This window comes from Budorcas taxicolor, chromosome Y (assembly GCF_023091745.1).
Source record: "Budorcas taxicolor isolate Tak-1 chromosome Y, Takin1.1, whole genome shotgun sequence".
Taxonomy (NCBI): domain Eukaryota; kingdom Metazoa; phylum Chordata; class Mammalia; order Artiodactyla; family Bovidae; genus Budorcas; species Budorcas taxicolor.
The window spans coordinates 9742019-9814107 of NC_068936.1; the positions used below are offsets into that span (position 1 = coordinate 9742019).

Here is a 72089-nt window from a genome sequence, read left to right on the forward strand (position 1 = left end):
GTGATGACTTTGCAGTTTATAGGTCGTTTGTAAAGCTGACAACATATTTCACAGAAGTGCTGTCGTCTCTCTAACATTTTGTTTAGTTTTGCCAGAGATTCCTTGTGGCTGAGTTAATACTGTGGAGATACAGTTGACAGTTATTTTCTTTGGTTAGAATGTGAAATGCACCAGTTGCATAGTATGTTATTTGAGACCTGAAGGTTGTCAGCACTGAGCTGGGGTTGCAGGCAAGGAATCTAACCAAAGGGAACACTTAAATACCAAGCCCCGCAGATGTAAGCCTGTCCTTAGAAGGAAAGGAGACTAGCTTTCTGGAGCTGTGACTAAGCAGCTCTGTTGAGGAAAAGACTAAAACAATGGTAATGAAAAGAGACTGTGTTAGTTTGGAAATTTTGTCTATGATTCTGTGTTCTACATCAGAATCCCAGTTCTTGCCAGAGTCATTTATCCTGGTGATTTACTAGAGTGCCACTCCTGTGATCAGATTGAGTCAGAAGAATTTGACTGAGTACCACCCTTCTCTCTTTAGGAGGAAATAAGATGCTAAACTCCAATTAAAATGAAGGCTGCTGCTTCTAAGTCGCTTCAGTCGTGTCTGATTCTGTGCGACCACATAGAGGGCAGCCCACCAGGCTCCTCTGTGCCTGGGACTCTCCAGGCAAGAATAATGGAGTGGGTTGCCATTTCCCTCTCCAGTGCATGCATGCATGCTAAGTCGCTTCACTCGTGTCTGACTTTGCAACCCTATGGACAGCAGCCCTCCAGGCTTCTCTGATCACAGGATTCTCCAGGCGAGAATACTGAAGTGGGTTACCATTTTCTTCTCCCATTAAAATGAATGTTAATTTAAAACATTAAAACAAGAATAGCTTGTATAACATGTGATGTTCTCATGGCGATCATAGTGATTCAGTGAAAACAGATAGGAACTGAGAAAACAATCTGGGTTGCGTGCTTAACTTCAGTTCAAAGAGATTCATTTTCTAAGTAGCGTAAAGAAGATCCCTTGTGTATTATTACAAGAATTAATTTTTCTGTAGATCTGATGTTCTTTTCACTTACAGATCTGAATTGAACTCAGAGGTCTGAGGATCGTGCTACAGTTTGAATATTGGTCATCAGCTGTTAAGAAGAGTAAAACTTCAGTATGAATGTAATTTAAAGCACACTGTGCCTTAAATACCCTCTCCGGTGTTCTTGCCTGGAGAGTCCCAGGGATGGGGAAGCCCGGTGAGCTGCCGTCTCTGGGGCTGCGCAGAGTCGGACACGACTGAAGCTACTTAGCAGCAGCAGCAGTGCCTTAAATAAACAACGGTGTGCTTTCATTGTTTTAAAGTATCATATTTCTTTTAAAAACTTATGGAGCTGAATTATTTTGAGGGAAATGTGAACACTTGGTTTCTTCAATATAATGGAACTTAGGGGTAAAGATCACAATCTCTGCTTAAAACACTGGGAAGAAAGAAGGAAGAGAAAATATTCCTCCCCTGTTTTGCCTCCAGTTAACAGATGTTTTGCATAAATTGTCTCGTCATCATAAGCCATAGTATGAACTCGTCTGTTTGCAGAGTCTTGCTATATATTCAACTTTTATATATATATATATATATTCTTGAGATTTTTGATAGAAGTTAAGGAAAGCAGAAATACACGCTTGAAGTTAATAAAAGAGGCTATTTTCTTAAAAACATTGCCCGAGTGTAGTTTTATACCATTTGCTAACATATGTTCTTGTCATCAGTTTGTGTTGCCACTATCATAAGAAGGGCGTTTCCAAAGTAAAGCTTACAGAAGACAGACTGGAGTCATAAGCTTCAATTCATGTGATTAGAAGCTGCAGAAATTCTATACTAAGTAATCCTCACTTTTCTTAACATTGAAAGTTTTGATCTGTTTGTTGAGAGCGTTTTTACCTAGCATTTTAAATATTTCTCAGGTAGAACAGCCATTAAGGATAAAAAAAACCTGAATGATCCTTTACCGATAAAATAGATTGTATGTCATTTTATTCTCAAAAGTCATATGTGTTGTAAGCAAATAGTGCTGAATTTGATGAATCAAATAATTATGTTGTGCAAGTGAAAATCTAATTTCATAACTAACTTCTAGAAACTAAGACTTTCATAAGTTTATCCCTTAGCTGAGGTAAGGGAAAGGAGGGAACATCCACTGAGAAATTCGAGAAAGTTGCACGCAGTGTATTTTGGCCTTATTTTTGTCACTGGTGTATTTTTGCGTGTGTGCGTATTTTCCTGCAAATTTAGATAGTCACCTTGTTTTTTTAACAGTGTGCTTTGAATATATCCTCTGTAGTAAGACGAAATGAAGTTCAGTGCTAGTTCATTAAACTCAATAAAATTATACTCGTGCGTAGTGAGTAGACTATTCATCAAGTAATTTCTGGAACACATTTCTTCTGAGAAATTACAGGGAATACACATTTAGCTGATTTCTGTAATATAAAAATGGGGGGCATAAACCCTCAGATCGGAGAAGTCAGTGGCACCCCACTCCAGTACTCTTGCCTGGAAAATCCCATGGATGGAGGAGCCTGGTAGGCTACAGTCCATGCTAAGGGTCGGACACGACTGAGTGACTTCCCTTTCACTTTCCACTTCCCTGCACTGGAGAAGGAAATGGCAACCCCCTCCAGTGTTCTTGCCTGGAGAATCCCAGGGACAGGGGAGCCTGCTGGGCTGTTGTCTATGGGGTTACACAGAGTCAGACACGACTGAAGTGTCTTAGCCGCAAACCCTCAGATGGTATCTTTTCACTTCGCTAGAGTTTTCTTTTCCGAGTTGATAAACCGAGTGTATACATAAATAAATCCAAGAAAAAGTTCACCAGTGTGGTTTGTGGTGCTTCATCTGTGGATGTCCGAAACCCTTATATGCTGAATGTATTTGAGATGGAAGATTAGTTTTAGCATGATGAAGAAAAACTTGGAGAAGCTGACTTCATGGATAATCAAAACTTCCTAGTTATTTAGTCTGCTTACATATCTTTCTTCAACTCTTTGCCAAAAATATCAGAATCTACACACACGACAAAGTGAAAAACTTCTCTGTGGACTTTCTCAAACACGTACAGGTTTACCCAAAGATTTAATCTACACTTAAATCGTGTCCATTAGTTGTCATGGTCTGATGGTTGTACGCGCGTTTGCTTGCTTGATTTTATCTTCCTAAAAACTGTATACTGATGCCCTATCCCCAGAAGATGATCGTATTGGGAAGCAGCCCCTCTGGGATGTCCTTCTGCCACCATGGAGGAACTGTTGGGAAAGGAATCTCTTCACATATGAAGGAGACCTCAGAGAGTTCACCATAGCAGAGGGAGCAAGAACTCCGCAGTTTGCAAATCAGAGAAGGACATACACAAGAACCATAACCTTACCAGCACACTGATGGTAGACTTCCCATGACTAGAACTGAAACTTTCTGTTGTTGAAAAGCCAGTTTGTAGTATTTTGACTAAGAAATTGAATGAAGTGAAACACTGGTGACAGCACGTTTTGTTCTCACTTTTTAGTAACTGTGAGGCCTGAGTTGCTTATGAGCAATTTTACATGGAAGAATTATCTTGATACATGCCATGTAGAAATTGTCTAGATAAGTTTTTATCAGGCCTAGACACTTTATTCAAAATTGGATGTCTCACGTTAATAGGTGCTGAAAACAGAGTGATCTCTTCTGCTTCACTTTCTGCCATAAGGGTGGTGTCATCTGCATATCTGAGGTAATTGAAATTTCTCCCGGCAATCTTGATTCTGGCTTGTGTTTCTTCCAGTCCAGTGTTTCTCATGATGCACTCTGCATAGAAGTTAAATAAGCAGGGTGACAAAATACAGCCTTTACGTACTCCTTTTCCTATTTGGAACCAGTCTGTTTTTCCATGTCCAGTTCTAACTGTTGCTTCCTGGCCTGCATACAGATCAGGTCAGGTGGTCTGGTAGCCCCATCTCTTGAAGAATTTTCCACAGTTTATTGTGATCCACACAGGCAAAGGCTTTGGCATAGTCAATAGAGCAGAAATAGATGTTTTTCTGGAACTCCCTTGCTTTTTCCACGATCCAACGGATATCGGCAAGTTGATCTCTGGTTCCTCTTCCTTTTCTAAAACCAGCTTGAACATCAGGAAGTTCACGGTTTACCTATTGCTGAAGCCTGGCTTGGAGAATTTTGAGCATTACTTTACTAGCGTGTGAGATGAGTGCAATTGTGCGGTAGTTTGAGCATTCTTTGGCATTGCCTTTCTTTGGAATTGGAATGAAAACTGACCTCTTCCAGTCCTGTGGCCACTGCTGAGTTTTCCAAATTTGCTGGCATATTGAGTGCAGCACTTTGACAGCATCATCTTTCAGGATTTGAAACAGCTCTACTGAAATTCCATCACCTCCACTGGCTTTGTTAGCAGTGATGCTTTCGAAGGCCCACTTGACTTCACATTCCAGGATGCCTGGCTCTACACGAGTGACCACACCATTGTGATTTTCCTTGTCGTGAAGATCCTTTTTGTACAGTTCTTCTGTGTATTCTTACCATCTCTTCTTAACATCTTCTGCTTCTGTTCGGTCCCTACCATTTCTGTCCTTTATCGAGCCCATCTTTGCATGAAATATTCCCTTGGTATTTCTAATTGTCTTGAAGAGATCTCTAGTCTTTCCCATTCTGTTTGTTTCCTCTATTTCTATGCATTGATTCCTGAAGAAGGCTTTCTTCTCTCTTCTTGCTATTCTTTAGAACTCTGCATTCAGATGCTTATATCTTTCCATTTCCCCTTGACTATTGACTTCTCTTCTTTTCACAGCTATTTGGAAGCCTTCCATTTTGCTTTTTTGCATTTCTTTTCCAGGGGGATGGTCTTGATCCTTGTCTCTTGTACAATGTCATGAACCTCATTCCATAGTTCATCAGGCACTCTATCTATCAGATCTAGGCCCATAAATCTATTACTCACTTCCACTGTTTAATCATAAGGGATTTGATTCAGGTCATACCTGAATGGTCCAGCGGTTTCCCCTGCTTTCTTCAATTTCAGTCTGAATTTGGTAATAAGGAGTTCATGATCTGAGCCACAGTCAGCTCCCGATCTTGTTTTTGTTGACCGTATAGAGCTTCTCCATCTTTGGCTGCAAAAAATATAATCAATCTGATTTCTGTGTTGATCATCTGGTGATCACGTGTAGAGTCTTCTCTTGTGTTGTTGGAAGAGGATGTTTGCTATGACCAGTGCATTTTCTTGGCAAAACTCTATTAGTCTTTGCCTTGCCTCATTCTGCAGTCCAAGGCCAATTTGCCTGTTACTCCAGGTGCTCCTTAACTTCCTACTTCTGCATTCCACTCCCCTATAATAAAAAGGACACCGTTTGGGGGTGTTAGTTCTACAAGGTCTTGTAGGTCTTCATAAAACCGTTCAGCTTCAGCTTCTTCAGCATTACTGGTTGGGGCATAGACTTGGATTATTGTGATATTGAATGGCTTGCCTTAGAGACGAACAGAGATCATTCTGTCGTTTTTGAGATTGCGTCCAAGTACTTTATTTCAGACTTTTTTGTTGACCATGATGGCTACTCCATTTCTTCTGAGGGATCCCTGCCCTCGGTAGCAGATATAACGGTCGTCTGAGTTAAATTCACCCATTCCAGTCCATTTGAGTTCACTGATTCCTAGAATGTCGACTTTCACTCTTGTCATCTCCTGCTTGACCTCTTCCAATTTACCTGGATTCATGGACCTGACATTCCAGGTTCCTATGCAATATTGCTCTTTAAAGCATTGGACCTTGCTTCTATCTCCAGTCACATCCATTGCTGGGTATTGTTTTCGCTTTGGCTCCGTCCCTTCATTCTTGCTAGAGTTATATCTCCACTGACCTCCAGTAGCATATTGGGCACCTACTGGCCTGGGGAGTACCTCTTTCAGTATCCTACCATTTGCCTTTTCATACTGTTCATGGGGTTCTCAAGGCAAGAATACTGAAGTGGTTTGCCATTCCCTTCTCCAGTGGACCACATTCTGTCCGACCTCTCCACCATGACCCGCCCACCTTGGGTTGCCCCGTGGGCATGGCTTGGTTTCATTGAGTTTGAAGAGGCTGTGGTCCTAGTGTGATTAAAATGACTAGTTTTCTGTGAGTATGGTTTTAGTGTGTCTGCCCTCTGATGCCTTCTTGCAACACCTACCGTCTTACTTGGGTTTCTCTTACCTTGGACGTGAGGTATCTCTTCACGGCTGTTGCCGCGAAGCTCAGCCGCTGCTCCTTACCTTGGATGAGGGGTATCTCCTCCCACTGCCCTTCCTGACTTTCAACATGGGATGGCTCCACTACCCTCATTCAAACCAGACATTGTTACATAGGATCAGAAGAGAGGCTGGACCATTGTGCTCCCAACACTGAAATTTCAGAAAGCAATCTTTTCATTTTTTTCAAATTATTTTAATGGGAAGACATTAAATTTACATATTGGGTTAGTTTTTGCCTTACATCAACAAGAGTAGGTCACCAGTACACATGTGTTCCTGCATCCAGAACCTTCCTCCCACCTCACTCCCCAGACTATTGCTCTTTGTTGTCCCAGAGCACTGGTTTTGGGTGCCCTGCCTCATGCACTGAACTTGCACCAGTCATCTGTTTATGTATGGTAACGTATATGTTTCAGTGCTCTTCGCTCAAATCACCCCACCATTGCCCTCTCCACAGTCTGTTTTTCCATGTCTGTCTCCTTTGCTGCCCTGCATGTTGGATCATCAGGACCATCTCTCCAAATTTCATACATATGCATTCCTACCCAGGACCTGTATTCCTCTTTTTGACTTTACTTCATTCTGTAGAGGAGGCTCCTGTTTCACCCACCTCTCTAGAATTGACTCAAATGCATTCCTTTCCACAGCTGAGTAATAGTCCACCATGTATATATACCACCACTTTCTTATCCATTCACCTGCAGTGGATATCTAGATTGCTTCCATGCCCTAGCTATCGTAAACAGTCGTGTGCCGGGAGCCAGCACGGGAGATCCCACCCATGACAAGGTCATGTGGGAATGAACTGTTAAAGCAAGGCTTCAGGACTCGAGGGTCTCCCTAGACCTGCTCGAGCATCTACCCCCAAACCAGAATCTGTCTGTCTCACTATTTTGTGCCTTTCACCAACTCTCCTGACATACAGGGGGCTATCCACAACCACCTTTCTCTGGAGTAAATCAGCTTAGGGCTCTATCTAGCTAATAAGTCTCCTGGACACGAGAGGAATATTTCAAATCAAACCCCCACTGTTAGCATTCTAGCTTGCTTGACAGGTTTATCCAGACTCTTGCAGCTACGCATAGGATTGTTCACAGCCTCCCAACTGTGAGAAGCATGGGAAGCCTGAAACATAGAGCCTTCCAAAGAATTAAAAGTTATTAGAGTAGTGCTGGCGTAGGATTTCATTATTGGGCCGAAGCTTGTCGCTGAGTTCCCATATCTCTTATCCATCGGACACCTGAGAGTGCATTCGTTAACATAGTTGTAATGTAAGAAGAAGTGTAGCCTTGAAATTAACCACATCAGACCTTTGAGCTAATTGGTTCTTTCTTTCTTGTAACTCACTGCACCTTTCCTCCGTGAGAAATGTAACTGGTTTAATACTTTCTGAGGCTGACATAGATTAGAAATAGAAAGAAAACACATTTCAAGGGAAAATAAGTTTTCTGGTTGAAGAGCCTTTATCTAAAGAGGGTCATAAAATGTTCACAGGCCTCCAAGGCCAGAAGATAACGTACACAGTATTGTTTCTCAGAAAGGTATGCAGAAAAAAAAATCGTGGTTTTGACAGAGACAAAACAGATGTAATGTTTGGCCTGACTCTGTATGACTTTGCATCTTTCACTTCCCTCTACGTACAACTGAAGGTATAAAAGTCCCTTTGAAAGTAAAATAATGGGCCTTGCTCACTGAAGAAGCTTGGTCACCCCGCATTTTTATTTTTTTCCTCTTTCTCTCTTTCTCTCTCCCTCTCCCTCCCTCTCTTTTTCAGGCTGATCCCTTGGAACACAGAAGTTCCCTCTTGCCTGGCCAAGGAATAACAGCCTCTTTCTCCCCTCTATTTTCTTATCTACAACATTCTTTCCTTATCTCTCTCTAAATCATTCGCCGTTTCTCCTGAGGGTTTGCCTGAATCCTGCCTGTGCTGGACCCCAGCAATCGTGGGATGAATAGCGGCGTACATGTGTCTCTTTCAGTTTTGCTTTCCTTGGGGTGTATGCTTGGGTGATTGCTGGTCATAGGACAGTTCCATTTCCAGGTTTTGAAGAAATCATATGGTTTATTGTGGCTATACCAGTTTTCATTCCTAGCAACAGTGTAAGTTGGTTACCTTTTCACTCCCTCTCCAGGGTTTCATGCTTGAGACTTTGGGTGATGGTCCTTGGGACCAGTGTGAGATGACATCTCATTGCGGTATTGACTCTCATCACTCTGATAATGAGTGATGTTGAGCATGTGTCCTGTGTTCGTTAGCCATCAGTATATGTTCTCTAGAGAAATGTCTATTTAGTTCTTTTGCCCACTTTTTGGTCGGGTTGTTTATTTTTCTGGTATTGAGTTGCATGAGCTGCTTGTATATGTGGGAGATTAACTCTTGGGCAGCTGTGTGCTTTGTTGTAATTTGCTCCAGTTCTGAAGGCTGTCTTTTCACCTTGCTTATAGTTTGCTTCACTGTGCAGAAGCTTAGACATTTAAATTGGTCACTGTTGTTTCCTTCTGTGTTTATTTCCATTACTCTGGGAGGTGGGTCACTGAGGAGAAGATCTTGCTGTGATTTCTGTCAGAGAGTGTTCTGCCTGTGTTTTTCTCTAAGAACGTTATAGTTTCCGGTCTTCCACTTAGGTCTTTAATCCATTTTGCATTTGTTTGTGTGTGTGCCATTAGCAAACATTTCATTCTTTTAATGTGGTTGACTGTTTTCCCAGACCCGCTTGTTCAAGAGGTTGTCTTTGCTCCGTTGCATATTGATGCCTCCTCTGTCAAAGACAAGGAGGCCGTGGGTGTGTGGCTTCGTCTCTGGACTCCCTATTTTGTTCCATGGGTCTGTATATCTGTCTTTGGCCCAGGACCTTATACTCTTGATGAGTAGCTTTGTAGTATAGTCTGAAGTCAGGAAGTCTGATTCCTCCGTTTCCATTGTTTCTCAAGAGTGATTTCCTCTTTGGAGGTCTTTTGTGTTTCCACACAGATTGTGAAATTATTTGTTCTAGGTCAGTGAAACACACCGTTGGTGTTTTGATAGGGATTTCACAGTTGAATATGAGAATATCAATGTGAATGAACGTACTGATCGATTGCCTTGAGTTGCACACTCGTCGTCACTATATTGATTCTTCTGATCCAAGAACATGGTACACGTCTTCTTCTATTTGTGTGATCTTTGATGTCTTTCACCATGGTTTTATGGTTTTCTGTACCAGGTCCTTGCTTTCTTCAAGTGAACATATTCCTAAATATGTGATTCTCTTCCCTGGATGGTGAATGAGATACTTTCCTTAAGTTCTCTTTCTTGCTTTTCATTGCTAGTGTATCAGAGTGAAAGGGACTCAAGGGATTCCTGAGTATTAATTTTGTCTCCTGCAGCTATACTCTATTCATTGACTAGTTCAAGTAATTTTCTGCTGACATCCTTATTGTTCTCTGTGTAGAGGGTCATGGCATCTTCTAACAGTATTTTTTTTTTCTTTTCTTCCAATCTGTATTCCTTTAATTTCCTTTTTCCCTGATTGCTATGTCTAGGGCTAACTTAAAAACTAACTCCAATGTGTTTTTCACCTCAGAAAAGCTTACTGATGAAATTACGAAGCACTGAGAAATCTCAATTCTACCAGATTCCCGCAATAAAATCATGAAGCTCTTCAGGAGTTGGGGGCAAATTTTTAGTGGCGGGGAAGCAGAATCTGTTAAGTATTTAGAAATCTATATCATCATCCAATTAGTCTGGAATACTTGTAGTCTTTCCTTTGTTTCAGAAGCTTCTAGAGCCCTAAGAGTAATGCAGGGCTTTCTAACTGAAACCAAGAAACTCAACAAGAGCTCATCAAACTCTAACAGTGCACGTTAGAAAAACTGCGTTACTGTGCCGCTAAAAGTTGTGAGCTTTATAGCCAAATTAAAGAATGGCAAAGGCACCTTCAAGATGATTGTGCTGAAGATCCTGCTAAAACAGGTGAGGCCACAGGGCAAGGGAACAGGGGAGGCGTGGGAGACCCCTGAATGAAGTGTGGTCCGAGGCAGAGGCAGGCTCCAAAGGCACAGCTGAGAAGAGTCCCTTAGGGCCACAGCTGTAAGTGTCACAGCCATGACTTTGGGTGTCTCCCTCAGGCCTGCATCTGAGGAGGATCAGCACCTGAGGCCTCTAGGTCAGGAATGACGAGAGACAGTACACCAGAGCAGCCACCAGAGACAGTTATTGTTGTAAATGTGGATGATCCCGGGAAAGAGCTGAGAGAGCGGGAGTCCAAGACCCATGCCCGTCAGTCAGAGCCCCTGGAGTTGCTGTCACTAGTGCAATGCAAAGGCACGAGGTGGTCCACAAGCAAAGAGGAGCTGGAAGGGGCTGCTATTCTCATCTGCTCTGAGTGCCAGACGGATTCAGACACACGCCTGCCATCTGCTGTGAAGACAGGGAGCAGGTCAGAGACCGAGGGCCTTCTTGCTGAAGACACACACACACATACACACACACACACACTCACACATACACATGCACACCACCCCCTTGCCTGAAGACACAGTGTGCAACAGGGACTGCAAATCCTGACACGATAAGCAGTGACATTACACTACCCAGCACACACAAGTCAGGAGGAGGAGCGTAGCAGTCAGAAACAACCCCTGCTTGGGGGATGCAGACCACCTCAGATGCAGAACACCACAAGGAACCCAGAGCCAGGAGTGGGCCTGATGGCACGGCAGGGCCTGAGGATATGAGTGGTGGCTGGGCAAGTGGAAGTACCCAGCATCCTTGGAAATTCCTATTCCAGTGTGCTTCTTCCACTCAAGACTAGGGCTGTTGCTATTGGCTCTTCTGGCCCAGCATGTGGCCTGCATGGCTCCTTGACCTCAAGCAGATTATGAACCACGCTCACGTTTCTGTCATGATCAGCGACCAAGATAAAGACTTTCTTAACTACAAGATTGACGTGAAGGTCAGTGAGGGAGAATGAGGGCATGCATGTACGGGACTTGGTGGGGAGTTGGGGGGATCATGTTATCTATGTTCATGTGATGTGAGAATGTGCAGAGGTTTTGTGGAAACTGTTAATGCCTGCCTGGGAGGCAAGCTGAGGCACCTAGAAGCTTGTACCTTTACCCTCATCCCTGTCCTAGAAGGTGCAGGTGCAGAGCCATCCAAGGTCCAACGGCAAGGTGATCATTTCCTTTGGGGACAACGCCTACTTCTGGAACATGGTGATCATTAAGGAGTATTACCTTGACATCACTGGCAAGACATGGCTTCATGGAGGTGTAGGTGTGTTAGGGGATGGATGATCCACCTGCGGAATCCACCCCTGTGTTCCCTGTCTTTCTGCAGGGTATAGGGCGCGTTATTCCACGCCACTCCACTGGTTCTTGGACTTTGAATGAGGAGCACCCAGCTGCAGGCTGTATATCAGGAGTCTTAAATTTCTCAACTGGTTGTCAGGCCACAACTGCCCAGGATCGAACAGGATTGCTGAGGTGGAGTTGCTTTGGGCCTGCATACAGTTGATGACTGATGTTGGAGTTCTTGGATGCTCACGAGAGTGTTTGGGCCTGGTCAGCCCTGGGCTGACCTTGCTTGTGTTGCCAGCAGATCATTGGTCAAGACATGTGGGACAATCCTGTGACGTATTACCCGAGGAAGGAAAGTTCTGCTCCGAGCGGTAACTGACAGAGACACATGCGGGGAGGGTGTCTGGAGGCGGGCCCTGAAGGGACAGCCGTGTCGTGGCCAGGACACTGTCCTTTTCCAAATGGGGATGCTCAGGCTCATGCAAGCTGGCTGCAGAGCCAGGCTTTGGGTCCTGCATGTAGCACATGACCTGCTGAGACTGGGGGCTTTGGAACTCGGTGTGTCCAAGTGAAGCAAGTCTTCCTCAGTGCGGGAGTCCAGGTGATACTACTAGAAACAGGATGAATTAAGTATCTTTGTCAGAATCTTCTTTCCGTGTGTCAAGCCATCCCCCAGCCTCCTGTTAGTCAATGAGTTTAAGAATGCCTGTGCCTTACACTCCCACCCCTTACCCTGGGAAAGCCTATCATTGAAAGGGCGTCCTGTCCGGTGTCCCAGGGCACCTGTGTGCTGACCTTGGGATCTTCTGTGAATTTACACATCCACCAATCGGCGTCTCTCCACAGCCACACATGCTGCGCTGGAAGCTGCTTCAGGCTGCCTTCGGAAAATACGGAAGTGCTCAGGGAGGAGGTGGACAGGGAGCTCCAAGGGCAGGACATGGTGCCTACTGACGCCATCTCCAACAGTGCTGGACATGGTGCCTTCAGCTCCTGAAACACCTGTGTTCCCTGTACACGTTTGTGTCTCTGTATCAAGCCTGTAATTGTATACACGTGTATGCTTGTGTTGCCTGTGTTTATGTGTGTATGTGTGTGTGTGTGTGTGTGTGTGTCTGGTCCAGGGAAAAAGCAGAGATGAAGGCAACAAGAGAGGAGATGCCAAGCAACCAGAAGAGGAGACACAAGGCATCACAAGTCTGAGGGTGGTTGCTCACTGTATCTCCGCAGTGACCCTGTCCAGGATGGGAATGAGGAAAGGATGGCCAGTAGTAACACAGGAACTTGGCTCCAGACATCTGCAATTAGAGGAAATACAGAAACACGCTCACCATTTCTCCCGTGTTGTAGTATGTGTTTGGACCAGGAAGAGCGGGTGCATGGTCTCTGGATTCACCCAGGGCAAATCAAGTGGTGTGGGGATTTCAAACCACCGCCTGTGGAGCCCACAGTCTGTGCGGACATGAGCCGGCATGCGGAAATGGTGGATGCGGATACAGAGGACCTGGGATGGTTGAGGAGGCTAAGGTCTTGCTGAGAAGGAAGAGACCTGAAGGAGAAAGAGACACAGATTGCCTGCTGCACTGGAGACTTGTTCCACACACATAAAAAGGAGACCCGGGAAAGTCCTGGACCAGGGCTGCCCAGGATCAGCCCATCAGCCAGCACGCTCTCTCCATGAGGGTGGCACACACTGGCACGATGCGACAGAAAATGCAAGACATGCTAATAAGGTAGGTTGTCCGTGCAAAACCACAGGCATCCTAAGAGAGACAAGGTGTGAGCGTGGCATGCCTCCAGGCACTTCCAGTCTCCTGGTAGTGCAGAAAGGCGAAGAAAGTGCAGGTGTTGGTGTACGCGTGTGTTCCTCTGCCGGGGTGTGCCTATGAGGGAGGGAACAGGGAGGAAGCAAGGATGGTGGGCTCATTGCATGTCCCAAGGGACCTCAGGAGAGCGGGAGACAGGGAAGCCCCTGGGGGCAGTTCAGGGCCTGCTGGTTTTCAGGGTCTAGGGAAAGTCCTGCCCAAGATACCCCATGGCTCATGCTGGAAGCCCTGACGTAAATTCCTTCTGTCATCTGGGCCTTGCCTGTGGCTTTTGGGGCCTGAGGGGCAAAGGTGTGTGTCTGCACCTGAGAGAGGATTCTAGCAGTCTTGCTGGAGCAGGCTGTCTGGTGTTTTCAGAGGGGATTTGCACCATCGGAAACTCAGAGGGAAGCTGCGTCCTGGCTGACCATCTTCGATATCCCTGTGCCCAACCGAGGACTGGCTTCCTAGGCACATGGGCTCTGTAGGTAAGCAGGGATGCCTGACTGTAAGGAGTCCTACCTGGGCCTAATGAGACCAACTGAAAGAGAGTATTCACATTTAGCAAATCAGTGAGGGTGGGTGGAATCAAGCCCTCTTGTTGTTTTTGAGATAGAAAAACTGCTATCTGCCCAAGGGAGGCTTGATCTGTGGGCCCAGTAAGGGCAAGTTTCCCAGGTCATCATATGTTGGGGGATTCCGTGGGTCAGGGTAGTCATAAACACAAGGGACTACGTGTGGAAATGCCACCTTATCTTTATGGCCTCAGGTTGCACGCCTTGTATCAGAAGTGGCCCTTTATCTATGTGCTCCTTCCTCAATACATGGTTATGTATTTATATTTTTAAAAGCTTTATAACTTTTTGTTATCAATATACATATGGAAAAATACATAAGTCAGGAGTGTACAGTTCCATGGATACTCACCAACTAAACACATCCACGTAATTAGCATCCAAATCAAGAAACAGAACATCACCGGCAACCCTGAAAACTCTCTTGTGTCTCTCCCAATCACTGCACTCCAAAGATAACTAGGATATCTGACTTTCAACGCATAGATTAGTTTGGTCTCTTTTGGACCTTTACATGAACGGAATCATACAGTATGCATCCCTGTGTCTAGCTTACATTACTTACCATTATACTTAATGAGACGTATCTATGTTTTCCCTGCAGCAATAGCTTGTTCGCTCTTGGCCTACAGTTCAAGATCTTTCTTAAATCTACATCTTGGCAAACTCATCTTTAAGAAGTAGATTGGCGATGCCCAGCTGGAGTTCTTATCATGTTCAATTTTCAGTTGACTTTCCATGTTTCAGTGAAGACAGTTTCTGACTCTTTTTTTGGAACACTATTTCACAAGTCCTGACGTAGAAAATGTTCCTGAGAGTCTGAATTTTCCTTCCCAAGGATCCTTTTTATATTATCTAAATACTCTCCCTGGGACCATTATATTTTTCCAATGATAGAAGACTATTATTGTTCCCTCTTAGTCATCTTTTTGGCAGTAGTGCCTTTCTCCTTGCTTTCGCAGAACAACGTCTAAATGTCTTTCTACCTTCTGCCATCATTTTGAAGTTTAGGGTCCAAACCCATCAGCAAAATTCCAAGGAACATGTCCAGCCAATGGACACACACTGGGTTGTAAACAATCTTCATCTAAGGGAAGAATTTGGTTTTTTCTTTTTAATTCTTATATTTTTTATTTTACTTTACAATATTTGTATTGGTTTTGCCAAACATACACACGGATCCTCACAGCACTGGATCACACACAGGCCCATCACAGTCCCTGGGGGCCCTTGGAGGCTCGGACATCTCTTTGGCCTCTTCCTGCTAAAGGGAGATAGCACTTGGAAGCACAGGTAGACAGGTGCACATCGAAAGCTACACAGATAGAAAGAACAGGGGGCCTCACTCAGAATGTTGTGGGCCCTAAGGGGTGGTAGGCTAGCAAAAGGGACACGGATTTGACCAGGAATGACCTAGATAGGTGCACACCAAGAAGACAGTTCTCCAAGTCAGCTGAGCCCAGACGTCCTTGTTTTCTGGTGCCCTGAAGGATTGCACAGACAATGGATCAGAATAGCCTGACTGGTACTGGGAAGCTGTCCAAGGTGATGGGAGAATGCAGAACGCAGGTGCCTGTCACTCAGCTGTCCAGGGCGAGCGTTTCCAACCTGCCCAATTCTCTGCAGATCGGTCCCTGTCAGGAGAAAAATGCCAAAATTTTGTAGCCTTTGAGGCTAAATCACAGAGTTAGAAGTGCAACCTGACATGATCGATGAGCATGTGAAAGAAAATAACCAGGACAGAGAAACTCGGGTGGTTACCAAAACTCATGTTCCTGGAGAAGAAAGCTTGTACTTCTGCATATCTGCAAGTTTCCTGTCAGGGATATTAGTGTGTACACACGCATGTGTGTGCATGTGTGCGCACAAAATTGCCTGACAGTACGCTTGTGAATATGAAGTGTCGGAACTGACCCAGCCAGGTGATGGAAGTTGGATAGCGAAAACATGAAAGCCATAGGGAAAGGTACATACTCAGGCCATGAGAAGCACTGGAGCCAGGGTACCAATGCCTGTTATCTCACTGAGTGAGCAGTTTCTAAGTGGAATCACAGTGGTGCACCCAGGAAGCCTGGCAGAAAGGAGAGGCAGGAAGAAATTGACTGGGGGCCACCAGGGAGAGTGCAGAGGAGCCAAGACACAGAACAGGCTGCAATGCCAGACACAGAAGCCACAGCGGGTGACCCCACAGCCCTTTGGACATGCAGCTACAAAGGCCTTTCCATCCTTCTCGAACACTGGGAATTCTTTCCCTGACCGTACCGTGAGCATGAGCAACACTTGCCGTTTATGTGAGGTTTCAGAAATGGACCAGCACCGCAGCATAGGCACTTGCTACCTGCATAGTCTTCCAGTCTGAAACATCACTCTTTGTACTCTTTGCAGAAAGCATATATAGGGGGTCAGGACTATACGATGGATGGCTTAGATTGTTCCTGTTGCTGCCCCCAGCCCCACAGGATTGGGTAACTGGGCAGGCTGGTACGTGTTCTCAGATGGAGAACAGAACCACCTGAAAGGGCCTCGATAGGGTAAATGGGCAGATGTACATGTCTCCCGCACCAGTGAGTCACGGAACTTAACAGGGAGTTGTCCTTAGCGACTCACTGGCAGGAATTTGAACAAGGTTCAGGGAGCTTCCTCATGCCAGCAGAGCATGCCCCATTTCTCCCTCTGTGAAAAGTGTGGCCAAGCCACCTCAGGCCTGTGCAGGTTCATGTCTGTCCAGTGAGGGAGGGAGGGTTACCCGACCCCTTCTGCGGTTCAGCAGGGACTGCCCACTGTTGGCTTTCAAGATGGAGAAAGCACTCTCGAAACCTGTGGAAAAAATAACTGATCTCCCGTCGGTGCAACTCACTCAGGAGGAGAAGGGCTTGCCTTCACTCCAAGGATAAGCTTCTCCTATAAGCGCTGGTGTCCATAGAGTGGCAAATGGCAACAGCACCACTTAAAGAGAAGGAGACACACAGACACCAGCCCTGGAACACACAAGGAAGGATTGCTCCAAACAGTGCTATGCCAAAGCAGAGACAAAGAGACAAAGAGAGAGCTCTATACCCTAGGGTCCTGGTGTCCCTGAACAATGGAGATCAACGTGGCAAACGGTGGGGTTTCTCCCTACTCCCCTAGCATCCGGCCAGCAACAGTCTGTCTGTCCCATGGAGAAAAGTATCCAGCCACTTGGCACCCCTGTGTATCCTCTGGATACTCAGGGAGAGCTCCCAGATATTGAAGGTCCTGTGGGACACAGGAGTGTGCTGTTTGGATTGTGGATCAGGAAACCGTGGCTGGAATTTCCAGAACCAGATCAATGACAGTGCCTGAGGTAGCGGCAGATGCAAAACCTGCTAGCTCTCTGGATCAGAGTCTGGCCACGTAGTGGAGCTGGATCCCAGGAACCACGGAAGATGCCATCCGGTCTAGGGGCGTGTCCATCGTGTGCTGTCCACCACCCTCTCGGCCACTGATCTAGATTTGGGTCAGCTGCCTGTGCGTGGCTCACAGCCTAGGGCCCCGCCTGTATGGCTGATGTCCCAGGGCCCGTTCACCCTGTCCTGGGCTGCCACCGTCCGTTTCTATAGTTCAGGCCACCCACCCCCCCGGCCCCCACACACACACGCGAGCCATAGCCTCTGAACCATGCCCCACACTCCCCACAGCAAAAACGCTAGTGGGCCCCACAGGATTACTGCACCCTGGGCCGCCATTGCTCACCACTTGCTGTGGTGCTATTATGTCCTGTCCCTTAGCGTCTGACCCAGGCTGGGGTCATGGCCAGAGCCAAGAGGAGCATGAGAGGAATGCGGGAGCGTCCTGGGACCCCAGACCTCCTTAGCTGTGAGCTCCTTAGGTGCTCAGGGGGATGGGGCCCCGTGGCCTGTCCTGGTGATGCTGCGCATGGCTGGGACGTTGCAGCCACCAGTGGCCACGCCAGGCAAAGATGCCACCCTCTTCAGAGTGGAGGCAGGAGAGGACGGCGAGGCCCAGGTGGACGGAGTCGTGGCAGGGATCAGACGGGGTTTCCAGCTGCTTCCAGAGGACATCACTGAGGATGTGGAGGTTGTGCCGCATGAGTAACAGCGACAGGGGTCCTCCCTGGAGCTGGAGGAGAAGACGGCGGAGGAGCAGTGCCAGGAAAGGCCTGGAGGCCCGAGTGAGCTCCCGGCACTAGATGTGATGCAGGCACTGGCGACCCTGCAAGTGGAACTGAGCTCTGAGCCTGAGAAAACCTACAGGGCCTACGTTTGGTTCATGTGCAAGAGCCATGAGAGGAGGAAGCGGGACTTGGCTCAGAAGAGTGCCATCATCCAGGGCATCCCTGGCTTCTGGGCCAACGTGGTATCCTTCCTGCTACTCCTTGTGGTCCGCTGCTCAGGAGGAGGGGGAGGTGCAGAGGCAGGAGCAGGAGGAGGGGTGGAGGCGAGGGGGCAGGATGGTGGACCCTGAAGGAAGTGTGGTACTGGGCAATTGGCAGGCTCCAAAGGCACAGCTGAGTAGAGTCCGGGCAGGGCCACACCTGTAAGTGTCGCAGCCATGACCCTGTGTGTCTACTTCAGGCCTGCATCTGAGGAGGAACAGCCTCTAAGTCAGAAATGACCAGAGACAGTACACCAGAGCCGCCTTAGCTGACAGTTATTGTTGTCAAGGTGAATGATTCCTTAAATAACTGAGATATGGGAGTCACACACACACACGCACACACACACAAACCCACAGAACATATGTAGACATACACTAGCCAACCCCAACCCCTTTGCTTTCAGACATGGTTTGTCACAACGATTGTTAGTCCTACCATGTAGGCAGTGACATGCCACTACCCAGCATACACAGGTCTGGGAAATAATAGCTATCAGAAACAGCCCCTGCCTGGGGAATGCAGACCACCTCAGATACAGAACACCACCAGGAACACAGAGCCATGAGCTTGTCTGATGGTATGGCAGGGCCTGAGCTCATCAGTAGTGGCTGGGTAAGCAGAAGTGCCCAGCATCCTTGAAGATGCCTCTTCCCGTGTCCTTCTTCCACCCCAGACTAGGGCTGATGCGCCTGGCTCTTCTGGGCCCAGCATGTGGCATAAATGGCTCCTTGACCTCAAGCAGATTATGAACCACCCTCAAGTTCCTGTCATGATCAGCGACCAAGATAAAGACTTTCTCAGCTACATGATCGACTTGAATGTCAGTGAGGGAGACTGAGGACAGCTGGGCAAGGGACTTGGTGGGGTGTGGGAGGATCATGTTATCCATGTCCTACACTGTGAGAGTTTGGAGAGGCTTCGTGGAAGCTGTTAATGCCTGCCTGGGAGGCAAGCTGAGGACCCTAGAAGCTTGCACCTTTTCCCTCCTCCCTGTCCTAGCAGGTACAGGTGCGAGCCGTCCACGGTCATGCAGCAAGCTGATCTTTTCCTTTCGAGACCACCCCTATTTCTTGAAAAGAGTGATCATAAAGGAGTATTACCTTGACATCACTGGTAACACGTGAGTCCGGGAATGATGATTGTGGGTGTGCAGGGGTGTGGATGATCCACCTCTGGGATCCACACCCATCTCCCCTCTCTTCCTGCAGGGTATAGGGGACATCGTTCCACTCCAGTCCGTTGGTTCTGGGACTTTGAACAGGGAGCACCAGCTGCAGGCTGGACACCAGGAGCCTTAACTTTCTCAACTGGTTGTCAGGCCACAACTGCCCAGAATCAAACAGGATTGCTGAGGTGGTATTGTTTTGGTCCTGCATACAGTTGATGATTGTTGTTGGAGTTCTTGGCTGCTCGTGTGAGGGTTCAGATCCTGGTCAGCCCAGGGATAAGCTTGCTCAGCAGCAAAGTGTTGCCAGCAGATTATCAGCGAAGATCAGTGGGATGATCTCCTGAAGGACTACCCCAGGAGAGAAGATTTTTCCATGACAGAAACACGTGTGGTGAAGGGGTCTGGAGGTGGGCCATGAAGGGACAGCCTTGTGCTAGCCGGGACACTGTCCTTTCCCAAATGGGCTTGCTCAGTCTCATGCACGCTGGCTGCGGAGTCTGAATTTGGGCCACGCATGTAGCAAGTGGCCTGCTGAGACTGGGGGCTTGGGGATTCAGTGTGTCTGTGAGTGAAGCAAGTCCCCTCAAATCAGTTGTGGTTGCAGAGTTGAGAGTGCTAGGTGATACTATTAGAGGCAGGGTGAATTAAGTTCCTTTGTCAGAATCATCCTTCCATGGGTCCTTCCATCTCCTGGCCTCCTGTTGCTCACTGAGTTTGAGATTGCCTGTGCCTTACACTCCCGCCCCTTACCCTGGGAAGGCCTAAAATTGCAAGGGCGTCCTCTCCGGGGTCCCAGTGCACCTGTGTGCTGACTTTGGGATCTTCTGTGAAATTCCACATCCACCACTTGGTGGCTCAGCACCACCACACATGCTGCGCTGGAAGCGGCTTCAGGCTGCCTTGGGAAAATACGGAAGAATTCGTGGAGAAGGTGAACAGGGAGCCCCAAGGGCAGGACATGGTGCCTACTGTCGCCATCTCCGCCATTGCTGGCCTCGGTCGCCTTCACCTCCTGAAACACCTATGTTCGTTATTTGCATTTGTGTCCCCGTGCTGAGCGTGTGTGTGTATACACACGTGCTTATTTGTGCTGCCTGTGTGTGTGTGTGTGTGTGTGTGTGTCCAGCCCAGGGCAGAGGCAGAGATGAAGGCGGCAGGAGAGGAGGTGCTGAGCAACCAGAAGAGGAATCATGAGGCGACCAGGCTGAAGGTGGTCAGTCGCCGTATCTCTGCATTGACCCTGCCCAGGATGGGAACGAGGAAAGGATGGCCAGTGATAACTCCAGACTGTGGCTCCAGATATCTGCAATTAGACCAGATACAAAACATGCTCATCAGTTCTACCGTGTTGTTGTGTGTGTTTGGATCAGGAAAAGGGTTTCACGGTCTAAGGATTCACACAGAGCAAATCACGTGGGGTGGGGCTTTGAAACCACTGCCTGTGGAGCCCTCAGTGTGTGGGGCCACGGGCTGGCCTCTGGAAATGATGGACGTGCCTATGGCAAGACCCGGGATGGTGAGGCTAAGGTCCTGCCGAGATGGGCAGAGAGCTGAAGGAGAAAGAGTCACAGATTGCCTGCTGCACTGGAGACTTGTTCCACACACATGTGACAAGGAGAACTGGGAAGGTCCTGGGCCAGTGCTGCCCCAGATCAGCCCAGCAGCCAGCACACGCCCTCCCTGAGGGTGGCACACACTGGCACGGTATGACACAAAACATGAGATGTGCTAATGTATGCTGTATCTGCAAAACCACAGGCATCCTAGGAGAGACATGCTGTGAGCGTGGCATGCCTCCAGGCACTTCCAGCCTGCCTCCCTGGCAGTGCCCAAAGGCGAGGAAAGCGCAAGTGGGCTTACCTGTGTGACCCTATGCCGGGATATGCCTGTGAGGGAGGGAACAGAGAAAAGACAAGGGCAGTGGGTAAACTGCATGTCCCAAGGGACCCCAGGAGAGGGAGACAGAGAAGCCCCTGGCACAGTTCAGGGCCTGCTGGTTTTCAGGGTCCAGACTCTAGGCAGTAGCGGTCCTGCCAAAGATACCCCATGGTCCACGCTGAAAGTTCTGACATGAATTCCTTCTTTTCTTTGGGGTCTTGCCCCTGGCTTTGGGGGCCTGAAGGGCAAAGGTGCACGTCTGCACCTGAAGGAGGATTCTGGTAGTCTTGCTCAAGCAGAGTCTCTGATTGTGTTGTAGGGGATCTGCACCCAGGTGACACTCAGAGGGATGCTGCCTTCCAGGTGACCGTCTTGGATGTCCCTGGGCCCAACCGGGCACTGGCTGCCTTGGCAACAGGTGCTGTGTAGGGAAGCAGGGATGCATGACTGTAGGGAGTCCGACCTGGGCCTAATGAGAGCAACTGAAAGAGAGCCTTGGCATTTAGCAAATCACTGAGGCATGGGTGGTTCAAGCCCTCTTGGTCCATTTCAGATAGTAACACTGCTTTCTGTCCAACGGAGGCATTAGCTCTGGGCCCAGAAACTGCAGGTTTCCCAGGGCATCATCCGTTGGGGGACTCCATGTGCATGGGTAGTGTTAAACACAAAGGAAGATGTGTAGGGATGCCACCTTACTTTTATGGCCTCCAGTTCCATTCTTGGTATCGGAAGAGACCCTGTATCCATGTGCACCTTCTTCACAACCTTGCATCAGACCCAGGCCTGTCACAGTCTCTGGGGGCTTTTGGAGGCTCAGGCGTTTCTGGCCTTTTCCTGCTACGTGGAGATAGCACGTGGGGGCACAGGCAGATGGTGCACACAGAACGCTACACAGATAGGAAGAACAGGGGGCCTCATTCAGAATGCTGGGGGCCGTAACGGGTGGTAGGCTAGCAAGAGGGGCACACCATTGACAAGGAATGACCTAGATAGGGGCACACCGAGAAAGCAGTTCTTCAAGTAAGCTGAGCTCAGAGGTCCTTGTTTTCTGGTCCCCTGAAGGAATGCACAGGCAATGGATCAGGCCAACGTGACTGGTACTGTGAAGCTGTCCAAGGTGATGGGAGAATGCAGAAGGCAGGCACATGTTATACAGCTGTTCATGCCAAGAACTTCCAACCCTGCCCGCTGCTCTGCAGGCCAGTCCCTGTCAATAGCAAATGCCAAGGTTTTGGAACCTTTGAGGATAAGGCACAGAGGTAGAAGTGTAACATGACATGATCGATGAGCAAGTGAGAAAACAAGGACAAAGAAATGTGGGTGCTTACCAAAATTCACGTTCCTGAAAAAGAAAGCTTGTACTTCGGCATATGGACAGGTTTCCTCTCAGCGATGTTACTGTGTACACACATATGTTTGTGCACATGTGCGCGCAGAAATTTGAGTGCTTACCAAAATTCATGTTCCTGGAAAAGAAAACTGTACTTCTGCATATGGACAGGTTTCCTCTCAGTGATGTTACTGTGTTCACCCATACATTTGTGCACATCTGCGTGCGGACATTTGAGTGCTTGCCAAAATTCATGTTCCTGGAGAAGAAAACTTGTACTTCTGCATATGGACAAGTTTCCTCTCGGGGATGTTACTGTGTACACGTGTATGTTTGTGCACATGTGTGCGTAGAAATTTGAGTGCTTATCAAAATTCATGTTCCTGGAAAAGAAAGCTTGTACTTCTGCATATGGACAAGTTTCCTCTCAGCGATGTTACTGTGTACACATGTATGTTTCTGCACATTTGCAGGCAGAAATCCCTGCCAGTTCGCTTGAGAGTATGAGCTATTGCAACTGACCTAGCCAGGTGATAGAAGTTGGACAGCAAAAACATGAAGTTCTTAGGGAAAGGTACATAGTCTCTGGCCAGCAGAAGCACTGAAGCCAGGGAATCGCTCCCCGTTATCTCACTGAGCAAACACGTTCTAAGTGGAATCACAGTCGTGCAGCTAGAATGCCTGGCAGAAAGGAGAGGCAGGAGGAAAGAGCCTGGGGAGTGTGAAGAGGAAAGTCCACTACACCTGCAGTTTATGAAAACTAGAAAATGTACCTAATGTGCTGGGAGGACAAACTGTACTTAATTAATTGACTTATCTAAGAGGATTTCCATCCAAACAGCCAAAAGTGCTTCCTGGTCTCTTCTTGCTGCCTGTAGTAAAACATGAAGGGAATTTTTCTAAAAATTTGGCAATTTTTCAGTCTTTTAAGACGACAGAAGATGTTAAAGTTAATGACTCTCAAGCAAGATCATATCCAGGGCATTGAGATTAGGTGGTCTAAATATAACATTTTACACCACCAACAGGCCAGTTCTTCTTCGTATTATTTTTTATAAACAAAGGTGTTCTAAAGGTGAGTGTGACTGTAAAATTGTTTGGTAAGCCTCAGAAAGCTGGAAGGGGATGCCTCATGGCATTATTTAGTCAGGCCAATACCCTCCAAAGAGTTTAGGGGTGTCACTCCGAGATCCTTTCAGTCACACAATAAGACTTCTACCAAGGTTCAGGGTGTTATCCCTCAGCTATCTCAGCAGAAAACCAAGACAGAGTAAGCCTTATTATGAAGACATGTGTGATTGTGGCTTTGGAGTGGGGTGCTTTGCCATGAACACCAGTAAGAGTATCAGGAGACACACCAAGGTTTTAAGATAACATATTTAAGTTCAGCGCGGACTGCAAGGACCAGCAATAGTACAAAATAGGAGCTCTGGACTTCTACCTTCTACAAGCAGGAAGCAGGCTAGGGAGACTGTTTCATGTAACCATATACTAGCCACCTTTCACGCAACGGCATCACGTCAGGGGGTAGAGTTAAAAAATCAGAGACTGAAGCCGAGGAAGTTTCCAGGCCTTAAATACTAATCAAAGGACTGCCCACAAGAACCCATGGGATTTCACAACTGCTACTACTGACTCCCATCTCCCCTCCCCTTTCTGGAACAGGAGTGTCTATGAAGGTTATCTATGCCCCAACATACCACCACTGTATGTCGGCTGTGAAAGGGAGCAGATTTACTCATCTCTTTTGCTCACACATCCTCCGGTCTAGAGGAACTACACTTGTATAATTTGAACTGATGTGTTGGAGACTTGAGAGGCTCTTGGACTGCAAGGAGATCAAACCAGTCAATCCTAAAGTAGATCTCTCCTGCATATTCATTCGAAGGACTGATGCTGAAGCTGAAGCTCCAACACTTGGGCTACCTGATGCGAATAACTGACTCTTTGGAAGAGACCGTGATGCGGAAAAAAATGAAGGTAGGAGAAGGGGACAGCAGAGGATGGGATTGTTGGATAGCATCATCGACTCAATGGACTTGAGTCTGAGCAAGCTCCTGGAGTTGACGGACAGGGGAGCCTGCAGGGCTGCAGTCCATGGGGTTGCAAAGAATACGACACAACTGAGCAACAGAACACTTGAGATACTGTACACGTGGACCCTGATCCATAGCTGGACCTGACTTAGACGACAAGGTCCTGAACTTCAAGTTAATGCTATAACAGATAAATCGTTTGAAAGCATTGGCAGGAAAATGCATTTTGGACATACAAGCATGTAAACAGTTTCCGGCCATCTGTGTACCACGCGGTTTTAAACTATGTCCACGGTTCCTTCCTTCTCCCCTTCACATGTGTGGTGGACTTAGTGGCTCACTTCTCATGTTAGAATATTGTAGAAACGAACAATGAAGCGTCTGAGACTAGGTCATAAAAGGCACTGCAGCCTCCTTGCTCATCCTCTTGGATCACTCACTCTAGAAGCCAGCTTAGTCATATCTTGGGAACACTCACGTAGCCCTGTAGAGAGGCCCATGTGAAAGAACCGAGGCTTTCTCCCAACAGCCAGCAAGCAAACTGGTTTCAACAGCTATGTGAGTAAGCCATCTTGGAAGGAAATCCACCGGCGCATGGCAAGGCTTCAGAGGATGGCAATCTCATGAGACACTGAGCCACAACACTCAGCTGAATTACTCCTGGATTCCCAACTTTCACCAGCAGTATGAAACTATATTGTTTCAAGCTGCTAGTTTTGGCTAATTGGTTATGCAGCACTCGTTCATTAATGCACTGCCAACTTTGGGCAATGCCTTTATTCAGGGCTGCCTGTCCATCTAGTCCAATCTAATCCAGAATCTGCTACTTCACTTTAGAAAACACAGCCCACCCTTGATTTGACCACCCTCAGTATCAGATCAAATATCATTTCACTCACCTGAATATCTTATCAGCCTTGCCTAGCCTCAGCAATGATCCTCTCAGTTGAGCCAGAATCCACCCTCACCCTTATAGTCCTCTTAATAAGTTTCCATCCACTGACACCCATTCTGTTATTGTTGTCCATTGCTTTTCAGTCTCCCATCTCTGTTTGTAATCCCATGGACCCACCCTGTTCCTTAGCTATAAATCCCAGCTGCATCCCTGCTGGAGTCAGACATAAGCTCAATCTCTCTCCCATGTTATAATACCCCACTGTAGTACTCTTACCTTGAATCAAGTTTTCCTTACCACCTTTCGGAAGTGTTATGAATAATTTTTTAACATTGCCAAGTTCTGTTAGTAAGGATAATTCTCAAAGGAATATAGTTTTATACCTTACTCTCTATACTATATTCATTTGGCGGAACAAATATCTAAAATTAAAACATTTTATGTTTTCACCATACAAACAGAAAATATCTTTGAAACTACATTTACATATCTTAAAACATGTAGGAATCTGAAAAGGATGTGTGTATAGACATGTCAGTGTATACACACACATACCCTCAGAGCTCCAAGGAAAACTTAATTCTCAGCAAACGATAAATTAAAACATTCAGCCTGAAAATAGTGAAATCTTTGGAATCAACTTGCCAAAAATCTTAGACAATGAAATTGTAATTAAAAACCATGTATACATAAAAATATTTGGGACTCAGACAAAATTGCTAAATAAAGATAGGTCAATCCCTAAACCATCTATGAGAAAAAAAAAAAAAAAGAAATCCTCAGTATCATGTAATAACCTATAATGGAAAAGAACCTACCAAAGAATAGATACGTATCTGCAACTAAATCACTCTGATATACATCTGAAATTCAAGACTGTAAATTTAATACATTAACAGAGAAAAAAATTGTAAAGAAAGCTTCTAAAGTACAAAGTTACAAAGGAAAAAATCCTAAAGAATGTAGAAAGTATATATGAATTGAAACAAAAATAGAAAACAACAAAAATGAACCTTGTTGGGATAATAAAGCAAGAGCTGCTTCTTGGAAAAAGAAAATCAGAAACATTGATACAACGGTGGCAAATCTAATAAGGGGACAAGGAGGTTAATTATGGGATTCTGAGAGGATAATATTCAACTCTGAGTGGAATTACATTTGTTTCAGGAAAGGTCCAGTCAAGCAAAAACCTGGAGAAAGAAAGGGAAGGAAAGAAAGAGGAAGAGAGACAAGGGAACAAAGCAAGAAAAAGAAAGGAACAAACGGAGAACGAAAGAAAAGTAAATGTCTCAACAAATGTTGTAAACTATCCAATCAAACAATTCTCTTCAAGATCTAAAAACAGAAACGGAAATTTATTAAGCCAGATACTCACTGCTTTTGATGGTACTCAGAACAAGAAAGCCCATTTACACATCACTATTTAGAAGTTCAGAACTGGCCAACACCAATACGATTATTTAAAAAAATAAAAATATGCCATGTTATTTGTAAAAAGACAGACAGCAGAAATAATTTTTTAAAAATTATTTCTACAAATACTAATTTTACTTACAATGTTTGGCAACATTAATAAAATAATAAATTTTTCCCAAAAGAACAAGCACAGCAGACAAGGAAATTCACAAAGGGCAGTAACAAAATAGTAATGTTGACAGATCTTCAATATATTCGTAAAGAAAACAAAGTGTCATTGTGTGAACAAAATATAGAGGTATCAATAGAAAAACAGAGGAAGCTCCTGAAAGAACTCAACTCACTATTAACTATCTTTTATTTGCAGGCACAGAATCTGACTCAAGTTAAATCTAAGAAGCAAAGCCCTGAGGTTATTATCTCTTCGTTTGTGTGTGTGTGTGTGTGTGTCTGTGTGTGTGTGTGTGTGTGTGTGTGTGTGAAAATTTAGGAAATTTAGGCTGGAGAGGGAAGAAGAGGATAGAGACTTCAAGTGCCTTGAAGGAGGAGGAGGAAAGAGAGGGGGTTGGAGATTTGATTGTGTTATTTGAACAGCATTGGTGAAGCTCAAACAAGGGAGGTAGCAAGCCATGCAGGCCTACGGGAAGAGCATTTCCCGAAGAACAGCACTTGCAGTCTCTGGATCGGGAAGAAATGGAATTTGATGGAGGAAAACCAAGGCCAGTGTTGTCAAAAAGAGTACATTCGTGGGGAAAAGAGTAGAGTAGAAGGACAGAGAATGGAAGAGAGGAAGCAGTCAGGGACCATATTGCTGGAACCTTTTAATTTGGCAATAAATACAACTTGTCCTCCTTAGGAGCATACTTCACAGCAACTAACAGTAACAGTGTTGATAATACTCAGCAACAATAAAAACACATAACTAAAACATTTCGTATTTTTTACTACAGAAATCGAAGAAAGGAGATAAGAATGCAATAGTCTGCGTATTTATTTACACACAGAGTTTTCACCTGAGACCAGAATACACACACACTCTTTATACAACTAAAAGTGGTTTAAGCTGACACTCAGCAAAGTGCTTGGGCCCAAGTAAACTAACTGGAAAGGCCTAGTAAAATATTCAAAGTGCAAATAAACCAATCAAGCTTCGAGTAAATAAACACAATTTATTTGAATTTGAATTTACACTCAGGAAATTACCTAAAATGGAGACAATAGACTCACTACAGCTTAATCATCTGTAGTCCTTCCTCTTCAGTTCTGAGAGGGATGCTAACCCCTTGGTGATTATCACTTTCCAGCATTTTGGGAAAGTTTAGAGGACTTAAATAAATTGAGGAGTGGGGAGAGTGGGGAGAGACAAAGAGGAGGAGAAAGGAAGAGGAAACGGAGAGATTGCTCCTGGCATAGGTCTACAGACAGGATCCCAGCTTCCTTGAATGGTGCACAGAGACTGCTAGCTATCTGTGCCAGAAGTGGAGAAGGGGTGACATTCAACTCCAGGAGGAGACTCAACTCCAAGAACCTACAGAGGCAGCCAAGTGTGCTGATGTTCAGGAACCAATACTTAGAGGGGTTGTACCCCACAGGTCTGTGAAAGAGCCCTTGGAGACCGCAAGAAAAAAAGGTTTCCACGAGTACAATCACAGATTAGATGGTTGGCGAGATTAGAGGAAGGATAACTCTATGACCTGATAATTACTGAAATACAGGAGACAATTCCTGCACATCAGACTGTGTCAAGAAAGACTGAAACTCAATTAGTTTGATACAATGGGAAATTACACACACCAAGAATTAGCTGTTAACGCTACTACATTTGTGTCCAAGGCAAGATAAGATACAAAACTGAAATCTTCACATGTTCAACTAGGGTAAGACACATGTAACTGGAAAATATAAGGAAGAGTTCTAAAAAGGGTTTAATCACCCTGGACTATTTTTATCCGCCATATTTACTATTCTTGGACAACTCCATTGTAGCTTAAGTGTAAGAGAACTCAATTTAGCCCAATTCAAAAGCTGAACAGATTTCCTGTGTTTGATCCTTTGCAGTTAAAACTATGGGTCCAGCACAAATCAAAGTGGACGTCAAGGCTCTCTTTCCTTTGGGAATTTTAACTTGCTTTGCTACTGTGTCTGACACAGATATGCCTACCTCATTGGGACTACAGGCCAGCCAACTGGCAAAGGGGACGCCAGGAATCAAATTCCCCTTTTGATCACTCAACAGGAGGTCCACAGGCACCAGGTCTCATTCTATTAACTATCTCTGCTTCTCCAACTGCAGTCAGTGATACACAGGGCCTGCTTGATGCTTGCAAGGGTCTCTCACCAAACACAGGCATTTTTAACCATTGGCTTCCTTGAGATGTCCCTGGGCTAGGTAAATGCACTCTGAGACAGTGTTCCTTCTACCTTGGCTCTATGCCTGGAGTGAATGTATGCCTCTTCCTCAGCTGGGACAAGAAGCCACAGCTCTTCACTGATTAAATCCCGTGTCTGGTCCAAACTCACATCATAGCTTCTCCATCAACTTCTCCACTGCACGCTTTCAGAGCCAGGTTATCTTCGATCAGCCCAAGAGGCACTTCAGAGAGTGACATTCAAATCTGGCTATATAGCTGATACTGAGAACTTCAAGGCATGAAAACAGTTGAAAATTACGTTGCTAAAACACTCTACAGGTTATATGTATACTAGAGCTTTCGAACTTACAAGTAACATCAGCTACCGAAATAGGTTCTTACTTTTCCTTTCTCCACTTCTCTAATTCTCTCTCTCTCACACACGCGTGCACACAATCTTTTTACATGTTAAGACAATTATATGAAAAACAGATAATAGATTTTAAAATAACATCTCAATACGCAGATCAAACGACATTGAACTTCCTGTATTTAAAACAAAATCACATAAATTACCCATCGGTTTCCCTATATTTGATATTATTGAATAATGCTTTAATTTGATCTTTTGGGTTTTAATGGGGTTTTTAACTTTGACTGAAATACTTGCTTCAGACTTACTGAAAGCAGAATTAACTTTTTTCTTCTTTTTTTGACCTCCTACTTTTGGATTTGGGGGGTGATGATTCAAAATCAGATGTGTTCACAGTAATGGATGCTACTTCCACCAATCCTGGTTGAAGGGGTTCCAGTGATACCTGAATAACAATTTTTGTTTCAGGAGACAATCCTTCTAGCTGCTTAGGCTTCTTAAACATTTGATGACACTGGGTCTTGTGCTCCCTTTCCTCTTTGGAAGTTAAAAACTGTAGCCGACATTTGGAACACTGGCGAAAACTCTTTTCCCAGTGCCCTCTATGATGATGTCCGTAGGCTGTTGCAGTTTTAAAAATTTTGAGACAAAACAGGCAAAGTAAATTCTTAGTGTCACCATGGTATGCTCTGAAATGTGCATCCACATCTGCAAAAAATGATGATCTGTAACTGCAAACCTGGCATACATAGGGCATTTCACCAGGCTTATGATTGTCTTTCATGTGCTCTAAGAGAACCTGATCTGTCTCAAAGGACAACTCACAGATGCGACAGACTGCGGAGGGCTCCTGGGGAGTGTGGACACTTTCAATGTGACACTGCATCTGGAAGGGAGTAGGAAACTGGCGGAGGCAGTGCCGGCAGGTGGTGTGGGTTTTCCAGCTGTCACCTCTCTGCCTCTCAAGTTCCAAATGGTGCTTCATGTGATTCATAAACTTGACATTTTTTAGAACTTTCAAGCAGCTGAGGCATTTAAACGCTGTGTGGGTCTTCGGTTCTGGCTGCCCAACTCCTACATGCTCTCCATAGTAGAAGTCACCAAGTAACACAGTCAGCTTTCCTTCTGTGGGATCACCAATTTTGTCTGGACTTGCTGAACTTGGAAAATCAGTTTTTGTCAGTCCATTTTCCCCTAAAGGTCTTACAGGCTTGCAATGAACACTGTCCTTTGGAAAAGGTGTTGGACAAGGTTCTCCATTCTGAACATGGCTTAGTGATGTATGGACACGGTCCGGTGTGCTTTGCTGAGTGGTCACTGTATGAAAAATACCTGAAGGGGAAAAACCTAAAGAATGTTCCCCTATAATGCCATCACTGAGCTTAGGCCTTTTGGGATTTCTGCTATTTGTTTCACAAGTGGAAAGTACCTTTGAGACATGAGGACTTTTATTCATATCTCCTGCAGAAACCGCTCTTTCTGCTGGATGCTGCAATGAACTTGTGAAGGTAATCAAAGAAGAACATGACTCCTTTGAAAAGCACTTCGGCACTCTTTGTGGTGAAATATTTTTACAATCAGCTTGAGACGGAGGTTCAATAATAATAGGACTATCTGTTGATCTTGATTCAGAGTCAGAAACTGGCAAGACAGCCTTTGCTTCTGATATAGCAGTCACATGACTAGCAGGCTGTAATTTGTCAGCATTACCTTTCCTGAAGTGACCATACCTTTTTCTCCTTGAACAAGAACCTGGGGTATCTCTGTTCAGTACGTTTGAAACGACTGGTTTTGAAGCTGAGCTCATCCCAACAAAGATCACGTCAGCATCTTCATTTACATGTTCCACTCCGACCAAGATCACTTCATCATCATCATCATCATCTGCTTGTTTGGCTTCTCCCTCCCTTTTCCGTACTTCTGGCTCTTGTTCTTCTTCACGTAACATACACGGTAGTTCCATATTTTGAGTACTTTTTTATTCTTACAGGGTGCGGCCACAAGTCCCAGGGCTTCCTTTATACAAACTGCCACCTAAGTATAAACATACTACATATTAGTTAAGTACAGAAAAATGGGCTATTTGATTATCTCCAAAACTCTAGAGTAGTTTTAAACATCCTTATCTTACAGACAAAGACACCGAGTGTCAACGAGACTCAGTGACAGCTGAAAAACCTATGACTACAAGTCTACATGGCTCTAGAATCATAAGCTTTGTCCCACGTTCACTTTAACCTCTTCTATTTAAAAAAATAAAGACAAAAAACCCAAAAACCCACCACGACTGATCATTAGGTGAAATCACATGTAAAGGACGAGTATTTTTACAAAAGCACTGTTGTACAGCGTTCAGAAACATGGACTTTGGAGTCAAAGAAGATTAAGTTGGAATTCTAAGTTAACCACACACCAGTTGCATCTTCTTGGGCAAATTTATAACTTTTAAAGGTGTTTCTGTCTCTTAAAGACAAACATGCTTATTTCTTAGACTTAAGGTTACCAGCTCTTTTTAAAAGGCATCAGCTATTCAATGGCATCTTGTTTTGTAGTAAAATTTGAAGAAAATGTATCTTAAATGCACATTACACCTGATTCACAAATTCTAATTTCAGAAATGTTAACAAAGAAAATAGGTAGCAAATTCAAAGTATAATCTATCTATACCTAGTTAACAAACAGCATAATTCAATGTCAAGCACTTAACACAGGCCTAGGAAATTGAGAATGAGCTCTCTTTGATAATCTCACCCCAATTCCACACCGATATATCCTAAATTTCTCCCTCTAATCCTGGCTAAACTTAAATCCAACAATGCTTCATCCTTCACGCCACAGGTCTCTTCCCCACATAGCAGGCAAAGTGATGCCAGTATTTCTCTCATACCAATATCAGACAGAGGCATCACACACACACACCTTGATATCCCTTACGAATACAGGTGAAAGAGTCCTCAACAAAATACTGGCAAACAAAATCCAACAACATATAAAAAAGACTGTATACCATGATCACATGGGATTTGGGGAGGTATGCAAAGTTGCTTCATTATATGAAAGTCACTCAACATTATGCCATTTGAACACAATAAAACAAATAACACATCTGCCTGAAGAAAAAGCATTTCCCTGAATCTAGCACCTTTTCAGAACCGGGCTTAAAAGAACACTTAATAATTAAGAACAGAAGAGAACTTTCTCAATCAAAGGGCACCTGTAAAAAGACCCACAGCTAACATCACACTTAATAATGAAAAACTGAAAGCGTTCCCTCTAAGACTGGGAACAACACAAGGAAGTCTATTACACACTTTGGCTCAACATTATACTGGCAGTTCTATAACCAGAGCAATCAGGTAACAAAAGAGAAATGTTGTTGTTGTTTAAAAAAAAAAAAAAAGAAAAGAGAAAACAAAAACAAAAAACAGCCTTCAGAATGGAAAGGAAACAGTCAAAGTATATTGGAGATAACATACTTTTGTATATAGAAAATCTTGAAGAAAACACAAGTATCAGAATTAATATAAAGCTTGCAGAATAGAAGACAAATATTTTAAAAGTCAACCACATTTTATACAGTAGCAACACATGTTGTTAAGTAAATACTTGAATCTACACTAGCATTAAAAAGAATACTTAGGAAGTCAGAAAGAGAAAGACAATATATTCTTTGGAATGGCTGAGTAATACTCCATTGTGTATATGTACCACAGCTTTCTGATCCATTTATCTGTTGATGGACATCTAGGTTGTTCCATGTCCTGGCTATTATAAACAGTGCTGCGATGAACACTGGGGTCCATGTGTCTCTTTCAATTCTGGTTTCCTCAGTGTGTATGCCCAGCAGTGGGATTGCTGGCTCATACGGCAGTTCTATTTGCAATTTTTTAGGGAATCTCCACACTCTTCTCCATACTGGCTGTACTAGATTGCATTCCCACCAACAGGGTAAGAGGGTTCCCTTTTCTCCACACCCTCTCCAGCATTTATTGCTGGCAGACTTTGTATGAATCAATTCTAATGGGATGGATGAAACTGGAGCCGATTATACACAGTGAAGTAAGCCAGAAAGAAAAACACCAATACAGTATACTAACACATATATATGGAATTTAGAAAGATGGTAATGATAACCCTGTATGAGAGACAGCAGAAGAGACACAGATGTATAGAACGCACTTTTGGACTCCGAGGGGGAAGGAGAGGGTGGGATAATTTGGGAGAATGGCACTGAAATATGTACACTATCATGTAAGATAGTCGCCAGTCTATGTTCCAGGCAGGATACAGGATGCTTGGGGCTGGTGCACAGGGATGATCCAGACAGATGATATGGGGTGGGAGGTGGGAGGAGGACAGGATTGGGAACTCGTGTACACCCGTGGTGGACTCATGTCAATGTATGGCAAAACCAATACAGTGTTGTAAAATAAAATAAAGTTAAAATAAAAATTAAAAAAAAAAAGAGAAAGACAAATCTCGTATGGTATCACTTACATGGACTCTAAAATATGACACAAATGAACTTATCTATGAAACACAAACAGACTCACAGACAGAGAGAGCAGACTATGTGATTCCCAAGAGGGGAAAAGTGGGGCAGGCATAGATTGGGAGCTGGTGATTAGCAGATGCAAACTGTAATATATACAATAGACAAACAAGATCGTACTGGATAGCACAAGGAACTATATTCATAATTTGTGAAAAACAATAATGGAAAAGGGCATGAAAAAAATTGTGTGTGCATATACACACACAATTTACATATGAAGGAAAGGAAAGGACAACTGTTGGCAAGCACGTACAGAAACTGGATCCCTGTGTGTTATGGACAGATTTTAAAATGGTGCAGCTGCTACAGAAAACAGTTTAAAGGCTCCTCGAAAAATTAAAAATCTGGAGCTGACACACGATTCAGCAATTCCACTTCAGGATATAAATTCAAAAGAAGTTAACATGGGGTCTTGGGATATCTGCACAGCCGTGCTCACAGCAGCACGAAGCACAACAACTAAGAGGTGGAACCATCGAAATGTCCATCAAATGTCATAGATACATACAATGAAATACTATTTAGCCATATAAAGAAAATTCTGTCACATGCTACAACATGCATGATCATTTCAGACATCAAGCCAAATGAAATAAGCCAGTCATACAAAAAGACAAATACTGTAAGTTTCTACCTGTATGAAATAGCTAACACAGTCAAGCAATCGAGAGGAAACAAAAAAGAACGACGGAGTCCACGGTCTAGGTCAACAGGCAAGAAAAGAGCAGTTGCTGTTTAATGGGACAAGTGATGGGCACAGAGTTTCGATTTTGCAAGATGTAAAGGTGTAGAGATCTGTTTCATAACAATGTGATAAGGAAGTCCCTGGTAGTTCAGAGGTTAGGACTCCACAGTTTCCTATCAGGGGCCTGGGTATGATCCTCAACCAGGGAACTGTCATTCAAGCTGCATAGCACAGCTAAAACAACGACAACGACAAAAAAACAACACTGTGACTATGTGTGTGTATATGTGTTAGTCACTCAGGTGTGCCCGACTTTGCATCCCCATGGACGAAAGCTCACCAGGTTCCTTTCTCCATCGGATTTGCAGTGGCTTGCCATTTCTTTCTCCAAAAGGCTGATGAAAGTGTGTGAAATACTTAGCATGCAAAAATGGTTAAACTGGTAAAAATTTAAGTTAGATGTTTTCTACAACAATTAAAAAAAGAAAAGCATTTAACAACCAGGAAAAGAATTTGAATAGACATTTCCGACTCTTTGCAACCCCATGGACTGTAGGCTATCAGGCTCCTCCGTTCATGGGATTTTCCAGGCAACAGTGCTGGAGTGGATTACCATTTCCTGCTCAAGGCGATCTTCCCGACCCAGGAATTGATCCCAGGTCTCCTACATTGCAGGCAGACACTTTCCCTTCGGAGCCACCAGGGAAGCCCCTAGCAAAATGTAAAGCAGTCTCACTGAGATACTACTTCACACCCATACTACTTCACACCCAATCAAAATGACGAATAATAACAAGTGCTGCAGAGGACGTGGAGAAAAGGAATCTTCAGATATTGTTGAGGTAATTGCTGTAAAATGGTACCACCACTCTTGCAGCAGTGGTTTGTCAGTACCTCAAAAATTAAATATAGAGGAGCCATATGATCCAGGAATTTCCCTCTTTTGTACATATCCACAAACACTGAAAATGTTCAGTCCATGCAAAATCAGTGTTCACAGCAACATTACTCACTTTAGCCACAAAGAGTACACCATCCACGTATTACCCAACATTGACGAATGGATAAACAAACTGTGGTATATGCTCAAAACGGACTGCATGGAAGCCATTTACCATATGCAGCCATAAAAATAAAACAAAAACATTCACTGCTATACAGCCATGAAATGGAGGAATCTTGAAAGTACACAAACGAGGGGACTTTCCTGGAGATCCAGTGTTTAAGACTCTCCACAGGTGCCATCCCTGGCCTGGGAACTAAGATCCCACATGCCACAGAGCTAAATAAATAAATATTGAAAAAGAAAATATGACATCTGAATCAAGCCAGACACAAAGGTCACACTTTGTATGTGGGAGAACTGTAGGTGGAAGAGAAGCAGGAAAGAGAAGCACTCTGTAATCCAAGTGAAACATTTTTTTCAGGGAGGAGGAAATGAGCTAGTCTGATAAAGGATGCCAATAAATTAAATAAGATAACAACTAAAAATTGACCACAGAGTTAACATTTGAAATTCACCTGTGGCCTTGACAAGAGCGGCTTAAAAGGAAAATGAGAGAACTCGAGATAACAAAGTCTAGGAACAACTCTGCAGAGGTCTATAATAAGCAAACATGAAAAAAAAGCAGCAGAAGCAGGATGTGTCACCCAAAGATGGATTTTTAACGACAGGTCACATTATAGTCAGTCTGTTTGCTGATGGGAACCATCCAGAGAAACAGAAATCTTAATCCGGGACAAAGAGGAGACTTGCTAGAAGATCAAGAAATGAGTAGGTCTAGAACTGAGTACATCAAGAATTGAGTAGATCAAGCCAGAGAGCACACAAGCTGGAGAAGGCAATGGAAACCCACACCAGTACTCCTGCCTGGAAAATCCCACAGATGGAGGAGCCTGGTAGGCCGCAGTCCATGGGGTTTCGAAGGGTCGGACACACCTGAGCGGCTTCAGTCTCGTGCACTGGAGAAGGAAATGGCAACCCACTCCAGCGTTCTTGCCTGGAGAATCCCAGAAAAGGGGGAGCCTTGTGGGCTGCTGTCCATGAGACCGCACAGTCGGACACGACTCAAGCGGCTTAGCAGCAGTAGCGGCACACAAGAAGGGTACACAAGCCAAATAATTTGCTCACATTGACAGAGCTGAGGTCATATGAAACAAAAGGCTGGCATGGTGGATTAATGGGTACAGAAACCAGCCTTCAAGTGAATCGAATCTCCTGATATTCCCACCGCTGCATAGTTCTCTCTCAATCTATCACAGGGTTGACCTGTGAGACTAAGCAAATACACAAGTGAAGATGTGTAACATCTGAAAGAAGACTCTGCACTTTATCATGGGTGCAAGTGCTTTCCTGAATCACTCATTCTGAGAAAAGACAGCAGCCTCCACAAGAGAAGCCCCTTGGAGAGGCCCACAGAAGGAGGAACTGAGGCTTCATGAGTACAGGCAAGTGAGAGAGCTTAGATTCAACAAGCTAAGTCTTCAGAGGTTGCCAAGCCAGACAAAAGCTTGACTACTACCTCAGGAGAGATCCTAGGCCAAGAGATAACAAGTGTGAAGTTCTTTCAAACTATTCAATTTTGAGATCGTATGTACAACACAAACATTTCAAGTTATAATACCATTCACATCATACTTACACACAGAAGAGTTCTCCTATAAATATAGCAAAAATTAAAAATACACAGACACACAGACACACAGACACAGACACACACACACACAGACACACACACACACACACACAGACACACAGACACATACACACACACCAATCCAAAGCACCGAAACACAGGAGTTGCCTGGCAGTCCAGTGTTAGGTTAGGACTCAGTCCTCTCACTGCCAGGATCCTGTGTTCGATCCCTGGTTGGGGAACTAATATCCTATGAAGCCACATGTTGTGACCAAAACAAAACATGCTGTGAAGTTCAAAGCTGTACCAGCAAGATAAGTATACAACACAGCTGTAGGCACAAGTTGCTGGGCATAGGGCTTCCTATGATCTTGTTTACTCGCATGAAATGAACTCAGATGGTGCCTCGCCCCCATCCAGTGGAGTTCACTTACTTGATGAAAAAAAGCCCTTAAGGATACAGAAATGAGCAAGTAATCTCACGTGAACATGTTAAATCACAGGACATTGTCTCTGAATGAACCACTTGATTCATTTATTCATTTGGCCATGCTGTTTGGCTTGTGGGGTCCCAGTTCCCTGACCAGAGATTGAATCCAGACCACTGCAGTGAAAGCCCAGAATCCTAATCACCAGGCCACCAGGGAACCCCCACACCTGCACTGCTTTGCTTTCCTAGCTAAAACCTTAGGATATGTGCATTGCCCCATTTTAGCCTCACCAAGTGGTAGGAGTCAGCTCTACACAGCTTAAGACCCATGGTGCTCTTACTTTTTTTCTTTCAAGAAGGCAGGAGAAAGCAAGTCACCCTGCCTGTTTTTAAGCTTGCCACTCAGAAAGCTGCAAACCTGAAACCATGATTGCCCTGAAGTCAACACCCGCAATCAGGGTCAGGTAATCCCCAATCAGGAATACTCTCTCTCAACACCAACGTGTCAGCCGACGAATGAAAGGAGAAAAACGGAAAGTAAGAAAGCCACAACTTTGTCCCTTATTGTAAAGATGTCTGTCACCTTACCTCAGGGGCCCACTGAAATCCTGAGTGCTTGACACCTACCAGGCAGCAAACGGTCACATCCTGGGGACAAGCAGAAGAAAAGCTCAGGGTGAGTCACCTGTTCCGGGAACATTCTATCCCCCCAGGCCCTACCTGGTCCTACCCTACGGATGCTGACCAGGTGTCTCACACTCAACCAGACCAAGTGATTGAACTCCTTTGCCCTGAGCTTCTTCCTCCCACCTCCCTTCTCTCAGTAACAAACAAACAAATACCTCATCTGCCAACTTCCCGAACCAAAGGCCTGAATCTCGGGGCCCCCAAGGACGGGGCAGCCCTGGAGTCCGAGGAGAGGCAAGAGGAAACAGGAAAACGACCAAAGCACCAGGGCAGTGAAGAGGCCACTAGATCGATTTTTTTTCTTCTTTTTTTTTTTTTGCTGCGCCCACCTGACTGTGCCTGGGTGCAGAACCGGCTTGGGCCGTGAAGATTTGTGCCTGTGTGTTTAAATACATTAGGTTCCACAGGAGAGCTGGGGGTGGTGCCGGGGGCCGTGCCGGGGGGCAGGGGCCCAGGAGGCCCTTTCCGCGAGCTGGCTTGTCCCACCCCCTGGGCAGGAAAGCTGCTGGAGAGCAGAGCCCGCCCAGACTAGAGAGGGGAGAGGGTGAAAGGAGCCTGAGGCCTGTGGGTCCTGCCGCACGCTCCCTCCTGAGGGCCCGCGGGCCCTCACCAGCCGCCCCGCCGAGCAAGGCCTTGTGCGAGTGGGGACCCGAGAAACCCTCCCTTTAGCCGCCAGGCACCGCTTGGGCTGAACCACGCTCCAGTCCTTACCGGTCCCCGTTGATGGAGGAGACAGAACTGCCTGCGGCTCACCTGCCCTAGGCAGTTCCCAGATTGAGCCTGAGGAGGCGAGCCTGAGGCGATGAGGCCTCCTCAGGTCTGGGGCGCCGCCTCAGCTCCCCCTACAGGCGTGAGGGCTGCCCCCGATGATTGGCTGCCAGGTGTCGGCGCCTACAATCTGATTGGCCGCGACGCCGAGTTGGGCGCATGCGTGGGCGATAAGCCCTCCCCCCGCCCCTTCACCCCGTAAAAGCACCCGCTGGAGGCGTGGTCAGCCTGAATGTGAATCTCAAGGGTCTTGGGTCAAGATTGCTCAGCTCACCAAACGCGAAGAAAGAAAAAACAGATGGCACAGTCGCCAGGGCACAGGGCTGAGAATGGCCTCCGAGTCTACCAGGGGAGTCCAGTGATGGTGTCCAGCACTCACAGCCCAGATCTTGACGCCCCTCCTCTTGGAATTACATTTCAATCAAGGCAGGGCAGCCTGCCCCTGTTTTTGCACTGTCTATCGTGAGCTGAGAATGAGCTTTACTTCTTCTTCTTCTTCTTTTTTTTTAATTTTAGAGCTTTACACTTTTAATGGCTGAGGAAAACCGAAAGAATTTTATTTTCTCACGTGGAAATTGTGTGAAACTCAGTTTTCGGAGTTCTTAAAGTTGGAACAGGGACTTGCCAGCTTCTTTGGTTATTCTCTATGCCTGAAAACTTAATTAATCGTCAATGATCATATTCGCAAAGCCTAAATTATTTCTGTTTTGGCCCTTTACAGAGTGTTTTTTAAATGCCCTGTTCAGCTGGAAGTCTCCTAGTAGTCATATGGGAGAATAAAGTTTTGGTTTTGTGACAATATTTTCTTGTCTATTATATTCATTTTTCATTCTTTACTAATTTCATTCCTTCATATCGCTAAAAGTTTCCTTTAATGGAAGCAATGAAATAACATCAAATAAAATACCTCTGTTGGTAGTTTTCACAGGTAACATGTTAGAACGTATATGCTCAACTAAAAATATGTTGTGTATATACAGTAAATACCACTTTAAGTAGCTTCAGAACTTGTATCTGGTTTCAAGTTACTAGGAAGGTTTGTTAAACATCCAATATTCTAACCTCCAGCTGTTCTCAACTTCAAAAAGATAAAACTTTTTCAATAATTTGTTACCTCAAGTTTCAACTCCGTTTGAGCCACATATATGAACACGCTTTCTAGGTCACATGATTTAATCTGACATATTGCCGATAAGTGAAAATTTTGGAATACCTTACGCAAAAGAGAGATGTTGTTTTCTTCTTCCAGAAAGACAGGTAGTGAAGCCGATCTTTGAACGGTTTGTCGGTTTTTATTAAATCCATAAAGATTAAGCTGTCGAATTAAACTTTTCGTGCTCTTGGTTTCAAATATTCTGAAAGGCTCCTTTCTTTCCAAGACTTCTTTCCTAAAGAGTTCTTCACTGATCACTCTACATGTGCCTGTCTCATCCCACCAAATAGACTCAAACTGATCACTTTCAACTATATTCCAAAGCTTTTGTGGAAATGTGAGTGAAAGAAAATCATTCACATCATCTGTTTCAGAGACAGAATATGTGTAGTGTGGCCTTTTGATCACAAGATCCTCAGACAAAGCCTGAAAAGCACATTCTTCACTCATAGATCTCAAAACTGAGTCCCCAGGTGTATAATCATACCAATAAGATCTAATGGAGGTTTCTGAACCAGTGGATTCATCTTTAGGAGGTCCATCTTGAATTTCTGAAGAAATATGTGCCATCTCAGGGAAAGCTTTCTTCAGATAATTTTCTCATTTGTCTGCTTTTACACAATGCAACTTCAAATGATGTTTGGCTGGCCTACAGAGAGAAACTCTCTGGACAAGCACAGAGGTCCTCCCAGTCAAACAGCTGTGACATCACAAAATCACTGGTCTCCTAGCAATCGAAGGTTAGTTGTGACATGACAAAGTCACTGGTCTCCTAGCAATTGAAGGGTATTGTTCAACCAAGTGTTTACTTCAGCATCAACTTCAAATACAGACTGCTGACAGAAATAGTAACCAAAACCATGAAGCATGCAAAATCTCATTACTCAAGTTGTTGGCTTTTTTTTGGTTCCTGTGTTTGGGATGGCCTTTCTCTTTCTGGCAGTTTGTGGTTCCTCTTTATTGTGGAGGTTCCTCCCTGTGGCTGGGGTTGGACGAGTGGCTTGTCAGGTTTCCTGGTTAGGGAAGCTTGTGTCAGTGTTCCGGTGGGTGCAGCTGCATCTCTTCTCTCTGGAGGGCAACGAAGTGTCCAGTAGTGAGGTTTGAGATGTCTATGGGTTTGCAGTTTGGGCAACCTGTATATTGAAGCTCCGGGCTCTGTTCCTGTGTTGCTGGAGAATGTGCATGGTATGTCTTCCTCTGGAACTTGTTGGCTCTTGGTGGTGCTTGGTTTCAATGTAGGTATGGAGCTTTTTGGATGATTTCTTTTTTTTTTAAAGAAATTTATTTATTTTAATTGGAGGTTAGTTACTTTACATGATTGTATTGATTTTGCCATACATCAACATATGTCCGCCACAGGTATACACATGTTCCCTTTCCTGAACCCCTTCCCTTCTCCCAACCCGTACCATCCCTCTGGGTCGTCCCAATACACCAGCCCCAAGCATCCAGTATCATGCCCTGAACCTGGGCTGGCGACTCATTTCATATATGATATTATACATGTTTCAATGCCATTCTCCCAAAACATCCCACCCTCTCACTCTCCCACAGAGTCCAAAAGACTGTTCTATACATCTGTGTCTATTTTGCTATCTCACGTACAGGGTTATCGAAAACTCACATCAATAAATCTACTTTATTTCTGAAATAAAAGTGATGTATCATCCTTCTATACACACATTCTTAATATTCAGTCCTGTTACCCTAGCAGACTTGGTCTACTTGCTTCTGTACAAAAAAATTTATGAATTGACTGTGGGTTTCAGTGGGGGGGGGGGGGGGGGCGGGAAAGTGCTTATTGTAGGACCAAGCAAGGTGTCTTAGCAGCTGGTGTTTCAAAGACGCAAATCCCCAAACACTGTCAGGGGAAATATTTTAATGGCTGAGTGAGGGTGGAACATGGGGTCTGTGATCAATATTGGGACATTCTACTAGTGGCCTATTACTGAGGATATTGGGAGTCCACATCATTGACCGTCTAGTTCCAACTATGCACTTAAGTTTCAGCCTGGTTTGGGCTTTAGCATCTCTAAAATTGTTCACAGGAGATTGCTCAGAATGTCATCGATGGTCCTTGCTGCTGCTGCTAATTCGCTTCAGTCGTGTCCGACTCTGTGCGACCCCAAAGATGGCAGCCCACCAGGCTCCCCCATCCCTGGGATTCTCCAGGCAGAACACTGGAGTGGGTTGCCATTTCCTTCTCCATGCTGGCCCTTGAGGAGCGACTAAAGACCCTTGAAGTTGACTAGTGGCTAAATCATTATTATTGTCTATCGCTTGATTACTTTCCTTAGTTTCTGTCTTTTCAAGCTTCTCCGATTAAAATTACTGTTGAACATGAGGACGTCTACAATCTCCTACCTCTCTCTCTCGATGTCCATGCTTTTCAGTCTTAAGAAGGGACTGCTTAGTACAATAAAGGAAAACAAGTCTCGGACTTAGAGCTCGATCATAAATATGACACAAAATCTCAGTGCAGGTTCAGTTTCTTTTTCAGGTTTCCCAGCTCTTGGAGTGAGTGAGTCAGCAACAACTTTGGCTCTTTCCTGTTGAGATGGAGCATGGAGTTGGAAATAATTCTAAAATCTAAGCTTGCTATCAATAGTTTATGATATGAAAACATCTCTCTATTTTATATATTATTTATATATATTTCTGTATCAGTATTTTGTCATGAAACTGGACAAACATTTGAAAATGGGTATATATTTATGAAACGGAGAGAGGTGAGTGATATAAAAGAGTCCTCGTATTTTACATGCGGCCAAGAAAACATATTTGGAAGTATTTCAACTTACATAATATTCAACAATCGAGTAGAATTTGAATCATTCTACATTTGGGTTTTATTTTTTTCCCATTTCTATTACACCTAACATGAATTAAAAGCCATTGCACTTTTTTTCATACACACACTCATGCATAGACAGGTGTATGTATGTATAGATGTCAAAATATAATTTTAGGCAACTTTATGTAGGTGACCACACTCACTGCTAGCTCCCAAGATCGTAATAAACTGTTTGGGAAGCCCTACGTTACTTAGTATCTTTCTGGCTGAAACATTCGTATCTTGTTGCTGAAAAGCTCTCCTTTCATCTAGCTCATTTTCCACTCTTCTTTCTGTAATAAGAGTTAGGGCTCATACTTATGAGGGCACCTTGAACCCAGAAAATTGCAACTCAAGCTTACTTAGTGATATTGTTCAAAAAATGCTGTTGTTTTCCTCACGTTGGACACAATTTTATTTGATTTATTTCTAATATAAATTTGTTTATTTTAAGAGTAGTCTAATTGCTTTACAATATTGTATTGGTTTTGCCATACATTAACATGGATCTGCCACAGGTATACACGTGTCCCCTATCCTGAAAACCCCTGCTACCTCCCTCCTCAAACCATTCCTCATGGTTATCCCAGTGCACCAGCCCCGAGGATCCTGTATCACGCATCGAACTGGTCTGGCGATTCGTTTGACAAACAATATTATACATGTTTCAATGCCATTATCCCAAATCGTCCCACCCTCGCCCTCTCTCACAGAGTCCAAAAGACTGTTCTATACATCTGTGTCTATTTTGCTATCTCATGTACAGGTTTATCATGACCATCCTTCTAAATTCCACATATATGCGCTAGTTTACTCTATTGGTATTTTTCTTTCTGGCTAACTTCACTCTGTATAATAGGCTTCAGTTTCATCCACCTCACTAGAACTGATTGAAATGTATTCTTTTTAGTGGCTGAGTAATAGTCCATTGTGTATATGTACCACAGCTTTCTTATCCATTAGTCTGCTGATGGACATCTAGGTTGCATCCATGCCCTGGCTATTAGAAATAGTGCTGTGATGAACACTGGGGTACACGTGTCTCTTTCAATTCTGGTTTCCTTGGTGTGTATGGCCAGCAGTGGGATTGCTGGGTCGTATGACAGTTCTATTTACAGTTTGTTTTTTTGTTTGTTTGTTTAAGGAATTTCCACAGTGTTCTCCATAGTGGCTGTACTAGTTTGCAATTCCACTAACAGTGTAAGAGCGTTCCCTTTTCTCCACACCCTCCCCAGCGTTTATTGCTTGCAGACTTTTGGATAGCAGTCATTCTGACTGGCGTGAAATGGTACCTCATTATCGTTTTGATTAGCATTTTTCTGATACTGAGTGATGTTGAGAATCTTTTCATGTGTTTGTTAGCCATCTGTATGTCGTCTTTGGAGAAATGTTTGTTTACTCCTGTCGCCTATTTTATCATGGGGTCATTTATTTTCCTGGAATTGAGGTTCAGGAGTTGTTTGTATATTTTTGAGATAAATTCTTTGTCAGTTGCTTCAGTTCAGTTCAGTTCAGCTCAGTTCAGTCGTGTGTGACTTTTTTGAAACCCCATAAATTGCAGCACACCAGGACTCCCTGTCCATCACCAACTCCCGGAGCTCACGCAAACTCACGTCCATCGAGTCAGTGATGCCATCCAGCCATCTCATCCTCTGTCGTCCCCTTCTCCTGCCTCCAATCCCTCCAAGCTTCAGAGTTTCCCAGTGAGTCAACTCTTCATATGAGGTGACCAAAGTACTGGAGTTTCAGCTTTAGCCTCATTTCTTCCACAGAACACCCAGGAATGATCTTCTTTAGAATGGACTGGCTGGACCTCCTTGCAGTCCAAGGGACTCTCAAGAGTCATTTCCAACACTACAGTTCAAAAGCATCAATTCTGCAGTGCTCAGCTTTCTTCATAGTGCAACTCTCATATCCTAACAAGACTATTGGAAAAACCATAGTCTTGACTAGATGGAACTTTGTTGGCACAATAACGTCTCTGCTTTTGAATATGCGATCTAGGATGGTCATAACTTTCCTGTCATAGGGCAAGCGTCTTTTACAATTTCATGGCTGCAGTCACCACCTGCAGTGATTTTGGAGCCCCCCAAAATAAAATCTGACACTGTTTCCACTGTTTCCCCATCTATTTCCCATGAAGCCATGCGACCAGATGCCATGATCTTAGTTTTCTGAATTTTGAGCTTTCAGCCAACATTCTCACTCTCCTCTTTCAGTTTCATCAAGAAGCTTTTTAGTTCCTCTTCACTTTCTGCCATAAGGGTGGTGTCATCTGCATATCTGAGGTGACTGATATTTCTCCTGGCAGTCTTTGTTCCAGCGTGTGCTTCTTCCAGCCCAGTACTTCTCGTGATATACTCTGCATATAAATTAAACAAGCAGAGTGACCATATATAGCCCTGACGGACTCGTTTTCCTATTTGGAACCAGTCTGTGGTTCCATGTCCTGTTCGAACGGCTGCTTCCTGACCTGCATATAGGTTTCTCAAGAGGCAGGTCAGGTGGTCTGGTATCCCCATCTCTTTCAGAATTTTCCACAGTTTATTGTGATCCACACAGTCAAAGACTTTGGCCTAGTCAATAAGGCAGAAATAGATGTTATTCTGGAACTCTCTTGCTTTGTCAATGATCCCGCTAATGTTGGCATTTTGATCTCTGGTGCCTCGGCCTTTTGTAAAACCAGCTCGAACATCTGGAAGTTCATGGTTCATGTATTACTGAAGCCTGGCTTGGGGAATTTTGAGCAGTACTTTACTAGCGTGAGATGGATGCAACGGCGCCGTGATTTGAGCATTCTTTGGCTCTGCCTTTCTTTGGGACTGGAATGAAAACTGACCTTTTCCAGCCCTTTAGCCACTGCTGAGTTTTCCAAATTTGCTGCCATATCGAGTGAAGCACTTTCACAGCATCACTACAAGGGGGTAAATCCCTCAACGGACATTTCTTTAAAGAAGACATACAGATGGCTAACAAACACATGAAATATGCTGAAAATCATTCATTATGAGAGAAACAAAAATTGAAATTTAATGTGTAGTCATATCACACTGTTCAGAGTGGCCATCACCAGAAATTCTACAAGCACGACATGCTGGGGAGGTTGTGGAGAAAAGCTAACCCTAATACCCTGCTAGTGGTGACACAAACTGGTACAACCTGTATGCAGAACAGTTTGGTGATTCCTTGAGAAACTTGGACTGGAACTGTCATATGACTGAACAACCCCCCTTCTTGGCATATACCCAGAGGGGATTACAATCAAGAGAGACACATGTGCCCCAATGTTTATTACAATTCTCTTTACGAAAGCTATGACATGGACGTAATCTAGATGCACATCAGCAGATGAAAATATAAGGAAGTTGTGCTATATATTCAAATAGAATATTGCTTAGCTACAGAAAAACATATATTTGTGTCACTTTTAGTGAGGCAGTTCAACCTGCGGCCTATTATTCAGAGTAAAAAAAAAAAGTTAGAAAGAAAGAGGCAAATATTGTTTATTAATGCGTATAAATGGGATTTAGGAAGACAGTAACAATGATTCTGCATGAAGGCTAGTAAAAAAGATCCACATATAAAGAACACACGCTGAGACCCAATGGGAGAGTTCAAGGGTGGGATGATTTGAGAAAATAGCATTGAAGGTACATTACCATATATAAAAGAGATGACCAGGGCAAGTTCAATGCATGAAAGATGCATGCAACTCTTGTGCTGTGGAAGAACCCAGAAGCATGGGGTAACAAGGGAGGTTTGAGTTGTGTTCAGGATAGGGGGACACATGTATCCATGTGGCTGATTCATGTTGATGTACATGTCAAAAACCATCACAGTAATACACAGTAATTCTATTCCAATTGAAATAAATCATTTTTTAAAAGAAATATGAAGAAATAAAAAAGAATGCATTCAGAAATAGCAGGGACATGCTCCAGAATACAACCTCAACAGTTGTTTCATATCTATTCAAGAAAGTGGGCTTAGGAGGGGCAGAACACGTGTGCTGGTATAAAAGCTGAAAGTCGAAGAAGATAAGCTTGAGACTGCCACTATGCAGTTGCAGCATGACCTCAGTATCATAGTCTAAATAGTGAAAGATGCATGCGGCAGAATGCAAGCTTAGTAGATCGGCATGACTACTGTGGAGCGTAGGCTCAGTAGGAGTTAAATGCATGCACTTGAGCATCCTTTCAGGAGTGACGGTACATGTGTTTCAGAGTGAAGATAAACAGGTGCAGCAAAAGTGCTCTAAAATGGTGGACAAATACTTGTAAGAAGGAAGGTTCAGAGTGGAAGCTCAGTATTTGCTATAGGCTTAGACTTAAGTTGATGACAGTAGGGAAGACCACTAGATGATTCAGGTTTGACCTAAATCAGATCCCTTATGATGGTACAGTGGACATGAGAAAATATTTAAGGGATTAGGTATAATAGAGTGTTTGAAGAACTGCATATGGAGGTTCATGAAATTGTACAGGAGGCAGTGATGAAGACCATCCCCAAGAAAATGAACGCAAAAAGGCAAAATGGTTGTCTGATGAGGCCTTACAAATAATTGAGAAAAGAACAGAAGCAAAAGGCAAAGGAGCAAAGGGAAGATATACCCATATGAATACAGTGTCCCAAAGAAGAGCAAAGAGAGACAAGAAAGCCTTCCTCGGGGATGAGTGCGAAAAATAGAGGAAAACCACAGAATGGGAAAGACTAGAGATCTCTTCAAGAAAATTAGAGATACCAAGGGAACACTGCATGCAAAGGTGGACACAATAAAGGACAGAGATTGTATGGACTGAACAGAAGCAGAAGATATTAAGAAGAGGTAGCAACAATCTATACAGCAAAGATCGAAGAGCTATGCAGAAGAGATCTCCATGATCCAGATAATCATGATGATGTAATCACTCACCTAGAGCCAAACATCCTGGAATGTGAGGTCAAGTGGGCCGCAAGAAGCATCAAGAGAAACAAAGCTAATGGAGAGGGAGAACTGTGTCCTGATCAATATAAATCGCCTAGTACTCAAATCATGCTCCATGCTACTATTATACCATATGAAACAGGCTAAGAAGTATGTAGTTTATTCCCTGTATGCAGTTTATTCCTTCCATGTTCCTAATGAATGTGTGTTTCCCTACAGTTCACAGAAAAAGAAAAAGCAGGTATATACAGAGAAGTGAGAGAGCACAATGTCAGAGGCCATAAATGACAAAAGATAAATAACTTTAGATGTCTTAGTACCCTGTGCTCTTAAAATCATCAGAGGTAATGAAATCTAATCAATTTAAAAGGTGCAATTTCATTGTTCAGTCAATAAATTATGTCCAACTCTTTGTGACCCCATGGACTGCAGCACATCAGCCTTTTCTGTCCCTCACTGTCTTCTGGAGCTTGCTCAAACTCATGTCCATTGAGTCGGTGATGCCATCCTACCATCTCATCGTCTATTGCCCCCTTCTGCTTTTGCTTTCCTTCCTTCCTTCCCACCATCAGGGTCTTTTCCACTGAGCCAGCTCTTTGCGTCAGGTGGCCAAAGGATTGGAACTTCAGCATCGGTCCTTCCAATAATATTCAGGGTTGATTTCCTTTATGATTGATTGGCTTGATCTTGCAGACCAAGGGACTCTCAAGTCTTCTGCAGCACCACAATTTGAAAGCATGCATTCTTTAGCACTCAACCATCTTTATGGTCCAATTCTCATATTCATACATGACTACATAGCTTTGACTATTTGTACCTTTGCTGACAAAATGATGTCTCTGCTTTTTAATGTACGTCTAGGTTTTTCATGACTTTTCTTCCAAGGAGCAAGCATCTTTTAACTTCATGGCTACAGTCACTGTTCACAGTGATTTTGGAGCCCAAGAAAAGAAAACCTGCCACTGGTTCTACTTTTCCCCCTTTCTATTTGTTATGAAGTGAAGGGACCAGATGCCATATTAGGTTTTTGAATGTTGAGTTTTCACTCTCCTCTTTCACCCTAATCAAAAGGCTCTTTAGTTTCTCTTCACTTTCTGCCATTAGAGTGGTATCATCTGCATATCTGAGGTTGTTGATATTTCTCCCAGCAATCTTGATTCCAGCTTGTGATTCATCCAGCCTGGCATTTCACATAATGTCTCTGTATATGTTTCATGGTCAGAGGAGCCTGGTGGGTTATAGTCCATGGGGTTCCAAAGAGTTGGACATGACTGAGTGACTAACACTTTCACTTTCAGCACTACCTGGGAAGCCCTCAAGTGGGATTAGGGCGACTCTAACCACCTCATTTTAACGTAATTAACTCTTTAAGGGTCCTATCTTCAACACCATCGAATTCTGAGGTAGGGGGTTTGGACTTCCAAAACTCTGCATTTAAGTTAAATAAGCAGGGTGACAATATACAACCTTGTCATACTCCTTCTCAATTTTAAACCAGTCCATTGTTCCATGTCTCAAGGATTTTAGCTCTAGCTAAATTTATTTATGGTTTTCTATTAACAATTACCCCAGATCTCTGTTGACTGTTACATTTTTCTTAAAAGCTCAGTACAAAGCAATGTTTGATACTATACATCATATAATGTCCTAAAAATGGAGCTCGTTAAATCGGATGTTATAAAAACAGAAACCGTTTTACTTATTTTACATGAACCTGATTTTAATAACAACCTAATTAACAGACTCACGAAGGCTATGATACTCTAATTTTTAAATATATCCTTTCCCCTGCTCCCATTTCTACCATGAGATAGCTAAGTTGCTCTAAGGTTTTGCTTTATCATACCTGTACTGAAAGTCTGTCGTGTCACTTACTGGGACCTTGGGAAGTTATTTATTCTCTTTTTAGTTTATTCACCGTGAAATCAATGTACAAGGTGTTTTGTGCATTAAAACTCGAGATAATTTCAGAACAGTTTCCAGTATACAGCAACAGTCATGTTAGCTTCTGTGGTAAAAGTTTTGAAAACGTATTTTTGTTTGCTTTTTCTGTAACTTAGATGATAAACTGCCAGAAAATACAGCTTGCTGATCAATGAATAACTATCTCCTACATTCAGAACAGCATTTGTTTTGATGATTACATAATAAAGGCACACTTGTATGCAAAGCAAGACGTTGCTAGGAACCATCTGGCCACAGGTATAATTTTAAGTAGATGGGAACACTGAATTGGGAGAAGTCTGAAGACTGCCTCATCTGCCTTGCTCACAAAGTGTGACTGTTCCACAGTGATGCCCATTTTAACCCAGAGTATTCAGTCAAGTGCAAGTATACACAGTGAAAATGGATTAGTTCTTTGCTACTGAAACTGTAGCCAGCGACACTACATCATTTGGAAGCTCATTCCAAATGTGCAATCTCAGCCCCTCCGTCAAGACCTGCATTTTTAACACGATTCCTAGGCAATCAATATTCACTCTGAAGTGGGAGAATTCCTGGGTTACCCTGTAGTCTGGGGGGCGAGGCTGGGGGGCGGGGTTACCGTATGGAGGATTTTTGTATTTCCTAAGTACCTAACTGTGCTCCGTAGCCATTATCTGCATTTAATCCTCAAGAGCTCCAAGACATGGGTGTTTTTACAACCACGCTTGAGATGAAGAAACCGAAGCTCACCCCTAAGTGCAGGGGGCTGGGGGTAGGACTTGATTCTGGGCTGAGAGAGGTCTGCCTCCAACCCCGATTTCAGGGGGAATGGGCCTCCTGGAGCGGCGGTAACAAACTCTGAGTCAACGAGTGCACCTGGGGAGCCCGCACGTAGTGCTTCCTCAGCGGCGAGAGGCCTAGACAGCCTGTGGAGGGGTCGGAGGCAACGCTGACAACCAAGCAGAGGCCCGGGAGCGCGCCCAGGCGCGCCCAGCCGCGACGCCAAACCCACACCTGAGGGGGCCGGGCAGCCGGCGGGCGCCCGCGACGGCGGCCCTTTACCTCTCAGGCTGGCGTCCATGCTCGGGTCCTCCTGCGGCCACAACGCGGGGACTTGCGACGTCTCCTCTGGCCCTTCCAGGGGTCCGGCCTGCTCACCGCCGCATAGGTTCAAGGAGGGGCAGCCGGAGGGCGGGGCTGCACAGCAGGGCAGCGGCGACGGCGGCCGGAGACTGATGCGGGGTGGGCGGCAGAGGGCGGGACCCGAGGCACCGGATTGTGACGTCACCGCGCAGGGACGCGCCCCCGCGGCCCCGCCCCCAGGTCCTTAGAAACCAGCCGAGGACTTGAAGACGCTGGGGTGCTGCGCCGGCCTGCAGCCCTGTGGCTCTCCTGCTCTGCTTCCGGTCCCGACTTCGCCCGGAGCACCAGGCAGCCCTTGTCAATGCGGGAAGAGCGGGAAGGCATGCCGGCCTCATCGGCGTGCATGTGCCCTGGGTCCTGAAAAGACTTATTGGTTGAGTTCAGGGGCTGATCTCCTTGAGCACCGACTGGTTGGATCTCCTTGCAGTCCAAGGAACTCTCAAGAGTCTTCTCCAACACCACAGTTCAAAACCATCAACTCTTTGGCGCTAAGCTTTCTTCACAGTCCAACTCTCACATCCATACATGACCACTGGAAAAATCATAGCCTTGACCAGACGGACCTTTGTTGGCAAAGTAATGTCTCTACTTTTCAATATGCTATCTAGGTTGGTCATAAGTTTTCTTCCAAGGAGTAAGCGTCGTTTATTTCATGGCTGCAGTCACCATCTGCAGTGATTTTGGAGCCCAAAGATATAAAGTCTGACACTGTTTCCACTATTTCCCCATCTATTTCCCATGAAATAACGGGACCAGGTGCCACGATGTTCGTTTTCTGACGTTGCATTTAGCCAACTGTATCACTTTCCAATTTCACTTTCATCAAGAGGATTCTTAGCTCCTCTTCGTTCACTGCCATAAGGGTGGTGTGATCTGCATATCTGAAGTCAGGGTTAGGGCTAGGGCTAGGGTTAGGGCATGTGGGATCTTCCTAGACAAGGATCGTTGGGAAGCTATTAATCGATGGATCACTAGGGTAGTTCTGAACAAACGCAGACTATATTGGCTGGAAGTTTGATACAGTACATATGAAAGCCAAGAAGTACTTCTTAAGTAGATACTGTGTTGCTTTGGGGTATCCTCCTGGTGGCTCATTGGTAAAGAGTCCACTTCCCAATGTAGACGACCCAGGGTTGAGAAATCCCTGAGTTGGGAAGATAGATCTTCCGGAAGAGAGAATGAAAACCAGCCTCAGTATTCTTGCCTGGGAAATCCCACGGGCAGAGGAGCCTGGTGGTCTATGGTCCATGGAGATGAAAAAGAGACAGAAATGACTTAGCAGCTAATCACGACCACCACCACCATGTTGTTTTGGCAGATAAAGTAGATAGTTGGTTTAAATGACCTTGGCCTGCAATGTCTGAAAAGTAGTCAGTGCTTTTGATTATTAAAACTATGCATAAGTAAAAGGCATTTTTATTTTATTGTGTGTAAACATCCTTTACGATGTTGACTGTAAATTTGTATAATGTATTGCCAGAGAATTTAGCCAGTCATTATGTATATTAATTTGGTTCTTTTTTGAAGCCATGTCTTACAACAGCAAGTGATTTCGATTATGTTCTTGCTTTGGTATCCATCTTGAATTAGATTTCATTTATTTATTTATTTGAAAGCAGCATTTCCATAGGTTTCAATCATTTATTTAATCATTTCATATTTTCTGCTAGAACAACTAGCCTCTAAAAAGGGAAATGACACTCCATTTCTCCTCTGATCTTATAGGGAAAAGAAAGTAGTAAAGTTCATTGCTATGTTGTTTTTTTTTTTTTTTTTTTTCAGGGTTAAAATGCTCTTTCTAAGGAACACTTCCAAATTTCAAGGTTTTCAAGGATTTCTTAAAAATACATGTTGGTTTCTGGTCTGCTCATTCTCACAGTCACGTCTGGTTCTTTGTGCGCCTCTGGAATATAGCCCATCAAGCTCCTCTGTCCATGGGGGTTCTTCAGGCAAGAATACTGGAGTGGGTTGTTAGGCCACTCTTCCAGTGGCTCTCTCATAGCAGATGGATTGTTCACTATCTAAATCACCAGGGAAGCCTAAAGAATAGTGGGGTGAGTGGCCTATTGCTTCTCCGGAGCATCCTCCCAAACCAGAAATCAGACTGGGGTCTCCTGCATTGCATCAGATTCTTAAGCAGGTTACCTCCCAGGGAAGCCCTGGTTTCTGTTAAAAAGTGCCAACTGTCATTCCTTAGTATGTGGACTCACTGATCGTATGTCATGATTAAATAGGAGGCAACTTTCAGTACGAAGTTGCATACTTGACATGAAAAACTAATTTTTCTTTGAAGAAAACGATGCCATAATGATAAAAATACCCAATAAATTATATATACTAAAATTAGGAAAAAATAAAAATAAACTCAAGGACCATAGCCTGGGAAATGGTCTTCCATACAGTTTAAAGAGGAGTGTTCTGAAGCTGTAGGGGCAGAGCCAGTACACATAGAAAATTCTTTAAAGTTGAAAGTACATGAATGAAACATATATCGTGGTAAAAGGATCCTGCTAACCACAAAACACAGGTCTGGCAACAGTGATGTTAGTGTTTTCCTAGGCGAGAATCTGGAATCATTACACTTCTTAATTATCTTAACTAACTAGGAACACATAACTCCAAAGCACAGAAATGCACAATCTCATTTTCATATCCTGACTTCCCCAGAGGGTACACTGATGAAAGACAAACTGCAACAGATTTTTACTTTCCCATTCAAGTGAATACCCAGTGACTATTCTCCATGGTTAAAGCCGATGTACAATGTTCGCTTCCCAGGTCAGAAATAGGCTGTCTAGCATAATGTTCAAGCAAAACTATATCTAGCCAGAATGTTCACTAATACTTAATAGGTGAAAAGGTTTTCCATCACTATGAAAATCAATTCTAAACATTTTATTTCTGAAGGGAAACTATTTTCTGTTTCTTTGTTTACAGTAACTTTATTTATTTACATTTTACTTTACAATAGTATATTGGTTTTGTCAGACATCAACAGGAACCCTCCACGGGTGTAGACGTGTTCCCAATCCTAAACCCCTCCCTCCGCCCTCCCCATACCATCCCTCTGGGTCAACCCAGTGCAACAGTCCCAAGCATCCTCTCCTGCATCGAAGCTAGACTGGCGATTCTTTTCTTATATGACATTATACATGTTTCAATGCCATTCTCGCAAATCATCCCACCCTCTCCCTTTCCCACAGAGTCCCAAAGACTGTTCTATTCATCTGTGTCTCTTTTGCTGTCTCACATACAGGGTAATCGTTACCATCTTTCTATCTTCCGTATGTTTACAGTAACTTTAAACTGTATTCCCTCACTCCAACATTGGATACACAGACTAGGGCCTCTACCTCTGCCACCAACAGTCCCTAGCTTCAGTTCCGTTCAGTTCCGTTCAGTTCAGTTCAGCCACTCAGTTGTGTCTGACTCTTTGTGACCCCACGAAATGCAGCACGCCAGGCCTCCTTGTCCATCACCAACTCCCGGAGTTCACTCAGACTCACGTCCATCGAGCCAGTGATGCCATCGAGCCATCTCATCCTCTGTCGTCTCCTTCTCCTCCTGCCCCCAATCCCTCCCAGCGTCAAAGTCTTTTCCAATGAGCCAACTCTTCACATGAGGTGGCCAAAGTAGTGGAGTTTCCGCTTTGGCGTCATTCCTTCCAAAGAAGTCCCAGGACTGATCTCCTTCAGAATGGATTGGTTGGATCTCCTAGCAGTCCAAGGCACTCTCAAGAGTCTTCTCCAGCACCATAGTTCAAAAGCATCAATTCTTCGGTGCTCAGCTTTCTTCACAGTCCAACTCACATCCATCCATGACCACAGGAAACACCATAGCCTTGACTAGACGGACCTTAGTCGGCGAAGTGATGTTTCTGCTTTTGAATGTGCTATCTAGGTTGGTCATAACTTTTCTTTCAAGGAGTAAGCGTCTTTTAATTTCATGGCCGCAGTCACCATCTGCAGGGATTTTGGAGCCCCCAAAATAAAGTCTGACACTGTTTCCACTGTTTCCCCATCTATTTCCCACGAAGTGATGGGACCGGAAGCCATGATCTTCATTTTCCGAAAGGTGAGCTGTAAGCCAACTTTTTCACTCTCCTCTTTCACTTGCATCAAGAGACTTTTTAGTTCCTCTTCACTTTCTACCATAAGGGTGGTGTCATCTGCATATCTGAGGTGACTGAAATTTCTCCCGGCAATCTAGATTCCAGCCTGTGTTTCTTCCAGTCTAGCATTTCTCATGATGTACTCTGCATAGAAGTTAAATAAGCAGGGTGACATTATACAGCCTGACGTTCTGCTTTTCCTATTCGGAACCAGTCTGTTTTTCCATGTCCAGTTCTAGCTGTTGCTTCCTGACCTGCACGTAGATTTCTCAAGAGGCAGGTCAGGCATGGTCACCAACAACGATGAAAACCCAAGTTGTTTCAGATTACTCTTACCATGAATTAAAACAGCTGAATGTGTGTCTTTAATGGTGAAATTTGTACCAGTATTTTTTTTTTACCATATTTTTATAGATTTTTAAACATATGACATTACTCTACTAAAGTGAACATGAAGTCGCTCAGTCGTGTCTGGCTCTTTGTGACCCCATGGACTGTAGCCTTACAGGCTCCTCCATCTATAGGATTCTCAGGCAGGAATACTGGAATGGGTTGCCGTTTCCTTCTTCAGGGGATCTTCCGAACCCAAGATTGGAACCCAGGTCTCCATTTCAAGCAGACATTTTACCCTCTGAGCCACCAGGGAAGCCCAATACTCTACTGATGTTGTAATGCATTCTAAAGCACATGAGAAATAGGAAATCAAAAAAGATTAGAAAAATGTTGAAATATCACTAAATGTTTTTAAAATGTTTCTGTTCCAGTTTTGCTATCATTTATCAGAGCCTATAAGAATATAACTACATTTTTATTTTATGTATTTCTGATGTTTTTGTCATCATCTTTTATGTATTTGGAGTTATGAATGATGTCAATGTTAAAATGAACACCTTAAAGACATCAGCTAAATCTTGGCTTAAAGCAAAAAAAAAAAAAAAAAAAAAAAAGCACCCGTTTTATTTGAAAAAGTAGACCCCAGGTTTTATGAATCAGTTGCAAATCGGAAAGTATAAAATGATTATATTCAGAGAAATAATCTAATAATGAAATGTGTATTAAGTAGATGTCTATTTCGTGATGACTTTGCAGTTTATAGGTCGTTTGTAAAGCTGACAACATATTTCACAGAAGTGCTGTCGTCTCTCTAACATTTTGTTTAGTTTTGCCAGAGATTCCTTGTGGCTGAGTTAATACTGTGGAGATACAGTTGACAGTTATTTTCTTTGGTTAGAATGTGAAATGCACCAGTTGCATAGTATGTTATTTGAGACCTGAAGGTTGTCAGCACTGAGCTGGGGTTGCAGGCAAGGAATCTAACCAAAGGGAACACTTAAATACCAAGCCCCGCAGATGTAAGCCTGTCCTTAGAAGGAAAGGAGACTAGCTTTCTGGAGCTGTGACTAAGCAGCTCTGTTGAGGAAAAGACTAAAACAATGGTAATGAAAAGAGACTGTGTTAGTTTGGAAATTTTGTCTATGATTCTGTGTTCTACATCAGAATCCCAGTTCTTGCCAGAGTCATTTATCCTGGTGATTTACTAGAGTGCCACTCCTGTGATCAGATTGAGTCAGAAGAATTTGACTGAGTACCACCCTTCTCTCTTTAGGAGGAAATAAGATGCTAAACTCCAATTAAAATGAAGGCTGCTGCTTCTAAGTCGCTTCAGTCGTGTCTGATTCTGTGCGACCACATAGAGGGCAGCCCACCAGGCTCCTCTGTGCCTGGGACTCTCCAGGCAAGAATAATGGAGTGGGTTGCCATTTCCCTCTCCAGTGCATGCATGCATGCTAAGTCGCTTCACTCGTGTCTGACTTTGCAACCCTATGGACAGCAGCCCTCCAGGCTTCTCTGATCACAGGATTCTCCAGGTGAGAATACTGAAGTGGGTTACCATTTTCTTCTCCCATTAAAATGAATGTAAATTTAAAACATTAAAACAAGAATAGCTTGTATAACATGTGATGTTCTCATGGCGATCATAGTGATTCAGTGAAAACAGATAGGAACTGAGAAAACAATCTGGGTTGCGTGCTTAACTTCAGTTCAAAGGGATTCATTTTCTAAGTAGCGTAAAGAAGATCCCTTGTGTATTATTACAAGAATTAATTTTTCTGTAGATCTGATGTTCTTTTCACTTACAGATCTGAATTGAACTCAGAGGTCTGAGGATCGTGCTACAGTTTGAATATTGGTCATCAGCTGTTAAGAAGAGTAAAACTTCAGTATGAATGTAATTTAAAGCACACTGTGCCTTAAATACCCTCTCCGGTGTTCTTGCCTGGAGAGTCCCAGGGATGGGGAAGCCCGGTGAGCTGCCGTCTCTGGGGCTGCGCAGAGTCGGACACGACTGAAGCTACTTAGCAGCAGCAGCAGTGCCTTAAATAAACAACGGTGTGCTTTCATTGTTTTAAAGTATCATATTTCTTTAAAAAACTTATGGAGCTGAATTATTTTGAGGGAAATGTGAACACTTGGTTTCTTCAATATAATGGAACTTAGGGGTAAAGATCACAATCTCTGCTTAAAACACTGGGAAGAAAGAAGGAAGAGAAAATATTCCTCCCCTGTTTTGCCTCCAGTTAACAGATGTTTTGCATAAATTGTCTCATCATCATAAGCCATAGTACGAACTCGTCTGTTTGCAGAGTCTTGCTATATATTCAACTTTTATATATATATATATATTCTTGAGATTTTTGATAGAAGTTAAGGAAAGCAGAAATACGCGCTTGAAGTTAATAAAATAGGCTATTTTCTTAAAAACATTGCCCGAGTGTAGTTTTATACCATTTGCTAACATATGTTCTTGTCATCAGTTTGTGTTGCCACTATCATAAGAAGGGCGTTTCCAAAGTAAAGCTTACAGAAGACAGACTGGAGTCATAAGCTTCAATTCATGTGATTAGAAGCTGCAGAAATTCTATACTAAGTAATCCTCACTTTTCTTAACATTGAAAGTTTTGATCTGTTTGTTGAGAGCGTTTTTACCTAGCATTTTAAATATTTCTCAGGTAGAACAGCCATTAAGGATAAAAAAAACCTGAATGATCCTTTACAGATAAAATAGATTGTATGTCATTTTATTCTCAAAAGTCATATGTGTTGTAAGCAAATAGTGCTGAATTTGATGAATCAAATAATTATGTTGTGCAAGTGAAAATCTAATTTCATAACTAACTTCTAGAAACTAAGACTTTCGTAAGTTTATCCCTTAGCTGAGGTAAGGGAAAGGAGGGAACATCCACTGAAAAATTCGAGAAAGTTGCACGCAGTGTATTTTGGCCTTATTTTTGTCACTGGTGTATTTTTGCGTGTGTGCGTATTTTCCTGCAAATTTAGATAGTCACCTTGTTTTTTTTAACAGTGTGCTTTGAATATATCCTCTGTAGTAAGACGAAATGAAGTTCAGTGCTAGTTCATTAAACTCAATAAAATTATACTCGTGCGTAGTGAGTAGACTATTCATCAAGTAATTTCTGGAACACATTTCTTCTGAGAAATTACAGGGAATACACATTTAGCTGATTTCTGTAATATAAAAAAGGGGGGCATAAACCCTCAGATCGGAGAAGTCAGTGGCACCCCACTCCAGTACTCTTGCCTGGAAAATCCCATGGATGGAGGAGCCTGGTAGGCTACAGTCCATGCTAAGGGTCGGACACGACTGAGTGACTTCCCTTTCACTTTCCACTTCCCTGCACTGGAGAAGGAAATGGCAACCCCCTCCAGTGTTCTTGCCTGGAGAATCCCAGGGACAGGGGAGCCTGCTGGGCTGTTGTCTATGGGGTTACACAGAGTCAGACACGACTGAAGTGTCTTAGCCGCAAACCCTCAGATGGTATCTTTTCACTTCGCTAGAGTTTTCTTTTCCGAGTTGATAAACCGAGTGTATACATAAATAAATCCAAGAAAAAGTTCACCAGTGTGGTTTGTGGTGCTTCATCTGTGGATGTCCGAAACCCTTATATGCTGAATGTATTTGAGATGGAAGATTAGTTTTAGCATGATGAAGAAAAACTTGGAGAAGCTGACTTCATGGATAATCAAAACTTCCTAGTTATTTAGTCTGCTTACATATCTTTCTTCAACTCTTTGCCAAAAATATCAGAATCTACACACACGACAAAGTGAAAAACTTCTCTGTGGACTTTCTCAAACACGTACAGGTTTACCCAAAGATTTAATCTACACTTAAATCGTGTCCATTAGTTGTCATGGTCTGATCGTTGTACGCGCGTTTGCTTGCTTGATTTTATCTTCCTAAAAATTGTATACTGATGCCCTATCCCCAGAAGATGATCGTATTGGGAAGCAGCCCCTCTGGGATGTCCTTCTGCCACCATGGAGGAACTGTTGGGAAAGGAATCTCTTCACATATGAAGGAGACCTCAGAGAGTTCACCATAGCAGAGGGAGCAAGAACTCCGCAGTTTGCAAATCAGAGAAGGACATACACAAGAACCATAACCTTACCAGCACACTGATGCTAGACTTCCCATGACTAGAACTGAAACTTTCTGTTGTTGAAAAGCCAGTTTGTAGTATTTTGACTAAGAAATTGAATGAAGTGAAACACTGGTGACAGCACGTTTTGTTCTCACTTTTTAGTAACTGTGAGGCCTGAGTTGCTTATGAGCAATTTTACATGGAAGAATTATCTTGATACATGCCATGTAGAAATTGTCTAGATAAGTTTTTATCAGGCCTAGACACTTTATTCAAAATTGGATGTCTCACATTAATAGGTGCTGAAAACAGAGTGATCTCTTCTGCTTCACTTTCTGCCATAAGGGTGGTGTCATCTGCATATCTGAGGTAATTGAAATTTCTCCCGGCAATCTTGATTCTGGCTTGTGTTTCTTCCAGTCCAGTGTTTCTCATGATGCACTCTGCATAGAAGTTAAATAAGCAGGGTGACAAAATACAGCCTTTACGTACTCCTTTTCCTATTTGGAACCAGTCTGTTTTTCCATGTCCAGTTCTAACTGTTGCTTCCTGGCCTGCATACAGATCAGGTCAGGTGGTCTGGTAGCCCCATCTCTTGAAGAATTTTCCACAGTTTATTGTGATCCACACAGGCAAAGGCTTTGGCATAGTCAATAGAGCAGAAATAGATGTTTTTCTGGAACTCCCTTGCTTTTTCCACGATCCAACGGATATCGGCAAGTTGATCTCTGGTTCCTCTTCCTTTTCTAAAACCAGCTTGAACATCAGGAAGTTCACGGTTTACCTATTGCTGAAGCCTGGCTTGGAGAATTTTGAGCATTACTTTACTAGCGTGTGAGATGAGTGCAATTGTGCGGTAGTTTGAGCATTCTTTGGCATTGCCTTTCTTTGGAATTGGAATGAAAACTGACCTTTTCCAGTCCTGTGGCCACTGCTGAGTTTTCCAAATTTGCTGGCATATTGAGTGCAGCACTTTGACAGCATCATCTTTCAGGATTTGAAATAGCTCTACTGAAATTCCATCACCTCCACTGGCTTTGTTAGCAGTGATGCTTTCGAAGGCCCACTTGACTTCACATTCCAGGATGTCTGGCTCTACACGAGTGACCACACCATTGTGATTTTCCTTGTCGTGAAGATCCTTTTTGTACAGTTCTTCTGTGTATTCTTACCATCTCTTCTTAACATCTTCTGCTTCTGTTAGGTCCCTACCATTTCTGTCCTTTATCGAGCCCATCTTTGCATGAAATATTCCCTTGGTATTTCTAATTGTCTTGAAGAGATCTCTAGTCTTTCCCATTCTGTTTGTTTCCTCTATTTCTATGCATTGATTCCTGAAGAAGGCTTTCTTCTCTCTTCTTGCTATTCTTTAGAACTCTGCATTCAGATGCTTATATCTTTCCATTTCCCCTTGACTATTGACTTCTCTTCTTTTCACAGCTATTTGGAAGCCTTCCATTTTGCTTTTTTGCATTTCTTTTCCAGGGGGATGGTCTTGATCCTTGTCTCTTGTACAATGTCATGAACCTCATTCCATAGTTCATCAGGCACTCTATCTATCAGATCTAGGCCCATAAATCTATTACTCACTTCCACTGTTTAATCATAAGGGATTTGATTCAGGTCATACCTGAATGGTCCAGCGGTTTCCCCTGCTTTCTTCAATTTCAGTCTGAATTTGGTAATAAGGAGTTCATGATCTGAGCCACAGTCAGCTCCCGATCTTGTTTTTGTTGACCGTATAGAGCTTCTCCATCTTTGGCTGCAAAAAATATAATCAATCTGATTTCTGTGTTGATCATCTGGTGATCACGTGTAGAGTCTTCTCTTGTGTTGTTGGAAGAGGATGTTTGCTATGACCAGTGCATTTTCTTGGCAAAACTCTATTAGTCTTTGCCTTGCCTCATTCTGCAGTCCAAGGCCAATTTGCCTGTTACTCCAGGTGCTCCTTAACTTCCTACTTCTGCATTCCACTCCCCTATAATAAAAAGGACACCGTTTGGGGGTGTTAGTTCTACAAGGTCTTGTAGGTCTTCATAAAACCGTTCAGCTTCAGCTTCTTCAGCATTACTGGTTGGGGCATAGACTTGGATTATTGTGATATTGAATGGCTTGCCTTAGAGACGAACAGAGATCATTCTGTCGTTTTTGAGATTGCATCCAAGTACTTTATTTCAGACTTTTTTGTTGACCATGATGGCTACTCCATTTCTTCTGAGGGATCCCTGCCCTCGGTAGCAGATATAACAGTCGTCTGAGTTAAATTCACCCATTCCAGTCCATTTGCGTTCACTGATTCCTAGAATGTCGACTTTCACTCTTGCCATCTCCTGCTTGACCTCTTCCAATTTACCTGGATTCATGGACCTGACATTCCAGGTTCCTATGCAATATTGCTCTTTAAAGCATTGGACCTTGCTTCTATCTCCAGTCACATCCATTGCTGGGTATTGTTTTCACTTTGGCTCCGTCCCTTCATTCTTTCTAGAGTTATTTCTCCACTGACCTCCAGTAGCATATTGGGCACCTACTGGCCTGGGGAGTACCTCTTTCAGTATCCTACCATTTGCCTTTTCATACTGTTCATGGGGTTCTCAAGGCAAGAATACTGAAGTGGTTTGCCATTCCCTTCTCCAGTGGACCACATTCTGTCCGACCTCTCCACCATGACCCGCCCGCCTTGGGTTGCCCCGTGGGCATGGCTTGGTTTCATTGAGTTTGAAGAGGCTGTGGTCCTAGTGTGATTAAAATGACTAGTTTTCTGTGAGTGTGGTTTTAGTGTGTCTGCCCTCTGATGCCTTCTTGCAACACCTACCGTCTTACTTGGGTTTCTCTTACCTTGGACGTGAGGTATCTCTTCAGGGCTGTTGCCGCGAAGCTCAGCCGCTGCTCCTTACCTTGGATGAGGGGTATCTCCTCCCACTGCCCTTCCTGACTTTCAACATGGGATGGCTCCACTACCCTCATTCAAACCAGACATTGTTACATAGGATCAGAAGAGAGGCTGGACCATTGTGCTCCCAACACTGAAATTTCAGAAAGCAATCTTTTCATTTTTTTCAAATTATTTTAATGGGAAGACATTAAATTTACATATTGGGTTAGTTTTTGCCTTACATCAACAAGAGTAGGTCACCAGTACACATGTGTTGCTGCATCCAGAACCTTCCTCCCACCTCACTCCCCAGACTATTGCTCTTTGTTGTCCCAGAGCACTGGTTTTGGGTGCCCTGCCTCATGCACTGAACTTGCACCAGTCATCTGTTTATGTATGGTAACGTATATGTTTCAGTGCTCTTCGCTCAAATCACCCCACCATTGCCCTCTCCACAGTCTGTTCTTTCCATGTCTGTCTCCTTTGCTGCCCTGCATGTTGGATCATCAGGACCATCTCTCCAAATTTCATACATATGCATTCCTACCCAGGACCTGTATTCCTCTTTTTGACTTTACTTCATTCTGTAGAGGAGGCTCCTGTTTCACCCACCTCTCTAGAATTGACTCAAATGCATTCCTTTCCACAGCTGAGTAATAGTCCACCATGTATATATACCACCACTTTCTTATCCATTCACCTGCAGTGTATATCTAGATTGCTTCCATGCCCTAGCTATCGTAAACAGTCGTGCGCCGGGAGCCAGCACGGGAGATCCCACCCATGACAAGGTCATGTGGGAATGAACTGTTAAAGCAAGGCTTCAGGACTCGAGGGTCTCCCTAGACCTGCTCGAGCATCTACCCCCAAACCAGAATCTGTCTGTCTCACTATTTTGTGCCTTTCACCAACTCTCCTGACATACAGGGGGCTATCCACAACCACCTTTCTCTGGAGTAAATCAGCTTAGGGCTCTATCTAGCTAATAAGTCTCCTGGACATGAGAGGAATATTTCAAATCAAACCCCCACTGTTAGCATTCTAGCTTGCTTGACAGGTTTATCCAGACTCTTGCAGCTACGCATAGGATTGTTCACAGCCTCCCAACTGTGAGAAGCATGGGAAGCCTGAAACATAGAGCCTTCCAAAGAATTAAAAGTTATTAGAGTAGTGCTGGCGTAGGATTTCATTATTGGGCCGAAGCTTGTCGCTGAGTTCCCATATCTCTTATCCATCGGACACCTGAGAGTGCATTCGTTAACATAGTTGTAATGTAAGAAGAAGTGTAGCCTTGAAATTAACCACATCAGACCTTTGAGCTAATTGGTTCTTTCTTTCTTGTAACTCACTGCACCTTTCCTCCGTGAGAAATGTAACTTGTTTAATACTTTCTGAGGCGGACATAGATTAGAAATAGAAAGAAAACACATTTCAAGGGAAAATAAGTTTTCTGGTTGAAGAGCCTTTATCTAAAGAGGGTCATAAAATGTTCACAGGCCTCCAAGGCCAGAAGATAACGTACACAGTATTGTTTCTCGGAAAGGTATGCAGAAAAAAAAATCGTGGTTTTGACAGAGACAAAACAGATGTAATGTTTGGCCTGACTCTGTATGACTTTGCATCTTTCACTTCCCTCTACGTACAACTGAAGGTATAAAAGTCCCTTTGAAAGTAAAATAATGGGCCTTGCTCACTGAAGAAGCTTGGTCATCCCGCATTTTTATTTTTTTCCTCTTTCTTTCTTTCTCTCTCCCTCTCCCTCCCTCTCTTTTTCAGGCTGATCCCTTGGAACACAGAAGCTCCCTCTTGCCTGGCCAAGGAATAACAGCCTCTTTCTCCCCTCTATTTTCTTATCTACAACATTCTTTCCTTATCTCTCTCTAAATCATTCGCCGTTTCTCCTGAGGGTTTGCCTGGATCCTGCCTGTGCTGGACCCCAGCAATCGTGGGATGAATAGCGGCGTACATGTGTCTCTTTCAGTTTTGCTTTCCTTGGGGTGTATGCTTGGGTGATTGCTGGTCATAGGACAGTTCCATTTCCAGGTTTTGAAGAAATCATATGGTTTATTGTGGCTATACCAGTTTTCATTCCTAGCAACAGTGTAAGTTGGTTACCTTTTCACTCCCTCTCCAGGGTTTCTTGCTTGAGACTTTGGGTGATGGTCCTTGGGACCAGTGTGAGATGACATCTCATTGCGGTATTGACTCTCATCACTCTGATAATGAGTGATGTTGAGCATGTGTCCTGTGTTCGTTAGCCATCAGTATATGTTCTCTAGAGAAATGTCTATTTAGTTCTTTTGCCCACTTTTTGGTCGGGTTGTTTATTTTTCTGGTATTGAGTTGCATGAGCTGCTTGTATATGTGGGAGATTAACTCTTGGGCAGCTGTGTGCTTTGTTGTAATTTGCTCCAGTTCTGAAGGCTGTCTTTTCACCTTGCTTATAGTTTGCTTCACTGTGCAGAAGCTTAGACATTTAAATTGGTCACTGTTGTTTCCTTCTGTGTTTATTTCCATTACTCTGGGAGGTGGGTCACTGAGGAGAAGATCTTGCTGTGATTTCTGTCAGAGAGTGTTCTGCCTCTGTTTTTCTCTAAGAACGTTATAGTTTCCGGTCTTCCACTTAGGTCTTTAATCCATTTTGCATTTGTTTGTGTGTGTGCCATTAGCAAACATTTCATTCTTTTAATGTGGTTGACTGTTTTCCCAGACCCGCTTGTTCAAGAGGTTGTCTTTGCTCCGTTGCATATTGATGCCTCCTCTGTCAAAGACAAGGAGGCCGTGGGTGTGTGGCTTCGTCTCTGGACTCCCTATTTTGTTCCATGGGTCTGTATATCTGTCTTTGGCCCAGGACCTTATACTCTTGATGAGTAGCTTTGTAGTATAGTCTGAAGTCAGGAAGTCTGATTCCTCCGTTTCCATTGTTTCTCAAGAGTGATTTCCTCTTTGGAGGTCTTTTGTGTTTCCACACAGATTGTGAAATTATTTGTTCTAGGTCAGTGAAACACACCGTTGGTGTTTTGATAGGGATTTCACAGTTGAATATGAGAATATCAATGTGAATGAACGTACTGATTGATTGCCTTGAGTTGCACACTCGTGGTCACTATATTGAGTCTTCTGATCCAAGAACATGGTACACGTCTTCTTCTATTTGTGTGATCTTTGATGTCTTTCAGCATGGTTTTATGGTTTTCTGTACCAGGTCCTTGTTTTCTTCAAGTGAACATATTCCTAAATATGTGATTCTCTTCCCTGGATGGTGAATGAGATACTTTCCTTAAGTTCTCTTTCTTGCTTTTCATTGCTAGTGTATCAGAGTGAAAGGGACTCAAGGGATTCCTGAGTTTTAATTTTGTCTCCTGCAGCTATACTTTATTCATTGACTAGTTCAAGTAATTTTCTGCTGACATCCTTATTGTTCTCTGTGTAGAGGGTCATGGCATCTTCTAACAGTATTTTTTTTTTCTTTTCTTCCAATCTGTATTCCTTTAATTTCCTTTTTCCCTGATTGCTATGTCTAGGGCTAACTTAAAAACTAACTCCAATGTGTTTTTCACCTCAGAAAAGCTTACTGATGAAATTACGAAGCACTGAGAAATCTCAATTCTACCAGATTCCCGCAATAAAATCATGAAGCTCTTCAGGAGTTGGGGGCAAATTTTTAGGTGGCGGGGAAGCAGAATCTGTTAAGTATTTAGAAATCTATATCATCATCCAATTAGTCTGGAATACTTGTAGTCTTTCCTTTGTTTCAGAAGCTTCTAGAGCCCTAAGAGTAATGCAGGGCTTTCTAACTGAAACCAAGAAACTCAACAAGAGCTCATCAAACTCTAACAGTGCACGTTAGAAAAACTGCGTTACTGTGCCGCTAAAAGTTGTGAGCTTTATAGCCAAATTAAAGAATGGCAAAGGCACCTTCAAGATGATTGTGCTGAAGATCCTGCTAAAACAGGTGAGGCCACAGGGCAAGGGAACAGGGGAGGCGTGGGAGACCCCTGAATGAAGTGTGGTCCGAGGCAGAGGCAGGCTCCAAAGGCACAGCTGAGAAGAGTCCCTTAGGGCCACAGCTGTAAGTGTCACAGCCATGACTTTGGGTGTCTCCCTCAGGCCTGCATCTGAGGAGGATCAGCACCTGAGGCCTCTAGGTCAGGAATGACGAGAGACAGTACACCAGAGCAGCCACCAGAGACAGTTATTGTTGTAAATGTGGATGATCCCGGGAAAGAGCTGAGAGAGCGGGAGTCCAAGACCCATGCCCGTCAGTCAGAGCCCCTGGAGTTGCTGTCACTAGTGCAATGCAAAGGCACGAGGTGGTCCACAAGCAAAGAGGAGCTGGAAGGGGCTGCTATTCTCATCTGCTCTGAGTGCCAGACGGATTCAGACACACGCCTGCCATCTGCTGTGAAGACAGGGAGCAGGTCAGAGACCGAGGGCCTTCTTGCTGAAGACACACACACACATACACTCACACACACACTCACACATACACATGCACACCACCCCCTTGCCTGAAGACACAGTGTGCAACAGGGACTGCAAATCCTGACACGATAAGCAGTGACATTACACTACCCAGCACACACAAGTCAGGAGGAGGAGCGTAGCAGTCAGAAACAACCCCTGCTTGGGGGATGCAGACCACCTCAGATGCAGAACACCACAAGGAACCCAGAGCCAGGAGTGGGCCTGATGGCACGGCAGGGCCTGAGGATATGAGTGGTGGCTGGGCAAGTGGAAGTACCCAGCATCCTTGGAAATTCCTATTCCAGTGTGCTTCTTCCACTCAAGACTAGGGCAGTTGCTATTGGCTCTTCTGGCCCAGCATGTGGCCTGCATGGCTCCTTGACCTCAAGCAGATTATGAACCACGCTCACGTTTCTGTCATGATCAGCGACCAAGATAAAGACTTTCTTAACTACAAGATTGACTTGAAGGTCAGTGAGGGAGAATGAGGGCATGCGTGTACGGGACTTGGTGGGGAGTTGGGGGGATCATGTTATCTATGTTCATGTGATGTGAGAATGTGCAGAGGTTTTGTGGAAACTGTTAATGCCTGCCTGGGAGGCAAGCTGAGGCACCTAGAAGCTTGTACCTTTACCCTCATCCCTGTCCTAGAAGGTGCAGGTGCAGAGCCATCCAAGGTCCAACGGCAAGGTGATCATTTCCTTTGGGGACAACGCCTACTTCTGGAACATGGTGATCATTAAGGAGTATTACCTTGACATCACTGGCAAGACATGGCTTCATGGAGGTGTAGGTGTGTTAGGGGATGGATGATCCACCTGCGGAATCCACCCCTGTGTTCCCTGTCTTTCTGCAGGGTATAGGGCGCGTTATTCCACGCCACTCCACTGGTTCTTGGACTTTGAATGAGGAGCACCCAGCTGCAGGCTGTATATCAGGAGTCTTAAATTTCTCAACTGGTTGTCAGGCCACAACTGCCCAGGATCGAACAGGATTGCTGAGGTGGAGTTGCTTTGGGCCTGCATACAGTTGATGACTGATGTTGGAGTTCTTGGATGCTCACGAGAGTGTTTGGGCCTGGTCAGCCCTGGGCTGACCTTGCTTGTGTTGCCAGCAGATCATTGGTCAAGACATGTGGGACAATCCTGTGACGTATTACCCGAGGAAGGAAAGTTCTGCTCTGAGCGGTAACTGACAGAGACACATGCGGGGAGGGTGTCTGGAGGCGGGCCCTGAAGGGACAGCCTTGTCGTGGCCAGGACACTGTCCTTTTCCAAATGGGGATGCTCAGGCTCATGCAAGCTGGCTGCAGAGCCAGGCTTTGGGTCCTGCATGTAGCACATGACCTGCTGAGACTGGGGGCTTTGGAACTCGGTGTGTCCAAGTGAAGCAAGTCTTCCTCAGTGCGGGAGTCCAGGTGATACTACTAGAAACAGGATGAATTAAGTATCTTTGTCAGAATCTTCTTTCCGTGTGTCAAGCCATCCCCCAGCCTCCTGTTAGTCAATGAGTTTAAGAATGCCTGTGCCTTACACTCCCACCCCTTACCCTGGGAAAGCCTATCATTGAAAGGGCGTCCTGTCCGGTGTCCCAGGGCACCTGTGTGCTGACCTTGGGATCTTCTGTGAATTTACACATCCACCAATCGGCGTCTCTCCACAGCCACACATGCTGCGCTGGAAGCTGCTTCAGGCTGCCTTCGGAAAATACGGAAGTGCTCAGGGAGGAGGTGGACAGGGAGCTCCAAGGGCAGGACGTGGTGCCTACTGACGCCATCTCCAACAGTGCTGGACATGGTGCCTTCAGCTCCTGAAACACCTGTGTTCCCTGTACACGTTTGTATCTCTGTATCAAGCCTGTAATTGTATACACGTGTATGCTTGTGTTGCCTGTGTTTATGTGTGTATGTGTGTATGTGTGTGTGTGTGTGTGTGTGTCTGGTCCAGGGAAAAAGCAGAGATGAAGGCAACAAGAGAGGAGATGCCAAGCAACCAGAAGAGGAGACACAAGGCATCACAAGTCTGAGGGTGGTTGCTCACTGTATCTCCGCAGTGACCCTGTCCAGGATGGGAATGAGGAAAGGATGGCCAGTAGTAACACAGGAACTTGGCTCCAGACATCTGGAATTAGAGGAAATACAGAAACACGCTCACCATTTCTCCCGTGTTGTAGTATGTGTTTGGACCAGGAAGAGCGGGTGCATGGTCTCTGGATTCACCCAGGGCAAATCAAGTGGTGTGGGGATTTCAAACCACCGCCTGTGGAGCCCACAGTCTGTGCGGACATGAGCCGGCATGCGGAAATGGTGGATGCGGATACAGAGGACCTGGGATGGTTGAGGAGGCTAAGGTCTTGCTGAGAAGGAAGAGACCTGAAGGAGAAAGAGACACAGATTGCCTGCTGCACTGGAGACTTGTTCCACACACATAAAAAGGAGACCCGGGAAAGTCCTGGACCAGGGCTGCCCAGGATCAGCCCATCAGCCAGCACGCTCTCTCCATGAGGGTGGCACACACTGGCACGATGCGACAGAAAATGCAAGACATGCTAATAAGGTAGGTTGTCCGTGCAAAACCACAGGCATCCTAAGAGAGACAAGGTGTGAGCGTGGCATGCCTCCAGGCACTTCCAGTCTCCTGGTAGTGCAGAAAGGCGAAGAAAGTGCAGGTGTTGGTGTATGCGTGTGTTCCTCTGCCGGGGTGTGCCTATGAGGGAGGGAACAGGGAGGAAGCAAGGATGGTGGGCTCATTGCATGTCCCAAGGGACCTCAGGAGAGCGGGAGACAGGGAAGCCCCTGGGGGCAGTTCAGGGCCTGCTGGTTTTCAGGGTCTAGGGAAAGTCCTGCCCAAGATACCCCATGGCTCATGCTGGAAGCCCTGACGTAAATTCCTTCTGTCATCTGGGCCTTGCCTGTGGCTTTTGGGGCCTGAGGGGCAAAGGTGTGTGTCTGCACCTGAGAGAGGATTCTAGCAGTCTTGCTGGAGCAGGCTGTCTGGTGTTTTCAGAGGGGATTTGCACCATCGGAAACTCAGAGGGAAGCTGCGTCCTGGCTGACCGTCTTCGATATCCCTGTGCCCAGCCGAGGACTGGCTTCCTAGGCACACGGGCTCTGTAGGTAAGCAGGGATGCCTGACTGTAAGGAGTCCTACCTGGGCCTAATGAGACCAACTGAAAGAGAGTATTCACATTTAGCAAATCAGTGAGGGTGGGTGGAATCAAGCCCTCTTGTTGTTTTTGAGATAGAAAAACTGCTATCTGCCCAAGGGAGGCTTGATCTGTGGGCCCAGTAAGGGCAGGTTTCCCAGGTCATCATCTGTTGGGGGATTCCGTGGGTCAGGGTAGTCATAAACACAAGGGACTACGTGTGGAAATGCCACCTTATCTTTATGGCCTCAGGTTGCATGCCTTGTATCAGAAGTGGCCCTTTATCTATGTGCTCCTTCCTCAATACATGGTTATGTATTTATATTTTTAAAAGCTTTATAACTTTTTGTTATCAATATACATATGGAAAAATACATAAGTCAGGAGTGTACAGTTCCATGGATACTCACCAACTAAACACATCCACGTAATTAGCATCCAAATCAAGAAACAGAACATCACCGGCAACCCTGAAAACTCTCTTGTGTCTCTCCCAATCACCGCACTCCAAAGATAACTAGGATATCTGACTTTCAACGCATAGATTAGTTCGGTCTCTTTTGGACCTTTACATGAACGGAATCATACAGTATGCATCCCTGTGTCTAGCTTACATTACTTACCATTATACTTAATGAGACGTATCTATGTTTTCCCTGCAGCAATAGCTTGTTCGCTCTTGGCCTACAGTTCAAGATCTTTCTTAAAGCTACATCTTGGCAAACTCATCTTTAAGAAGTAGATTGGCGATGCCCAGCTGGAGTTCTTATCATGTTCAATTTTCAGTTGACTTTCCATGTTTCAGTGAAGACAGTTTCTGCCTCTTTTTTTGGAACACTATTTCACAAGTCCTGACGTAGAAAATGTTCCTGAGAGTCTGAATTTTCCTTCCCAAGGATCCTTTTTATATTATCTAAATACTCTCCCTGGGACCATTATATTTTTCCAATGATAGAAGACTATTATTGTTCCCTCTTAGTCATCTTTTTGGCAGTAGTGCCTTTCTCCTTGCTTTCGCAGAACAACGTCTAAATGTCTTTCTACCTTCTGCCATCATTTTGAAGTTTAGGGTCCAAACCCATCAGCGAAATTCCAAGGACCATGTCCAGCCAATGGACACACACTGGGTTGTAAACAATCTTCATCTAAGGGAAGAATTTGGTTTTCTCTTTTTAATTCTTATATTTTTTATTTATTTTACTTTACAATATTTGTATTGGTTTTGCCAAACATACACACGGATCCTCACAGCACTGGATCACACACAGGCCCATCACAGTCCCTGGGGGCCCTTGGAGGCTCGGACATCTCTTTGGCCTCTTCCTGCTAAAGGGAGATAGCACTTGGAAGCACAGGTAGACAGGTGCACATCGAAAGCTACACAGATAGAAAGAACAGGGGGCCTCACTCAGAATGTTGTGGGCCCTAAGGGGTGGTAGGCTAGCAAAAGGGACACGGATTTGACCAGGAATGACCTAGATAGGTGCACACCAAGAAGACAGTTCTCCAAGTCAGCTGAGCCCAGACGTCCTTGTTTTCTGGTGCCCTGAAGGACTGCACAGACAATGGATCAGAATAGCCTGACTGGTACT

At 44.4% G+C, this 72089-nt stretch overlaps 1 pseudogene; it reads left to right on the plus strand.

The window, feature by feature from the left end:
* Window positions 1-10170: 10170 nt before the first annotated feature.
* LOC128070978 (testis-specific Y-encoded protein 1-like) lies at window positions 10171-39678 on the plus strand (annotated as a pseudogene).
* Window positions 39679-72089: the final 32411 nt, after the last annotated feature.